General features: G+C 44.5%; 5 protein-coding genes across 7 annotated transcripts in view; 4 read left to right on the top strand and 1 right to left on the bottom strand.

The window, feature by feature from the left end:
- Positions 1-17,356: 17,356 nt before the first annotated feature.
- Positions 17,357-23,954, bottom strand: PSMB9 (proteasome 20S subunit beta 9). Its single transcript, XM_065885310.1, has 6 exons — positions 23,653-23,954; positions 21,760-21,827; positions 19,397-19,528; positions 18,601-18,730; positions 18,215-18,356; positions 17,357-17,537 (listed from the first exon to the last, which is right to left on the bottom strand). Exons 1-6 carry the CDS (start codon positions 23,800-23,802, stop codon positions 17,410-17,412), a joined length of 750 nt encoding a protein of 249 aa, XP_065741382.1. The 5' UTR covers positions 23,803-23,954; the 3' UTR covers positions 17,357-17,409.
- A 348-nt stretch (positions 23,955-24,302) lies between these two features.
- On the top strand, positions 24,303-31,931 carry TAP1 (transporter 1, ATP binding cassette subfamily B member). Of its 2 annotated transcripts, none has more exons than XM_065884795.1 (11): positions 24,303-24,921; positions 25,401-25,515; positions 25,654-25,784; positions 26,542-26,747; positions 27,418-27,615; positions 28,463-28,591; positions 28,754-28,942; positions 29,515-29,688; positions 29,922-30,084; positions 30,362-30,491; positions 31,687-31,931. In XM_065884795.1, exons 1-11 carry the CDS (start codon positions 24,324-24,326, stop codon positions 31,916-31,918), a joined length of 2,265 nt encoding a protein of 754 aa, XP_065740867.1. In that variant the 5' UTR covers positions 24,303-24,323; the 3' UTR covers positions 31,919-31,931. The 2 variants fall into 2 exon arrangements, with proteins under 2 accessions (XP_065740867.1, XP_065740868.1); XM_065884796.1 differs by having other exon boundaries at positions 24,324-24,921; positions 30,362-30,498; positions 31,706-31,918.
- Positions 31,932-33,535: 1,604 nt separating this feature from the next.
- PSMB8 (proteasome 20S subunit beta 8) lies at positions 33,536-38,128 on the top strand. Its single transcript, XM_065885335.1, has 6 exons — positions 33,536-33,682; positions 35,440-35,587; positions 35,747-35,858; positions 36,943-37,072; positions 37,447-37,651; positions 38,040-38,128. Exons 1-6 carry the CDS (start codon positions 33,536-33,538, stop codon positions 38,126-38,128), a joined length of 831 nt encoding a protein of 276 aa, XP_065741407.1.
- A 2,603-nt stretch (positions 38,129-40,731) lies between these two features.
- TAP2 (transporter 2, ATP binding cassette subfamily B member) lies at positions 40,732-52,212 on the top strand. The gene is made up of 11 exons (XM_065884633.1): positions 40,732-41,224; positions 41,305-41,419; positions 43,659-43,789; positions 44,020-44,225; positions 44,785-44,982; positions 45,138-45,266; positions 47,187-47,375; positions 47,513-47,686; positions 47,868-48,027; positions 51,545-51,681; positions 51,982-52,212. Exons 1-11 carry the CDS (start codon positions 40,732-40,734, stop codon positions 52,210-52,212), a joined length of 2,163 nt encoding a protein of 720 aa, XP_065740705.1.
- A 17,180-nt stretch (positions 52,213-69,392) lies between these two features.
- LOC136128769 (HLA class II histocompatibility antigen, DO beta chain) overlaps positions 69,393-69,660 on the top strand; it is a 14,807-nt gene continuing 14,539 nt past the window's right edge. The window contains exon 1 of one of the 2 annotated variants that reach the window (XM_065884634.1): positions 69,393-69,484. In XM_065884634.1, coding sequence (XP_065740706.1) covers positions 69,394-69,484 — 91 coding nt within the window. In that variant the 5' untranslated portion in view covers position 69,393. The remainder of the gene's footprint in view (positions 69,485-69,660) is intronic. The other variant, XM_065884635.1, reaches the window with a different exon arrangement.

Genomic DNA, 69,660 nt, shown 5'->3' with positions numbered 1-69,660 from the left:
GTGCTCCCTTGCACCAGAAAGACTGTATCCCGGTATCCGTCTCCGCAAGAGCGCTAGGAGCGCTCAGGCCCCACCCACCTGTGGGCCGGAAGCTATGATTGGCTCTCTGGAACGCCAATCAGAGCTCGGCGCTCTGAGTGGGGCGGGGGGAACGCAGCCCTGCCCTCCTGCTTGAACCGGGCCTGGGGGGCTGTCTGTGCTCTTACGGAGAAGCCGTTTCCCTGGAGTCCCTTAGTGCGGTCCCGTGGTGACCTGAGATGTCCGGCCACACCTCAGTTCCCCACGCACCTGCTCACCGCTGCGGCAGGGCCCGTGAAAGGAGCAGGAGGGGGATTTCTAGTAGCGTTAGCGGGTTCCAGATGCCACTGCATGAAACAGCAACCTAGACCCTAAGTCCACTCCAGCTGACTTGGTAAATGTGAATCTTGACTAGCCCTGGAGTCTTCCCCATAGGCAGGTGGAAAAGAGGGACGTCAGCTGCCCCTGTACAGAAAAACTGAAATCGCAGGTACCATGGATGTGGAAATGTGGGGTCCTGGGAATCCTCAGCACTGATCACGCTCCTAAGTCCACTCCCAAGCCACATCCACGACCCTGAAAGCCTGTATGTATCTTTGTGTGTGTGTGTGTGTGTGTGTGTATATATATATATATATATATATATATATATTAGTGGACTGGAATAAATAAGATATAAATATATAATATAAACATATATAATATTTATATAAAATACATTTATATATAATATATAGTAATATATAAAATATATAGTAATATATGTAGTAACATGTAAAACATGTAGTAATGTGTAGTAATTATAAAAATGAATATGAAAAAATATGTTTACATATGTGTATATAAATATAGTGGAATGGAATAGAATACAATAGAATAGAAAATACCAGCCTGCTCCACAGATAGTGAGTGTAACTATAGTTTCATGAAATGTTTCAGTTAAATATATTTGTGTGTGTGTATTAGCAGATATATATATACATGCATACATATATATATATATATATATATATATAAAACATTTTTTTAAAAAAGTTTGAAAAGCACGGAGCCCTCTCCCTGAATTGAACTCCTGGTGCCCTTGCTCCCAAAGTAACCAAGAGGCCCTCTCCCTCTGAGCCCTACCCCCACCACCCTTAGACTCATCCTTAAGGAAAGGAGCCCTCAGCCAGAGTGACCTTCCTTCAGGACATAGCAGGTTATGGAAAGGGGCTGTGCTCTTTCTTTCTGAAAATAGCTGCTGTCTGGGGTTCCACATGATGATCAGCTCATCATTTTTCAGTTACATCAAATCCTTCATTTTAATAATCATCTGCAGAAAAAATTGAATTGATCATTGAATATCTTCACACAAAAGAAACTCAAGCCCTAATTGCTACATCAGTAAGTTGTAGCAAACACTTAAAGAAACAATTCTAATCCTACAGAAGTTCTTACAGAATATAAAAAGAGGATATATCCTCTACTTATTTTAGGAGGCTTGTAATAACCTTTATACTAAAAATTTGACAAAGACAGTACAAAAAAGGAAATTTATAAGTCAATCTCACTCGTGGATATAGATACAAAAACCCTAAACACACAGTTCACATGGACTTTCACACAGGTAGAATAAATCTCACACTCAAATAAAAGGAGAAATCATTAACTTCTTGGAAAAACTAGAGATTGTTCTACTGTACTTTCCTTCCAAGGAAAAGAAAGAAAAAAATACATCCATCTAGGAAGAGAAAAAAAATCACACAACTTTCCTATGTTTCCTTTAAAGAAATATTTTGGGGTGGGGGGTTGTGGATCTCTTACTGAGGAAAAGCAACCTATTGGAACCTCTGTGTTCTGCATCGTGTACTTAAACCCAGGCTGGGTTATTCTCGACTCTCTCTATGGAGACACTCTCCATCTCAGCCTCATTTCTCACAAAGAATCACTCACTTAGAATCAGATGAATTTTTAACACAACCAACTTAGAAAAATGAATGATAGAACATGTGCAGGAATTACAGCTGTTCTTCTACTCCAGTGGTTCTCAAAATGTGGTCTTTGGATCAGCAGCTTTTGAAATGTATTTAAAAGGTAAATTCTTAGGTCTGAACCCAAAACTTCTGAATCTGACACTCTGGATGCGGGACCCAGACATCTGCATTTTAACACGCCTTCCAGGGGATTCCGATGCACTCAAGTTTGGGAATGCCTGCTTGGATTCAACTGCTAGTACTCTCACAGATAAGAGTGCACCTGGACCCATACCAGTGACATCTGGCAAAAACCTTTAGACAAAAATCAACAACAAAAGAAAATCCCATAATGTTCTTACTTTCTAATAGCTCTGGATTTTCAGTACAAATAATTCTTTAACAACAAAGTTTTGAGCTAGCTAGGGAAAGGTCACAGAGGCAGACAGGCTCCTATTGAGGCCAAAATAGAGATTTGTCTTACTTGATATTTTTAGAACTAAAAACATTTTTTTTTTTAATTGTGGGCTTATTTTTAGGCTCAGCATGGAATCACCCTCCTTATGGTTCTACTCTCTGCTTGGTTCACTCATTGAACAGTCTTTCACTCTTTGTTTAATAAAAAGTCCAGTAGAGTCATTTATTCTGTGTGTGTGAGAAGAGGGAAATGCCAATGATGCTTTTTCTCATTTGACAGAAGAAATTCGCAAGTAATTTTAGCTTCCTGCAGATGGAGATGTTAACAATATTATCATTAAAGCTTACATTATCAAGAAAGGTGAGTGGTCAGGATTACAGATGTTTTATAGGTTAAGGGGTATTTTATCCAGTCTTGTCCAAAGTCTTTGATGTATAGGGGTTTGACAACTTGTCTTTGTTAGATGTATCATTTACAGAGACAGCGTTATGTTAAAAAAATGCATTCATCATTCTCCCCAGATTTGTGAGCAGAAAATAACATCTTTTCCTTATTACCTTACAGAGAATTTTGTCACCTGCGTCTTAAGGCTAAGAACTGAAATTCCATCTTTGGCATTGAGTTAAAAAGAGGTAGACCCTTCTAGAGAGTCAAATATTATACTGTGAAATGGAAAATGGCTTAGTGGGGTTACTTAGGCAGAGAATTTGGGACTTTTTAACAACAGCCAAAAGGAAAGAAAGAAAGAAAAAGAAAGAAAGGAAGGAGGAAAGAAAGAAAGAAAGAAAGAGAGAAAGAATGACAGGAAGGAAGAACATAGAAGCATAGGAAAGGAAAAAAACAAGCTTTCGTTATGTATAGGTGATATGATTGTCTACAGAAAAAAAAACCAAAAAAATCTGAGATATAAGAATAATATTTTAGCAAGGTGGTTGGATAAATACACAAAATAATCAATTGCACTTTTCTATCAAAACAACAACAAAAAATGGGATATGTGGTAAAATGGTCTCTTTTTTTTTTTTTTATGCGTTACGCGGGCCTCTCACTGTTGTGGCCTCTCCCGTTGCGGAGGACAGGCTCCGGACGCGCAGGCTCAGCGGCCATGGCTCACGCGCCCAGCCGCTCCGCGGCACGCGGGATCCTCCCAGACCGGGGCACGAACCCGTGTCCCCTGCATCGGCAGGCGGACTCCCAACCACTGCGCCACCAGGGAAGCCCCAAAATGGTCTCTTTTAATAGCAAACTTACAGTAATCAGAAATAAATTCTCAGAAAGAAAAGACAAGCAAATTGTCTCGTTTCAAAACACAAGAACAGGGCTTCCTTGGTGGCGCAGTGGTTGAGAGTCCGCCTGCCGATGCAGGAGACACGGGTTTGTGCCCCGGTCCAGGAAGATCCCACATGCCACGGAGCAGCTGGGCCCCTTGAGCCATGGCCGCTGAGCCTGCGCGTCCGGAGCCTGTGCTTCGCAACGGGAGAGGCCACAACAGTGAGAGGCCCATGTACCACAAAAAAACAAACAAAAAAACCCCACAAGAACATAAGGTTTCTAATGTTATTGTTAAATTATTATCTTTAAGATGATTTAATACACAATTCATTGTTAATTTCCTTTTGCTGCCCAACATCTGCTAATTTCCTTTTTGTGCATTCATGTTTTGGTTGTTCATTTGCTAAGCAGGACTTAGAAGAAGGAAAGTGGCCAGATTCTCTGCCTCTTCTGAATGAGATTTTCACAGCGTTTTAAGTGAACAAATACTTATTGCATGCACATTTAAAATATAAATGATCATGATTAGGAATGATATTTGATGACCTTTGTTCCCGTACAAACACGGACGCGTGTATGTGCTTTTCTTTTCCTTAAGTGAAATCTTTTCATAAGACTTTGAATCTGATTTAAGTAGCTCTGAATTTGAATGTGCTCTCAAATATTTACTAAACCATCATTATTAAGCATATACTTTGTGTGCAATGTAATAAGTCTCTTGGGATGTAAATGTGAATAATATGTAATCCCTGCTCTTAAGGAAACGAAAGTCTAATAGAGGAGGCAAATATGTTGATAAGTGATTATAATAGACTCTAATGCTATACTGTTATACGGTAGTTATGTTATAATGACCCTGGGAGCCTCTTACAAGATTGACTGTAGCTTGGACAATCCTTCACCAAGAAAAAAAAAAAAAAAAGAAAAAACATGCAAGATTTAAATGGGGAAAACTAAAAACATTGAAAGGGAGTTCTCTGGTGGCCCAGTGCTTAAGAATCTGCCTGCCAACATGTATACAATGGAATATTACTCAGCCATAAGAAGAAACGAAATTGAGTTATTCGTAGTGAGGTGGATGGACCTAGAGTCTGTCGTACAGAGTGAAATAAGTCAGAAAGAGACAAATAAATACCGTATGCTAACACATATATATGGAATCTTAAAAAAAAAAAAAGGTCTGAGGAGATATATCCAAAATATATAAAGAACTGTTTGTCAATTTTGTTTATCTTTTCAAAGAACCAGTTCTTAGTCTCATTAATCTTCTCTTTTTTTAAAGTCTCTATTTCATTTATTTCTGCTCTAATCTTTATCTCCTCTCCTCTACTAACTTTGGGTTTTATTTGTCCTTCTTTTTCTAATTCCTTTAGGTGTAAGAGTAGGTTGTTTATTTGAGATTTTTCTTGTTTCTTGGGGTTAGGCCTTTATCGCTATGAACTTCCCCCTTAGGACTGCTTTTTCTGTGTCCCATAGATTTTGGACAGTTGTGTTTCTATTTTCACTTGTCTCAAGGTATTTTTTGACTTCCTTCTTGATTTCTTCATTGACCCATTGGTTGTTTAGTAGCATGTAGTTTAGTCTCCATGTGTTTGTGTTTTTTGCAGTTTTTTCCACAGTATTTTAAAATATTTATTTATTTGTTTATTATGGCTGTGACAGGTCTTAGTTGCGGCATGCAGGATCTTTGCTGCGGTGTGAGGTATCTTTAGTTGCGGCATGTATGTGGGATCTAGTTCCCTGACCAGGGATCGAACCTGGGCCCACTGCATTGGGAGCTCAGAGTCTTAGCCATGTACCACCAGGGAAGTTCCTGTAGTTGATTTCTAGTTTTATACTGTTGTCCCAAAAGATGCTTGATATGATTTCAACCATCTTAAATCTATTGAGACTTGTTTTGTGGCCTAATATGCCAGTCTGGAGAATTTTCCACCTGCAATTGAAAAGAATGTGTGTCCTGCTATTTTGGATGGAATGGGCAAAGCAACTAGGCAGAGACATAAGGGTCAGTGATGCGATGAGTCAAGCATGTTGGAGATTAGGTAACGATGCATCCACAGCCCACTTGTGGATGTTCATCCTTCAGATACATATCCTCCTTTTTTTTTTTTTTGCGGTACGCGGGCCTGTCACTGTTGTGGCCTCTCCCGTTGCAAAGCACAGGCTCCGGATGCGCAGGCTCAGCGGCCATGGCTCACGGGCCTAGCCGCTCTGCAGCATGTGGGATCTTCCCAGACCAGGGCACGAACCCGTGTCCCCAGCATCGGCAGGCGGGCTCTCAACCACTGGGCCACCAGGGATGCCCACATATCCTCCTTTTATCCAGGGAGACTTAAGGAGAGGAATGTGTACAGATCCAGCGTATATTTCTGCAATTTCACTTCAGCTAAGAAAAAAGAGTGTATATCTTGATTATCAGTGTGTGTATCTCTTCTCAAGTTTCCATCATTCCTACCATAATGCTTCTCAAGTTTCCATCATTCCTACCATAACGCACTGCAATTGTTCACTTTCAGTAGGAGTACATCTCAGGCCCATTTTCAGAAAATCAGATTACAGGAGAACATAACCAGGAAAGCATTACTCAAAAGAGCAGATACCTATCATCTGGTGTTCATGGAGCAATTAAACCTCAGACTGATCTACTTAATAAATATTTGTAGCTGCAAGTGGGCTACAGTCTTTGATTTTCGGCTTAATAAGTATTTCTTTTTGCCCTTCAGGTTCAGACTAATATTGATTGTAATTCTCTACTACCACCTAGTGGAAAATCCATCCATTAAAAAAAAAATGAAAAAAAGGCCCCATTTTTTATTTCTTAAAATTCCGCAGTAAATACCTGATCTTGTTATAAAATATCTTGTTATAAAAAGTTCCATTCATATAGAAGAGTGTAAAAAGGGTAAAAGGTCTCCTTTTATCACTCCCCTCTCTCCATTTCACTCTGCTTCCCAAAGGTAACTGTGCATTGTAGCCTGTATCCTGCTAGGACATTCCCTGTGCTTTTACATATTCAGGTATACAGCAGGAAAAATTCTAAGACATCAACTAAGGGTTGTTTTGTCTTTCTACTATAGAGACAGATAAGGCATTTTACCCTTCATGCCTTGGGTGGCCACAGCAAAACAATGATGATCGAAAGGTTAAGCTCTTGAGCTTCAAATTTACCTTTGAAAACTATGGTAGAAGCAAGATGAATGAAAGGCCTAGATTAGTAAATATCTGGTCAATGCTTATGCCACAAGTGGTAGATTTGGGAAGGACTCCTGATGAAGTTAGGGCCAGTTTTCTTGCTTGGAGTTGATACAGAATCCAGGCTTTGCACCCTGTAATCCTTCTAAACTGTGTCACAGATGATTTTGTTTTGCTTTAGTTTACATAATTTAAATTTAAAAAAACCTGATCTACTAAATTAGGAGGCAAAAAAGGAAACAGGATATTTGATTGTGCTATGCTTGACCTATGACCTATTTGGTTTTCTATTGCCAAAGCCCACAAACTCCACAACTGAAATTTCTGATCTCATTTTGTGGTTTTTAATAAACTTTTTGGAGGTGTAATTTACATAAAACCAATGGAAACATTTAAAGCAGTGTTCCCCAACCTCTGGGCCACGGACCTGTAGCGGTCCGTGGCCTGTTAGGAACCGGGCCACACAGCAGGAGGTGAGTGGCAGGCAAGCGAGGCAAGCTTCATCTGTATTTACAGCTGCTCCCCATCACTCGAATTACCACCTGAGCTCCGCCTCCTGTCAGATCAGCGGCAGCGTTAGATTCTCATAGGAGCGTGAAACCTACTGTGAACTGCGCATGCGAGGGATCTAGGTTGCGCGCTCCTTATGAGAATCTAATGCCTGATGATCTGAGGAGGAGCTGAGGCGGTGATGCTAGCGCTGGGGAGCGGCTGCAAATACAGACTATCATTAGCAGAGACCATAATAAATCAATTGCTTTCAGACTCATATCAAAACCCTACCAGTGAGTGGCAAGTGAAAAGAAGCTCAGGGCTCCCATTGATTCTGCATTACGGTGAGTTGTATAATTATTTCATTATACATTACAGTGTAATAATAATAGAAATAAACTGCGCAATAAATGTAAGGCACTTGGATCATCCCAAAACCACCCCCCCCCGCTCCCGTCTGTGGAAAAAATTGTCTTCCATGAATCTGGTACCTAGTGCCAAAAAGGTTGGGGACCGCTGATTTAAAGTATTCAGTTTGATGAGTTTTGACAAATGTATACACTGTGTAACCACCACCCCAATTGATACATAGAACATTTTTCGTGTCTCAAAAAGTTCCTTCTTGCCCTTTTGCAGTAACTCCCCACTCTAGACACCTACTAATTTGATTTCTATCACTTTAAATTGATTTTGGGGAAAAAAAAGAAAAGGATTTGTTCCCCATCCTCAGATTTTTTTTTTTTTTTGGTCACTGCCATGAGGCATGCAGGATCTTAGTTCCCTGACCAGGGATCAAACTCGTGCCCCTTGCAGTGGAAGCACAGAGTCTTAACCACTGGGCCATCAGGGAAGCCCCTCATTTTGCTGTCTTAATTTCTGGGAAGAAAACCTAAATGTAAACATATGTATTTAATCTAATTAACACAGGACATGCTTTTATTCTGTAAACTATTAGCTCTTGTGGTCTTTAGACAACGCTGCAAATCATTGACTTAGTTACTCCACTTACTTTCTCAGTAAAAATTAAAAATTTCACCTCTGAAAAACTTCTAAGGTCAATAGTGGTTATTATGTTCAGCTTTGTAGTCTCACCTAAATGATTTTATAAGTTTGGACTAATTTAAATTGAGTTAAGTAAGAAATGACTTTTGATTACCTGCAACATTCTTTAAAAAATTTTTTTTTTGTTTTAATTTATTTATTTACTTTTGGCTGCGTTGGGTCTTTGTTGCTGCACACAGGCTTTCTCTAGTTGCAGTGAGCTCGGGCTCTAGAGCGCAGGCTCAGTAGTTGTGGAGCACGGGCTTAGTTGCTCCGCGGCATGTGGGATCTTCCTGGACCAGGGCTCAAACCGGTGTCCCCTGAATTGGCAGGCGGATTCTTAACCACTGAGCCACCAGGGAAGCCCCACCTGCAACATTCTTAAAAGAAATAATAATTCATAGAAACAAAGAAAAAAATACTGAATCACCAAAAAATACTGAATCACTTTTATGTATATACTCTTGTCCATATTAACTTTTTGCAAAACTGAAATTAAGATGGTAAACTCAAGTCCATTGACAGATGAATGGATAAAGAAGATGTGGTGTATATATATATATATATATATATATATATATATATATATATATATTTACGCAATGGAATATTACTCAGCCATAAAAAAGAATGAAATAATGCCATTTGCAGCAACATGGATGAACCTAGAGATTATCATACTAAGTGAAGTAAGTCAGACAGAGAAAGACAAATATCATATGATATCACTTATATGTGGAATCTAAAAAAAATGATACAAAACAGACTCACAGATATAGAAAACAAACTTTTATGGTTACCAAAGGGGAAAGGTTGGGGGGAAGGATAAATTAGGAATTTGGGTGTAACATATACATACAGTACTATATTTAAAATGGATAACCAACAAGGACCTACCTACTGTGTAGCACAAGGAACTATACTCAATATTTTGTAATAACCTATATGGGAAAAGAAGCTGGAAAGGAATATATATATATATTTACATATATATGTAAAGCTGAATCACTTTGCTCTATGCCTGAAACTAACACAACATTGTAAATCAACTATACTTCAATAAGAAAAGATGGTAAACTCAATGTGGTATACACATTAGTGTATTGTATTAATAAGATTAATTATATTTTAAAGCTGAAGTTGAAAGCTTTAAATAATATTGTCATCTAACTATACACATATTTGAAACACACACATAATGATGACTTAAAATTAATAAGCAAAAAAAGAGAGGGGCTTCCCTGGTGGCGCAGTGGTTGAGAGTCCGCCTGCCGATGCAGGGGACGCGGGTTCGTGCCCCGGTCTGGGAAGATCCCACGTGCCGCGGAGCGGCTGGGCCCGTGAGCCATGGCCGCTGAGCCTGCGCGTCCGGAGCCTGTGTTCCGTAGCGGGAGAGACTACAACACAGAGAGGCCCGCGCACCGCAAAAAAAAAAAGAGGACTTGTTCAAATTTGGTCTTGGAATATATTCACTGTACTCTTTAAAAGAAATAGAAAAAGTTTTTATTTCCTTGAGTGTAATCAGCTCGGCCATTTTCTCTCAGAATACTCTCACTCAGTATCCTGATAAATTTGAGTGCTTTTGCTGATATTTTCATGGCCTTAAATATCTTAAAAACAAATAACAAAAACCCTTTGAATCGTGAGAGACCTACAGGCTTCTATAATTATTATGTTACCTTCTTTATTTTAAAATGTTTTATTATCACTCTGGTTATTGGGATAGCAAAAACTTTAACAATTGACCACTCTTAGGTACCTGTCCACTTATATGAATTAAGTGACCAGTTTCCTCTGACAATTCTTTTTTGTCGTTGTTGCCTTCCTGAAGACTAAACTCTTAATTGAAAATATTAAAACTGTCAAGCTATCTTTTACCGTACTCTAAAAAATACCCTTTTTCCCACTAGATAGCCACTACCCATTTGACCACTAGGTGGCCCCAAAGCCTTAATCTGTCACAATATGAAACGCAGGAGGCCAGAAGTTAATCAGGTGCATTTTGCATGCTTTATATACTTTAAATTAATTCTATACACTCAAAAGAGCTACCCTGTGTATCAACCCCACAATGCTGAAAAAGCTGACAAAACACAGGAGCTCAACCTTTCCTTTATTAATCTTGTCCAGGTAAAAATATTGCGAATATGTGTCGTAATGACTGTAGATGTTTCAGGAACGGTAAAAGCATACTCTTGTTCGTATTCCAAGTCTGGATTGGTGATTTTAATACTTTTTTTTTTTTTTGCTGTACGCGGGCCTCTCACTGTTGTGGCCTCTCCCGTTGCGGAGCACAGGCTCCAGACGCGCAGGCCCAGCGGCCATGGCTCACGGGCCCAGCAGCTCCGCGGCATGTGGGATCCTCCCGGACCGGGGCACGAACCCGTGTCCCCTGCATCGGCAGACGGACTCTCAACCACTGCGCCACCAGGGAAGCCCCAATACATTTATTTTAAAGAAGGTTTTGTTTCTGGGTTTAAAATACCCTTGTCAATCAGTAGGAATCCTAGTCCGCACTTTACAGGCTGCATTAGAAGAACACAGAAAGTTGCCAAAGCCCCTCACTGTCTAGAATGTGTACTTACCTTCAGAGTAATGGCTCATAAGTCTTTGTGAAATTGTGAGATTTCTAGATTCTACTCCTCTATTCTGATATTGTTGGCTACCGTGATAAATTAAACTACGCCATCTGGCCAAACAGATGTTTTCTGTTTTTCTCTCAAACTTGAAGAAGCCCTCTGCTAGAAGCTATCACCAAAAATTGGGTCTTCTGAGAGAAACAACAGAAAAGGACAATCTCAGGGGCTCAGAGGGAATGATGACCAGGATTTCTTGATTCTTGCTATTGCAGAGAATAGAATTATGAGAACAAATTTACCAGTTTAAGCTGATATGGTCACCTATTGACACCTGTCAAACTGTATCAGGGGCCTTAAAAATTGGAACTTATAGGACTATTTTAGTACAGAAGCAGAGAAGTCATTAACATAGTCTGCTAGCCCTAGATCAGTGGGACAGGAAATAAGACTGAATGAAACTGTTAACCAATATTTAATTATGGTTATAATGTTTATTTATTTCAGAACATTGTTTTAAATGTTCTATTTTCTGATGAACATGTAAGCAGACCATTTTATTTTCTTCTTATCTATCTGTAATCCTCAGGTTTAACCTATGTTTATGGAAAATAAAACCCAGTGTTCTTTGAATGATGTCTTGTTCCATTGGAACCACAGAATTCAGGAAAAAATATCCTATAGTAAATCTTAATATAGACTGCAAAGTATAACTACTCAGGAAAAATGAAAGATATTGATGACCCTATTCCTAATTGGAATTCTGACAAGTGCTTTTACAATTTTCAAGCTTAGAAAAATCCCAGCTATCCTTTGTTAAAGGACAATGAGTCAAATTTTGCTTTTTATAGCTACCATAGCTCTATAGACAATCAAATATTTTTGTAGACAGCATCACTGGTGGAATATATGATAATTCTATAGAAAATTTGGTATATAGTTCTTCTCTGCAAATAGTTTTCAAAGTGCTTTTGTGGGTTGCTTTATGTTTTTATGGCAATGTAGTGATATGCAGTGGTTCACATCTCCAAATTTGGAATGCTGAGCATGCCAGAAATGTCACATAAAAAGGAAAATCTCATTTCATTAATCTCATTAATTTCTCTAATAAGAGAAAGAACTGCAGTTTGTTTGTGGAAACAAGGCCTACAAAATCCTCTGAGCACACTGGTTCCTAGTTTATTGTCCCCACCCGACAGGTGGAAAAGGATGTTAATTTCTGATGAGCCAGAATCACTGATGAACTTTGAGCATCTCAGAGAAAATGGGATTTCATCCTCAGTGAAAGGCCCTACAAATGAAGCTCTGAGATGGTGAGTCGGGGAGGGTTCTTGGGATAAGTAAGCTCTTGCATGGCAATAAAATGATTTCTGGTTATCATAGGAGTAATTAAAACTATGACCTTATGGGCTAAAGCCTTCCAGAAAGATGTGAACTGTTAATATCATTAAGACCTTTGTTTTGTTGACTACATGACAAGAAAGTCTTCACATCTTAATCCTAAAACAGGCCAAATAAAAGAGCCTGTCAAATTAAGGATATTGAATTAGAATATTTCTGGAAAATCTTATTTGGTCAATTCATTACTTTAGGGGTAGGAATCGTGTAGGGAAAATGTTCCAAAATTTGGAAATAAGGCAAAAATCTGCTTTCTCGATTAATATATGTGAACATTTTCTTATAATCCTGCCTGATTATCATCCTGTTTCAGGGATTGTAAGTTGACTGACTAAAAAGAGCCCAGCTGGCCCTGTACTATGAGACGTTAATCTGTAGAAAGCTGACAAGGTGTGATGCCTTTGCTTTTTATCTGGTAAAGGAGATAACTCCAAGGTTATGATTTTATTGCTTTGTAGTACATTAACCATTTTGAATCTCTAACACAGTGATTTCCCCTGACTATGTGCAACTTTGTTTTGCAAATACTCTTTGAATCTAGTCTCTTGCGTTCTTCCTGGTTCCCTCGTTAATGTTTGGTAACACTTTAAAAAATCTAACAAATACATTTCTCCAACATATGGTAGGCTCATCATAAACAGATAACCATCCCCCCGCCACCAAGCCAGAACAGGTCTCATAAACCAGTTTACTGCTTCGAAGCCGCTATGGTGGCTTTTGGTAGCCTTTTTTTTTTTTTAACCACTGCTTCCCTCAAAGCCAGTTGCTTTTCCTGTCACCTTTGCCTCGAACTGAATGCAGGGTAGATGCCCATTTCCTCCTGTCACTCAGTTGTGAATTGAAGTCTGAGGTGCATGAATTGGATTTTTTTAAAGGTGGGACTTAGGTCTTATATTGGTGCCCTGGCTTCCAAGAGGACTGGGAGAAGTGGGTTTTCTGAATTGTTCTATGGGGAGGCAGGACCCATAAAGTCGGGGAAATTTTTACAGTATTCTAAAGGTGTTCAAATCTGATGGGACAGGTAACCAATGTCCTTACATGAAATGTCAGGGATTGTATGGATTGGCTGCCGTGATGAGTGCTTTGGTTCACGGGCTACATCAGTGGTTCTTCAAGTTCAGTTAACCCCCAGAATAACAAGAAACCGTAAAATGATTGTTTTTGTTTTAAGCCACAAAGTTTAAGGGCAGTTTGCTCCACAGCAATAGATAACCGAAACCTATATTGTTTTTTTTTTCTTTCTCTAATTTTATTGAAGTATAGCTGATTTGCAATGTTGTGTTAATTTCTGCTGTACAGCAAAATGACTCAGTTATACACATATTTTTTTCATATTCTTTTCCATTATGGTTTATCTCAGGATATTGAATATAGTTCCCTGTGCTATACAGTAGGACCTGGTTGTTTCAAAACATATATTGCGTAGTTTTGTGTGCATCTGGCTTCTTTACTCAATATTATTTCTATGAGATTTATCCATCTTGTTGCATTATCAGTAGTTATTAATATGCATTGCTTATGCAGTATTCTATTGTATTAATAAGCTACATTTTATTTATCCATTTACTATTGAGGATCTATGTTGTTAAGCCATTTGAGAAAATTTGTGGATATATGACATTTTACCCTAAAATAGTTTGGAATGTGTATTTTAAGAATAAGGATGTTTCTCCTACAAAACCGGAATAACATCATCACCTCTAAGATACTTACCATGGATATAATATTATCAAATACACAGTCCGTATTTAAACTTCCCCTGTTGCCCCAGTAATGCCCAATTGTAAGTGGTTGTTATTTTAAGCTGCTAAATTTTGGTGTCATTTGTTACACAGCAATAGGTAGCTAATGCAGTGAGTATGAGACAACAATAGAAAATTAATTTCCTTCCTTATTTCTTTAGGTTTGCTCAATTGTTCTTTTTCCAACATTTTAGGAGAATTTTTAAGTCATTTATTTTAAACTTCTTTTGTTCTAAGAAATGTATTTGAAGCTATAAAATTCTAAGTATTCCTTTGTGTCCCACAGAATCTGATAGGTAACGTTTTTACCACCTGGTTCTAAATGAGTAAATTTCTTTTATGAGTACCTTTTAAATCTGTTATTTATCAATATTTTTTTAGTTTGAAAACCATCAGAATTTTAGGTATCCTTTTGTTATCAAGTTCTAATTTAATACAATATGGATGCTGAATGTAGTTTCAAAGATACTGATACTTTGGAATTTATTGGCGTTTTCTTTATGGCATGATGCATATTCTATTTCAGTTAATGTTTTATGTGATTTGAAAAACTATATATATATATCTATTTTATATATATATATATTTTGTTGTTGTTTTTGGATGATTCGCTTTTTAAATGAATCTTTCAAATCTTGTACCTGATTTCATTTCCTTTTTTGCTTTCACTACCCTGTAGCTCAGAGCCGGTTGTTTTTCACCCATGGATAGCTGGCTGATCAACATGTGGCCTGTTAAACTGGATTTCTGGGGAAAAAACCCAAAAAAGTTCTGATGCGTAGCATTGCTGCTTTCTGTAGTATAAATGCTTTCACCACGGTCAATGTCAAGCTACCAATGGTTAACAGTTACCTTTCAAAATTCCTTAATGTTTTACAATCTGCTCTTGTTAGGCTGTTCAAGACAGCTCCAGCACATCTCTTTTCTTTCTTTTTTTTTTTTTTTTTTTTTTTGCGGTACACGGGCCTCTCACTGTTGTGGCCTCTCTCGTTGCGGAGCACAGGCTCCAGACGCGCAGGCTCACGGGCCCAGACGCTCCGCAGCATGTGGGATCCTCCCGGACCGCGGCACGAACCCGCGTCCCCTGCATCGGCAGGCGGACTCTCAACCACTGCGCCACCAGGGAAGCCCTCACTTTTCTTTTTTTAAAAGGAGATATTCATGTTGTATATTGTTTTTACCTCTTGGCTTCATTTATTTCTTAACTTTGTCTTTGCTCTAATTATTTTCTTCCTCTACTCCCCCTTCTCCCCCTCGCCCTCCTCTTCCCCTGCCCCTCCCTCTTCTCCCCCTCTTTCTCCTCCTCCTTCTTCTTTTAAAATGGTAAGCCATTATTTTGGAGTGAGGGGCATAAGGATGCAGTATTTTGGCCAATAAAGAAAAAGACCACCATCTAATTTTAAAAGGTTTACATCTTAATTCAGTCCTCAGCGTCTTTGCTGTTTTGTGCTGCTTGTGTCATATGTACAGCTCAGGAGTAACCCGGCTGTCATGAGGATTCATACCTAGAATTAGGGAGCCCCGTCCCCGGCTCTCTCATCTGGGAGATTCCCCTACACGCTCCTGCCCACAGGGGCCTCTTTTCTCCAGCCAGAACGGCAGTGGAGATTCAGTTCAGAAGTGTAGCTCTGTAGCTGCTGCCTGACTTCAGGGCAGAGCCATGAGAGGAAAGAGAAAAAACATTGAACCCTCTTCTTCCCCGCAGAGCGTTGCCTCCCCAAGTTTTGACTCCGCAATTCCCCTGCTTTTGTTTATTTTTCAGAATGGTTTAGTACTTGCTTTTGTCTACTCTCCAGAGTTCGAGGTGGGGAGTTGTGATCAGCAGGAGAGATAGGCTTTTAAACTATTATGTTAAATTGCAAAATAAGTTAAATCTCGTGGCTAGAAAGAACTCAAGGCTCTAGTAATTTAATTTTTTATTTTTCAGTTTAAACGGTTGATCTAATTTTTATTTGCAATGTACAATTTATTTATTTAACATCTTTATTGGAGTATAATTGCTTTACAATGTTGTATTCGTTTCTGCTGTATAAGAAAGTGAATCAGCTATATGCATAGATATATCCCTATATCCCCTCCCTCTTGAGTCTCCCTCCCATCCTCCCTATCTAGAGGGCTAGATGGTCACAAAGCACCGAGCTGAGGCTGCTTCCCACTAGCTATTTTACATTTGGTAGTGTGTATATGTCAATGCTACTCTCTTTGTCTCAGCTTACCCTTCCCCCTCCCCTAGGCTCTAGTAATTTTAGATTATTTTTCTCCAAACCAAATACACACTACCAAGGACACAGGAATGTCTTAGGGTACTTTGAATTTGTATGTTGAGCCTGAGATCCAGAAAGAAGAGCAGACAGAAGCTTCCTGGGTAGCCTACTAGGATTCCTGTTAAATATACCTCTTAACTGCTCACTTATGAGCAAAATGGCATTGAATGTCAAAACTATAAACCATCTTAGAAGTCACTCAACACCTTCATTTGACAGAAGAGAAAATGAGGGCTCAAAGAAGGGGAGTAATTTGTCCTCTCACTCAGAAAGTGCCTGGCAACGACAGGACCAGAACTCAGCCTGTTTCGTACAGTTACTCAAATATCTAGTGACGACTTCGAAAGTGTCAAATCATGGGCTGGGCTAATTACTGCAGATTTCAAGGAGGAGATGCTATATGAAGCTTGCGGGAATAGAAGGTTTCATGTTGTGGTAGAGGAAAGGCAAACGGTAAACTAAATTCCACATCTCAGCTTTTGAACTTGCCATGGCTTACTCTTCCTAAGTTCCCATCTATCCGTACACAGAAGTAGTTGTCCTACCTACATAAGATTTTTTTGTTTGGGTTCTAAGAAATGAAGTTTATAAGCATGTAGCTAATGCTTGGTTCGATACATGTAGCTTTTTTGGTTCTTGTTATTATTCTTTGAAATTCACAAGTACCCCCCCACCAAATATTTAAGTACTTATCAGTTTTTCGTCTCTAACGTGAATGAATGCATTATGAAAGGAATTCTCTTCCATGTGCGTTTGCTGGCGCTCTTAGCTGATTCTCCCGTGTGTAGCTGTCTTAGCTACCTATGACCTGTCCTGTGTAGAGCTCTTCCTGGTTCTAGTATATACCCTGCCTCCCTGCCCACCTCTCTCTCCTGTGGGAAAGATGTTTTAGACCTGGGGACAAAGGAATAAAAAAGATATGCTAACATCTGGGTGGGAAGAAGCCCCCTTCCCAAGCTTCATCTCCCTGAGTGACCATGACCATACCAGCTTCCAGTCCCAGAAAGTTTATTGTAAAATAAAGAAGGGAAGTCTGAGAAAGATTCACTCGTCATAGAATTTCGGCAGCTCATTGCCCAAGATGACTCGATGGTCCACACCAGCGGCTGTGATCGTGACCAGGTAGATGACGCCCCCACTGGAACCATCCCGGTTCATGGCCAGAGCAATAGCTACAGAGGGTTTCAAGTTGCAGAGAGGAAGAGAGAATGGCTTAGCTTCAGATGTTGTTTCCCTTCCCTCCTGTCCATATGCCTATGACCACTTTCAGACTTCAGAACCCATCTCCTAGAGATGCGTATTTAGTGGTGGTCAACCGACTTTAAAAAAAAAAAGTCTTCACATAATGTCCATGATCTCAATACTCCCGCCATGATTGATTTCCAATTATAAATAGATAAATAAGCAGCTCCCCAACCTTGAATATTTAACAATAAACTCTTAGGAGCGGGCCCAAGCTAGCTCACCACTGGTTTTTGTGGTCACCCTAGATCTTAATTTGGTGTACTCGTAACAATCCTGGTTTATGCCTTTTATCCCGAAAGCCCATCTAGTTTAGCCTTTGTCCTGCCATCTCTCACTCTCAAAAGTGTCCCAGTTTGGACGTTTTCTGTTTTTTTTTTTTTTTTTTTGGCTATGCTGCATGGCTTGCGGGATCTTAGTTCCCCCACCAGGGATCCAACCCGGGCCCCGGGAAGTGAAAGCGAGGAGTCCCAACCACTGGACCGCCAGGGAATTCCCATTGGACATTTAATTAAATGGTCACCCACGTGTTCCTATTCCTCATACTCTACCTCCTTCCCACATTTAACAACACCTGCCCCAGGTACCCTTCCACTTGCTTAGTTACCATTCGTGGTGAAGCGCCTGCACTCCTCCGGGGACATGCCTGGTTTATACGCCGCGTCCACGTAACCGTAGATATAGGTGCTGCCAGAGCCACCGATGGCAAAGGGCTGTCGAATCAGCATCCCTCCCATGGTCCCATATACCTGGGGGAGGCATCCTCAGGTCAGACTCTAGAAGCCTCCCTCCTCTGCTCACCACTGAGACAAGCAGGTGATGTCCACACTCTGCAGTGAAGCCCCAGCATCTCATGCCCTTCTCCTTTGAGACTATCCTACCTTTTCGAGGCAATGTCTTTGGAACTCTTAGTGAGAATGCCGTATGACCTCTGTCTCCCTCTCTGCGGGAGAGGAGAACCCCGAGGGAGGGAGGACATTGGGAGAGACTCACCTGGCCTCCTTCGCGTCGGTCCCAGCCTGCTACCATGAGATGTGCAGACAGGTCCTCCCGATACTTATAGGTGATATTCCTCACCACATTTGCAGCAGCCAGAACGAGTGGGAGTTCATCCATTTCCATTCTAGAGGAAGGGTTAGGAATAGGCAGCAATAATGATTTTCCTGAAGTTCCACCCTCCTGGGCCATTACCATCATCGCTGCCGGGGGGAACACCCGAAACCTATAGCTGCAAGGATTCAAACTCTAGCTCCCCTCCCACAAGTGCAGGGGAACAAGAGTTTCACATCACCCACTGGGAAGAAGGCTTCAATTGCTAATTGTTCTCCCTCCTTTACTCTGTCCCACCCCCAGCCCCCAATGACATAACCTGACTGCCAGAGCCCTGCCCATGTGGGTCAAAGCAGGTAAACTTTACTTCTGCCCTAATGACCTGGGTTTCCCCTACGGTCACCACCTGATATTATGGTGGCCCACGTCCTAATCTTCGTCCCCACGATTTATATTAGGGGAGTGATTTGCCGTTTTTGAACTACTTTCACTCATATGTTTTGATTCTGGAAATAACCATCTGGTGAGGTAGGGTGGGTACTATTAGTTATCTCTACTCTACAGGTGCAGAAACCAGCTTCGAGAGATTCAAATGCCAGTTCAACACTAATGAAAGGTGGAGGCAAAGCAAGAATTTTTCATTTTCCACAGCACTGCTCCTGGAACAGGACTCTGTATAGGGGTTCACTGGTTGGGGGAACTCTAGGTGGTGTGGACTGGGGACCCCAGAACTTCATACCCATGGAGCTCCAGCTGGTAGGCAGCCATGTCCGCTATGGCCTGAGCATCAGCGGCTGAGCCAGAGAGAGCACAGTAGATGCGCTGGTGCAGGGGGGACAGCTTGTCAAACACTCGGTTCACCACCGCCTCTCTGTCAGGAAGGAGTCAAAAGTCATCAACGTTAGAGATGCCAATTTTTCACGAAATTTTATTGAAGTATAGTTGATTTACAATGTCGTGTTAACTTCTGCTGTACAGCAAAGTGATTCAGTTATACATATTCTTTTTCATATTCTTTTCCATTATGGTTTATCCCAGGATACTGAATATAGTTCCCTGTGCTATACAGTAGGACCTTGTTGTTTATCCATCCTATATATACTAGTTTGCATCTGCTAACCCCAAACTCTCAATCCATCCCTTCCCCACCCCTCTCCCCCTTGGCAAACATAAGTCTGTTCTCTACGTCTGTGAGTCTGTTTGGTAGATATGTTCATTTGTGTCATACTTTAGATTCCACGTATAAGTGATATCTTTTGGTATTTATCTTTCTCTTTCTGACTATGCTTAATCTCTAGGTCCATCCACGTTGCTGCAAATGGCATTATTTCATTCTTTTTTATGGCTGAGTAACAGTCCATTATATATATACACCACATTTTCTTTTTTTAAAAAAATTTTATTGGTGTATAGTTGATTTACAATGTTGTGTTAGTTTCAGGTGTACAGCAAAGTGAATCAGTTACATATATACATATATTCACTCTTTTTTTTTTTTCTTTGTATAAAGACAACCCTCAGAATGGGAGAACATATTTGCAAACGAAGTAACTGACAAGGGATTAATCTCCAAAATATAACGGCTTATGCAGCTCAATATCAGAAAACCAAATAACCCAATCAAAAAATGGGCAGAAGATCTAAACAGACATTTCTCCAAATAAGACATACAGATGGCCAAAAAGCACATGAAAAGATGCTCAACATCACTAATTATTAGAGAAATGCAAATAAAAACTACAATGAGGTATCACCTCACACTGGTCAGAATGGCCATCAACAAAAAAAATCTACAAACAATAAATGCTGGAGAGGGTGTGGAGAAAAGGGAACCCTCTTACATTGTTGGTGGGAATCTAAATTGGTACAGCCACTATGGAGAACAGTATGTAGGTTCCTTAAAAAACTAAAGATAGAACTACCATATGACCCAGCAGTCCCACTCCTGGGCATATACCTGGAGGAAAACATAATTCAAAAAGACAGATGCACCCCAATTTTCATGGTGTACCACGTCCTCCTTACCCGTTCCTCTGTCTATGGACATTTAGGTTGCTTCCATGTCTTGGCTACTGTAAATAGTGCTGCTATGAACATAGGGGTGCATGTATCTTTTCGAATTATAGTTTTGTCTGGATATATGCCCAGGAGTGGGATGGCTGGATCATATAGAGAGTTGCCAAAATTTCTGATGTTCATCTTTCGGTGTTTCTCAAATTTATTTCACAAGAGAATGGCTTCAGAGTACATGAAATTTAATGCTTGGATTAAAGCAGGAAGCAAAGAATTGTCTCAAACAAATGAAACACTGCAAGTAATGATCAAAATTAGATTTATTTTCAGGCTTAGATTTTTTTTTTTTTTGCGGTAAGCGGGCCTCTCACTGCTGCGGTCTCTCCCGCTGCGGAGCAACAGGCTCCGGACGCGCAGGCTCAGCGGCCATGGCTCACAGTCCCAGCCGCTCCGCGGCACGTGGGATCCTCCTGGACCTCGGCACGCACCCGCGTCCCCTGCATCGGCAGGGACCACTGCGCCACCAGGGAAGCCCCTCAGGCTTAGATTTTTATAGTAAAACAAAAAATACTAAATTAAGGTAAGAATAATCTTCGCCTTATTAATTTTTCTTTGTTATTAACCATATTGAGGAAGTTATGTGTTCTATGGAACATAAAGTAAGTAATATTGATCTAATCCTGTATGCTTATCTTGTATGTGAGGAAACTGGCCAGAAGGGAGAAAGACAAACTTAGTTCAACATGTGATGGATCAGAAACCAGAATATCTGCTTGGCAGGACCATCTTTTCTATCTCTAAACATAGATGGAAGGTGGGCCCCTGAAATCTCTATCTCCTAAACCCTTTTCAGACCCAATTCTGTGACTCCCTGGGACGGGCCACATTGGCATCCAGGCCCCAGATTCTTCTCCATGAATTCAGAGACCCAAATACCCACCCAATATCTTATCATAGTGGCCTTTCTGAAAGGTTCACTCAGTTTCTCCAATGCTTCAGTTTGCCAGTCTCTTTATGAATGGTTAAGAAAAATGTGCACCCGGGGCCATTAGCTTCCTTCCAAAAGAACACACCGGCACTGCTACTCACCCTGCAGACACCCGGGAATCAGATCCCACCACGACGCCCCCATCAAACTCTACCGCCATGATGGTTGTCTGCAGAGACACAGAGGATGGAACGTCAGAGCAGCAAGAGCCTTGATCCCTTCATGTTACAGATGAGGAAACATTCTCAGAATGGGGAGGCGACTGGCTCAAGGTTATACAGTAATTTAGGCCAGAGCTGACTCCCAGAATGGGATTTTTTTCTTCATCTTTCCATTTTCTCTCTTGTCTCTCCCAGCAGCAAGGGAATGTCAGAGCCTGGCAGTGGTATCACACAGAAAGAATGGCATCCCTAGAATCCTTCCACTGTAAAGAGAGAGAGGTGGGATGAGGCTCCTAGGGGCATAAGTGCTCCCTTTGAGTGAAGGGCTCAGGGCGGGCACTTCCAAGTCCCGGTGACGCAGTTCCACAGATGAATTACCTCCGCATGCGTTTGTTGTGTGTACAGATGTGCTACAGACCTCCCCATGCAGCGAGTGACCGTGACCTTGGGAAACAAGCTCAAGCCCTTTTTTTGGGCCCACAATCATCCACCGCCCCCCCTTAATCAGAAGTGAGCTCTTTCAGTTTACTGAACAACAGAAAACATCTCAGGGATCAGTGGTTAGCATGACCACGTGTCAAGGAAGGAGGAAAGCAGCAAGAAACACATGGGACAGTTTAAAATAGAGGTCTCACTTCAGGATTTCTTATCAAGAGGTAAACAGCCAGGGGAAAAGAGATCTGCACCAAAAGAGGATTTGATTGGGGAGTTTGAGCTGACTTCTTCAGGTCAAGAAAAGAAATTAAACAAAAGAATTAAGGAAGAGTGAAGGAGGATAAAGCTACATTTTAAAACTCCTGTTGAACTGGAAAAAGCCTTAAAGATCCTACAAATGAAGAAACTGAGTCATAGAGAACGCAAATGACTTGTCGAAGGTCACACAGGACTAAAACCCATGTCTAGCTCCCATGCTTTGTTTTAACTTCTACTTCTTATTTTTCACTGCTCATCTGGCAGTGAGGAGAGATTTTCTAATTTATAAATGGTTTTACGGCTATACTTCTCACCACTCCATAAATTACTCTGGCCTCCAGGATGTTGGCCGAGTGTTCATCTTGACATACTGATTCATCATGAATAGCACAGCAGAGAACAGAGGCAACCCCATCCAAGAGGTTATTCCTATATAACAAAGCTGCCCCAAAGCTAAGCTTGGTGGTAGAAGTTTGAGAGCAGAAGCCAGCCTGCCTTGGGCTGCCATCTGCCCCACGGGTCCAGCCTGGGCAAAAGTCGTCCAGCAGGTTGTGGAGGTGGGTGGGGAAGACATAGGGAAGGGAGGACGGTGGCATCTGGGCCAAGTAGGAGCCTTCCTGGGCCAGGCTGGGGAAGGGCACCTCCAGCTCACATGGAACCCCCATTATCAGTGCTGGGGCTATGTTACCCACGGGCTAGTTTATCAAAGGTCTGTGTGATGCGTCCCTTCTCAATCAGTGCCCATACTCCCCTCTCTCAAGTGCCGTCCTACTTAACCCAGGGCACCGTTTCCTTTTCTCTGTGCACCTTCTCCAACCCCCTCCCTTGATTTAACCAGCCGCTCTCTCTAGCTCAGAGTGAAAGCGAAAGCGCTTTAGGGCAGCTTCTCCTTAACGCTTCCAGCTCAGAGCCAAAGTACACCTTCTCTGCCTGCCTCCCGTGCCCAGTCCCTTCGCGGACCCCTAGACGACCCCTTCAGAATACTGACGCCCGTGTTCATTTCGGGATGTGAGCACTGGCTGCTACAAGCTATCTCCCCACTCTCGTTAGTCTCCAAATTCACTCTTTGGCGCTTCCACGGTCCCCCTATCGCTCCACTTCCTCCACCCCTCCGCTAACCCTCAAGCCCAGACTCATTACCCCGGTGTGGACTTCTCTGGCCCCGGGTAAGTCTCCGGTGGGTGCTCCGGCTCGCAGCATCCCTGCGCCGCGCTCCTCGCCGCCTGGTGCACGGGTTTGCGACCTGGGACAGCGCGCCACTCGCTGCCTACAGCTCCGCCCCTTCTCCATGCCCGCCAGGGGGCGCCCGGGTCCATGCCGTGAGGCTTCCCATCCGGGCGCTAACTTGCGCGGGGCAGAACTGCCCGGAGACAGATGACGTAGGCACCCCACCCAGAGGCTGGAGTGAGAAAGTCGCGGCAAGTGGGTCCCGCAAGTGGAGGCGAGGACAGCAGGGTCGGGTGTTGGGAATGGAGAAGGTGGCGCACCAGGGCTGCTCCCCTAAATCTCGGATCTGATGTCGACGCCCTCCCCCAACATAGTCCGGGCGGGCCGCCTTCGGTGTGGGTGGGTCTGGGGAGCCGGAGACGCTTTCGTTTTCCCTTTACTGTAAACTGCTCACTTCAGGCCAGCGCCGGCGGGCTCGGCGGGTTCCCGGGACTTTCCGAAGCCCCGACCCGGCTTGCCCTGCTCCCTCCCCGGCGCGGACTGGGGGCCCGCCCTGCTACGACTCCGACAGCGTCCAGAGACTCCGTCCCGGCGAGGACGGCGAGAGTCTCAGGACCTGGGCCGACCTCGAACCGCGCGCGCCCATGGCCTGCTCGGAGTCCCCCGCTCCCTGCGGGTGTCTCCGCCTCTCCCGAGCCTCCCTCGCGTGCCTGGGGATAGCGATGCTGCTCCTCGCCGACTGGATGCTGCTCCGGCTGGCGCTGCCTCGAATAGCCTCCCTGCTGGTACCCCCTGCGCTGCCGCTGCTCAGTGTCTGGGTGGCGGGCCTGAGCCGCTGGGCGGTACTGTGGCTGGGAGCCCAAGGCGTCCTCGGGGCAGCGCTGGGCTTCGGGAGAGAACGCGCCGGAGTCCGGGGATGGCTGGCTGCTTTGGAGCCGCTGGCGGCGGCGCTGGGCTTGGCCCTGCCGGGACTTGCCTCGTTCCGAGAGCTGGGCTCGTGGGGAGCCCCCGGGGACGCTCACAGCACCCGGCCACTGCACTGGGGGAGTCGCCTGGACGCCTTTGCGCTCAGCTACACGGCGGCACTGCCCGCGGCCGCCCTGTGGCATAAGATCAGGAGCCTTTGGGTGCAAGGAGCTCACGGCGCTTCTGGAGTGGCGGTGAGCCGGCTTCTAGGTTTCCTGGGCCCAGAGATACAACGCCTGCCGCTCATTCTGGCCCTGGTGGTACTCTCCTGTCTTGGTAAGGGGGATGCAGGGGGAGAGGGACGAGGCTAGAGGACTGGGAAGGAATCGAGAGTAATGGTCAGTGAGATAGATTGGTATGAGTTCTCGGAAATGTGGATGAGGGGAAGGGGACCCAGCTCAGGTCTTGAGAAGAGCCCCCACTCCCCACCCCAGTGGAGAGGGAAGAGCCCTGTACTGGGTAGGAGTCAGGAGTCCTGGACTCCAGGGCTGCCCCGGGCGTTGCTTCACTGGCCACCTTGGACAAGGCCTTTCCTCTGGGGCAGACCATCCTATGATCCCTAGCCTTCCTCATTCAACCTCTAAAGGTCTTGTGGGGCCACAGGGTTTTGAGTTCCCAGGTGGCCCATTTAGGTGTAGATTGTGTCTTTCTGCCACTGCCCTCCAGGATTATGGGCAAAGGTGAAAGGAGGGTGGGCCGGGGGTCGTCTGGTTAGAGCTGACCTGCTTAGACTTGATATTTCTCTCCCTCCCCAGGGGAGATGGCTATTCCATTCTTCACGGGCCGTTTCACGGACTGGATTCTACAAGACAGGACCGGCGCTGCCTTCACGCGAAACATAACTCTCATGTCTGTCCTCACCATAGCCAGGTCTGGGGGCTGAAGTTGGAAGGCTGGGGATGGGGGAACCCTGAAAAAGAGGGAGTTGAAAGTTGGGGCTACCGTCCAGAGTGCATTTCTGGTGGGCCCCCTGACCGTGCCTGGCCCTCCTTCTCTGTCTCCTTCTAGCGCAGTGCTGGAGTTCACGGCTGATGGAATCTACAACAGCACCGTGGGCCGCGTGCACTGCCACCTGCAGGGAGAGGTGTTTCGGGCTGTCCTGTGCCAGAAAACAGAGTTTTTTCAAAAGAACCAAACAGGTTTCTCATGAAACTCTTTTCACTATCCATCCACTTACTGTTTATATCCCCATACGTATTTTTACTTATAACCTTGATCCTCCTCTCACACGTAAACGTCATCATGTCTTATTCTTGACGTACCTCAAGAGCAAAATACATATACTCCTTATCTGCAGAAAAACCTAGTGTTTCCATCCAAGATTTTCCCACAAATATATCCCTCTGTGTGTATTTAGATAGAAGTGACAGGAATTTCAAACCTGGAAATTTTGAGATCACAGAGTCCAACCACCTCGTTTTACAGAGACGGGAACTGAGGCCCAGACCCTAAATGCCAACACTTGCATAGACACGTATGGATAGAGATGAACTTGGGAATAGAAGCCATCTCTTGATTCCCAATCCAGGACTTGCTACAGTTTCCTGGACTGCTTTCTAGCAGCACCTTCGTTTTTCTCCAGCTCTGTTATATGATCAGTTTAAGTTTTTCCTGCCTATGTGCAGGGGATATACAAGTTCTTTAGAGAACAGAAATCTGTCAGAGAATTAGAAATTCACAAGGGCATCAATTTCTTTAGAGTTAAAAGGAAGGTCTTTGACCAGGCTTTTCCTCTGGAACCCATTCTCCTTGAGTTGAGATTCCAAGCCTCCCTAAACCACTGACCTTGTTTTCCAGACCTGCTTAGAACCCCTCCCCCTGGCACCCTGGCTCATTGCCAGTCCCTCCCATCACTCTGAGTTTCTCACTCACTTTCTTCTCCTCAACCCTTGGCAGGTGCCATCACATCTCGGGTCACAGAGGACACGTCCACCATGAGTGAGTCTCTGAGTTCGGGGCTGAGCCTCTTGCTGTGGTACCTCGTGCGTGGACTGTGTCTCTTGGGGCTCATGCTCCGGGGGTCCCCGTCCCTCACCATGGTCACCCTGCTCACTCTGCCACTACTTTTCCTTCTGCCTGAGAAGCTGGGAAAATGGCACGAGGTATGTCCAGGGAGTTGCCTCAACCTATACTGACCCTCATCGCCCAGACCTGGTGGGCTCTCCTCACAGATTTCTTTCCTGGCACCTTCGCTGATTCTTCATCTTTTTGAAACTCCTTGTCCGTGTTCCTGGATTGCTCAGTGTCGATCTTCACCTCCTCTGTGTCTTCTAATGTCTGCCTACCATCTGTCTTTAAGCATATGATCACCGAGGTTGGGATTAACATATACACACTACTATATATAAGATGGATAAGTAACAAGGACCTACTGTATAGCACAAGGAACTCTACCTAATACTCTGTAATAGCATATATACGAAAGAACTCTGGAAGAGAATAGATACGTATGTATGTATAACTAAATCACTTCGCGGTATACCTGAAACTAATATAATATTGTAAATCAACTGTACTCCAATATAAAATGAAAACTAAAAAAAGGGATATGATCACCAGTCTCACTCACCAGATCACTCTCCTCTATGACCCTTCTGAGTCACTTTCCTCTTCTCTGTATCTCTTTAGTATCCGTGGGGGATATAGCTGTGTCCCTTTCTCTTCTGTCTCTCTGCCCTTTCTCACCTTTAATCTACAATTGGATAACTCAGGTCCTAGCGTCCCTTATGGTTTGCCAACCACGTGTGACATCTCTTGTCCATGTCTCCACAGGTGTTGGCAGCACAGGTGCAGGAATCTCTGGCAAAATCCAGCCAGGTGGCCATTGAGGTGCTGTCAGCCATGCCTACAGTCCGGAGCTTTGCCAACGAAGAGGGTGAGGCCCAGAAGTTCAGGCAAAAGCTTCATGAAATGAAGACACTCAACCAGAAGGAGGCCCTGACCTATGCGATCAACCTCTGGACCAACTCTGTGAGCACCTGGGGATGAATGCCTATTCCCTGGTCCCCGAGATGCTTCAGTGCCATTCCCTGTCCCATGACCCTGCTCCACACTCTTCCTCCGCTGGGCAGTGGTGGGTTCAGTGTCTGTATCCCAGCAACCAGAGGCTCCATGACCCCACTCAGTGTTCGTAACCCCCTCCCTCTTTTTAGGCATGCTAGATGGCTTCCTTTCCGTAGGGTGCACAAAATCTCCCCGACCCCCTTGGTAGGAAAGTGCCAAGTCTTCCAGTCCCAGGGCCTTCCTTTGCCTCATGGGGGGTGCTCAGGGAGCTATACATTCCTGCACCTGGGCCTGCTTCATGCCTGAACTATGCGGATGTACTCCTGAGAGCCATGGGAACAGCGGAAGCCAAGGATGCGGGGCATCTTGTGATATAATTGACAGAGAACTAGATCAGCGATCAGAAGTTCCTGCCTTGATGCCGCCATTTACTAGCTCTGGGACCACGGGCTAGTAACTTACTTTCTCTGAGACTTTTTTCTCATTTTAAAAAATGGGAGTAATATAACCTAGTTTATAGGGCTCTTGATATGAATATTAGATGACATTACTTTCATAAAAGCCTTTTGTGAAGAGCAAGGTGCTCCCCAGACAAGGCACTACTGGTGATGGTGATGGTGATAATTGACTTCTATCATGGGTAACCGAGTGAGACTCCATGGCATGCTATGTTTCATTCTTTAATACCTATTGAATCCCCCGAGTTACTTGGGGAAATGGGACGCTATCTCTCCTTACTGTTAATGATTCTGGTTCTTTGCACCAGAATTTTAGGTTTTCCTCCCACAGTCCCTTTTCTCTGTGGTCTCCACAGATCTCAGGATTGCTGCTGAAGGTGGGAATCCTGTATTTTGGTGGGCAGCTGGTGACAAGTGGGTCTGTAAGCAGTGGGGACCTGGTCACCTTTGTTCTTTACCAGAGCCAGTTCACCACAGCTGTTGAGGTGAGGTCCTTCCGTTCTCACTCCCCAGTGCTTTTCCTTCCCCTGTGCCGTCACCATCTGAATCACTTTCCTTCCCTCCTTTGCCCTTCTCACATCACATAACCCTGGTAACAGATTGGGTCCCTCCCATCCCCCGCCTCACTATTCATACCTCCCCTCCAGGTACTGCTGTCCACCTATCCCAGGCTACGGAAGGCTGTGGGCTCTTCAGAGAAAATATTTGAATACCTGGACCGGATCCCTCGCTGCCCAGCCAGTGGTGTGTTCACTCCCTTAAAGTTGCAGGGCCTCGTCCAGTTCCAGGGGGTCTCCTTCGCCTACCCAAACCGTCTAGATGTCCCAGTGCTGCAGGTACAACCTACCAATCCCTGTATTCTACCAGCCTCACCCTCAACTCGACCACCTTAAATTTTCTCCCTGCCTTCAACCTGCTTAGCACCAGGTTTAGATAGAGCCTCCCTCACCCTTCAGAGGCAAAGAAAAGATCACGCGTTCCATAAAACTGCCCCCGAGCTCAAGGACCAGGCTGGATTTCCAAGAAGAATGGAAGAGGAGGCTCTCAGGGAGAAGGCTCTCCTATCCTAAGGCGTCATGGAAGCAAAAGCTGTGTCTCCAGTCTTCCTTTTTCTTTCCATCTGTGGTTTGGAATGTGATTGTTTTCTTTTTTCTCATGCTCTCTGAGATTGCGTGTGTGGCACAGTGGTCTTAGTGTTTGCCTTTGTCTTTGTTTCATCTTCCGTCTCTACTCCATGGGGAGGTGTCTGTGCATGTGGAAGGGGAGTAGTTGCTGTACTTCACCATTTTCCTCCTCTCTTCTCTGGGGGAAGACATTGACAAGACAACGTAACAAGACAATGACTGACACGTCTCAAGCTTAGGGGCCTCCGGCTGCCTCTTAGTGTGTGTGATTCTCTGGCTTCCAGGGGCTGACGTTCACCCTTCGTCCTGGTGAGGTGACGGCGCTGGTGGGGCCCAATGGGTCTGGGAAGAGCACAGTGGCTGCCCTGCTGCAGAATCTGTACCAGCCCACCGAGGGGCAGGTGCTCCTGGACGGGGAGCCCCTTTCCAAATATGAGCACTGCTACCTGCACAGACAGGTGAGCTAGAAGATGGCATGGGGGAGGGCAGGGGGCCTCAAGTCAGAAGAGCATTCTTACCGAGCGCTCTGAACAGAGCATTAGGAGACCTTAGGTGGAGGTGAGCGCGTGGTCAGGAGAGGGGCTGTGTAATTTTGTGATATGCTTCCAGTAGAGATTCTCAGTCTTCAGTCTCTAGAGAACCACACTCCTGTGTTCCTTGTCCTATGACTCTGCATCGTATTTTGTCCCAGGTGGCTGCCGTGGGACAAGAGCCACAGCTATTTGGAAGAAGCTTTAAAGAAAATATTGCCTATGGCCTGGTCCAGAAGCCAACCATGGAGGACATCACAGCTGCTGCAGTGGAGTCCGGAGCCCACGGGTTCATCTCTGTACTCCCTCAAGGCTACGACACAGGTGCTGTCTCCACTCACATCACCACCCAGACATCTTTACCTTCCTTGTAACCCCAGTAGTCTTGCCTTGATTCCTTAGCTCCCCCCACCCCACTGACATCAATTTGAAGTTGTAACATCTTGTTCCTATGGCTCTTTTATCCTCATGTCCTCAGAACTCCTTTACCTTCCCAGAACCTTCTCTATCGTGCTGCATCCATCAGTCCTTGGCGTGCGTGTACGTGTGTGTGTGCGTGCATGTGCTTATTAAGCTCTCACCTTGGCCCTTGTCTCTGCAGAAGTAGGTGAGACTGGGGGCCAGCTGTCAGGGGGTCAGCGACAGAGAGTGGCCTTGGCTCGAGCCTTGATCCGGAAACCATGTGTACTCATCCTGGATGATGCTACCAGTGCCCTGGACATAAACAGCCAGTCCTGTGTAAGAGAGTCGTCTTCTTTTTTTTTTTTTTTTTGGTGGTATGTGGGCCTCTCACTGTGTGGCCTCTCCCGTTGCGGAGCACAGGCTCCGGACGTGCAGGCCCAGCGGTCATGGCTCACAGGCCCAGCCGCTCCGCAGCATGTGGGATCCTCCCAGACCAGGGCACAAACCCGTGTCCCCTGCATCGGCAGGCGGACTCGCAACCACTGCGCCACCAGGGAAGCCCGAGAGTCATCTTCTTAATGCTTATTTCCCATCCAGTCCTCCTTCCTTCACTCATCCTTTGTTATTATATTAACATCATAATTCTCCAAACTGGTCCTTGCAATTCTCAGTTCCCGTTAGCTTCTCCCCCAGATGCCTAAAACCAGTTAAAAGAGATGATCTATAGACCCTGAATCTGTGAAGCCAAACATAAGCAAAAGACCGCCCTCATAACGCTAATATGAATTGAACTTTTACTATGTGCTGGACGTGCTGGATGTCGTCTCTTGCTCACTCCTTCATCATGAATGCTTGGGAGCTGGGTGTTGTTACCCTCATCCAACAGATGATAAAACAGAGGCTAAGAGAGGTTGAATAACATGCTCACTGTCATTCAGCTATTGAATAGCAGAGCCTGGACCCCAATTCAAGTCTGCCTGACTTGAGTGCTCTTTACTAGTAAGTTATATTTCCTTAAAAGAGAATTTAAAAATTAGAGAGGAGAGACTATTCAATACCTTTCACTCTCTCCTTATGGGTTTCACCCTAGGGCTCTTTCTTTCATTACTTAAAAAACATTTTTTTTGTTGGAGTATAGGTGATTTACAATGTTGTATTCGTTTCAGGTGTACAACAAAGTGATTTTTTTTTTTAGATTTTTTTTTCCCATATAGACCATTACAGGGTACTGAGTAGAGTTTGCTGTGCTATATAGTAGGTTCTTATCAGTTATCTATTTTATATACAGTAGTGTGTGTATGTGAATCCCAATCTCCCAGTTTAGGCCTCTTTCTTTTATTCCACCGTTGCCCTCATGTAAACAGCCCTTCACAAATCAAAGGTTTGACAGAGAAGCACCCAGAAGGAGAATCTTCAGTTTCCTTTGGGTTATTGGCAGAGGTGGCAATGATCCTGGCGAGGTCTGTCCCAGCTCTGGAAACACAGATGTCTCCCTGAGCTGGAAGTGGTCCCCTGGTCTGACAGAGTGTATGTTTTTTCTCAGGTGGAGCAGCTCCTGTATAAAAGCCCTGAGCGGTGCTCTCGGTCTGTGCTTCTCATCACCCAGCGCCTCAGCTTGGTGAAGCAGGCTCACCACATCCTCTTTCTGGAAGGAGGCACCATCACTGAGGCGGGAACCCACCAGCAGCTCATGGCGAATAAGGGACGCTATTGCACCATGGTTCAGGCTCCTGGTGGGTCAGGTGCTCCAGAATGAAAGACTCCTCAGATCTGCACACTCCGTCTCCTTCCATTTTTCCCTCCTCTCTATAGTGGAGAGTTTGAGAACAAAGGTCTTACCAGAGTTGCAGAGTGGGCAGCAGCTACCGGGAGGGGTGACATTCTAAAATGTAACCCCTGAGGTGATGCCTGAAATTTTGCCATGAGTGTTAGCTGCTCTCCAGGCTCCTCTTGGTTATACAGATTTCCTGGAAGAAAACAGGCTTCAGAACTCCTTAGTGTAACTGGGTTTGGAGCCAGGGTTGGTGTGGCTAGCCTGAGATATACTTAGAATACACAGAAATGGAAGGTCACCTCCTTTTCAACCTGACCCGAGGCATATGCTGGCCCATAAATACCCTGTGGTTTCTTGATATTTATAATAAAATTGGTGTCTTGTACTGTGGTTTCTCGTGTTTTCAGTGGACCAAATGGCCCACCGACCATTGCAGTGCCATTTTCAGGAGCTGGGTCCCTCCCTCCTTCAACATCCTCAGTGTTTCCCAGCCCTAAGTGTGCCATCTTTTCCCTTAAGTTTTCTATTTCCTATGGTTGCCCCCTTCACTTCTCCATCCCCCTGTGCCCACCCCCAAGGATGAGCCAAACGGGGATACGGCGTCCTCCAGCAGGCACCAGCAGCTGCAGTGCCTCAGAGCCCGGAGATGGAAGATGGAGGATGAGCACATCTAGAGGAAGTTCACCACCTCGTTCGCTTGCCCACCCCGGTCCGTTACAGCAGGGCTCGCCGGGTTCTGCAGTGGCACCTGCCCTGGTAACTCAGCGTAGTGGGCGGGGTGGTCTAGTAGATCTCTTCCATTCAGGGAGGGCCGTGGTCAGGTGACGTCAACAGTTGCCGGGCAGATTAGGCCAACTCAGGTTGCAAGGAGAGGCGGGTTTTAGAGACGTTGAACACGACAATGCTCAGTCAAGCAAGAATTGCCCAAGTAGGTGCGGTCAGAAAGGGCAGTTCTTGTGGGTGGCTACAGGTCAGGGAGACCGTTGAACTGGGAGAGGCCCTAGGAGGGACTAGGTGGAAGGATTCAGAGGCTGCACCCTCTCCTTGGTGCTCCCTTCCCCCAAACGCTGCAGGTGTATTCTATTGCCTGTCTCCCCAAGACCTGTCTGTCCTCAAGACTCAGTGCCCCCACGTACTCCAATCCCTCCCCTACTTTTATAAAGCGATGCTCCTAGGCACACCCCTCCCCCATTCCCGGTTTGAAACTGCTCCCAGGTTCTCACTGACTTCCAGATTTCTGGTTAAGGCTACGCTTTTGATGCTATGACCCCTGCCCACCCCATAACTGTCCCCGGAGGATGCCCCAGCCTGTCGGTGTCTCTTACAGTAACCTCATCGCCCAGGGAGCTTTCGAGCTGCTCGCTCTCTTTCTTCCTTCCTTCTGGCAGTCTGTCACCCCCGTTTCCCTAATTTCCATGAAGGCGGATCAGAGAAACCTGTCCCCAGCATAATACTCCTGGTCCCCATACGCCCACTGGACACTTCTCGAGAAGGGCAGGGGGATGTGGAAAAAATTCTGGTTCCCTCCCCTTAAGGCTTCGGGCTTTCGCTTTCACTTCCTCCTCCGAGAGCCGCCAGATCTCCGGGTGCTGGGCGGTCATGGCGCTGCTGGACGTGTGCGGAGCCCCGCGCGGGCAGCGGGAGGACTGGGCTTTCCCTCACGCGGGAAGCCGGCAGCGCTCGGACCCCGGTCACTACAGTTTCTCTCTGCGATCTCCGGAGCTCGCCCTCCCCCTGGGAATGCAGGTCAGGGCTGTAAGGAAATCCTGTGGGAGGCGGGCAGGAGGGAGCAGAGTAATGGAGGGTCTGCCTTGAGACTGTCCGGAGTTGGGGAAATGCGGAGGGGGCCATCCTTTAGTCTAGCAGAGCCACGTCCAGGGTCTAGGGCCGGAGCCAGGGAAGAGGCCACGTGGGACTTGGGGGCTGGCCGCCTGAGGGTTAGGAGGTGCAGATTAGGACAAAGAAAGAGAGGTGAGCGGGAACGGGGCTCCCATCGGGAGACCAGAGAGCTTTCCTGCCCGTTCTCCATCACAAACAAATCACCAAGCTTTTCTCATGGGCCTATCCTATGATACAGGGGCTGTGTAGTGTCTTGCAAAACCTATGAACTTGAGCGTTTAGCCTGGGCTCAGCCACTCACAGTTGTGTGCCTTGGATCAAGTCCCTTAGTCTAGGTCTTGGGTCTCTCTTCTGTAAAATGGGGATAATATTCATAAAACGTTTTTCCTGAGGGTTAAATGACCTATGAATGGAAAACCATTACAGTCACCCTTAAAATGTTTAGTTATGGTAGCACTTTTTTTTTTTTTTATGTATCAGAGATGTCAATTTATTGTAAAACACAATTAATACTTTCCAGAAACATGGTTTTATCATCAAGTAAGAGTCACAATCCCAGCTGCGAATGAAGGCTTTATCAAATCACCTTTATTTTAAACTGAATTCAGAATACCTCTACCTGTGTACCAAGTGTGTTCTTTTTCCAGTTTTCTAGGAAGTAAGGTACACAGAATTTGTGTTCAAAGTTGGGAGAGTCAGTTTAGCTTATAAACAGATGGACTAACCAAAAATCTATGCTAAATTTTCGCTGTTCATTCATTCATTCAACAGATATTTATTGAGTACTTACTATATGCCAAACTCCACTCCTTGTGCTAGGGGTAGACACATGTTAAAACAAGACAGACAAGATCTCTGTTTACATTTTGCAAGGAAGCCAACAAAAAACAAACGAAGATAGGACAATTTCAGGAAGTTAAAGTGTTTTAATGAAAACCTTTAAAAACAATGAGATAAAAAATCGGGGGAGGTATTTTGGGAGACACTCATAGACGGTCTCTCTATAGGAGCAACAGAGTGGAAACCTTAATAAAGAGAAGAAACCATCCAGGCAAAGCTTCAAAGTATTGCAGGCCAACAGCAAAGACCCTGAGGCTAAAATGAGCTTGGCTCATCCTGAGATTTAACGTTTGTAGTTAATACAACTGATTGTATATTTTATTTTAATTAATTAATAGTTCAAATATGTTAAAAATTAAACTTGAAACAAACTTGAAGTATTTCCACTGAATGCTGCTGTCTTACAAGACACAGTCTGCCCTAAATAAATGCATCTATATCTCGGCTACACATTAACATCAATTATAGGGCAATTAAAAAAAATACCAGTGTCCAGGTCCCACCCAAGACCAACTGAATCAGAATCTCAGGATGTTTTAAAATTGCCCAGATAATTCTAATACAAAATGAGAGTTGAAAGCCATTGTTCTAAGTTAATCTAGAGTAGCACTTAGTCTATTGTGCTGGCATATGGAAAAGGTTGGTGTCATGGCCTCTTCTTTCTCTTCTCCCAAACCATTTCCTTGTAGAGCTAGGTTATTAACTGTTTCATTTATTGGTGGTTGGAGAATTTCTGGGTATCTCCTTCCTCTAAATTCTTTTCCTGGAGTGTCCAGCTTCAGAAGTTTTCAGTGGCCCTTTCTCTGCCTTTTCTATCTCCTTAGCCCACTGAATTCTTCCGGTCCCTGGGTGGGAATGGAGAAAGGAACATTCAGATCGAGATGGCTCATGGCACGACCACGCTGGCCTTCAAGTTCCAGCATGGGCTGATTGTGGCTGTGGATTCTCGGGCCTCGGCCGGGAATTACATTGGTGAGTGTGTGTTCTTCAGCTGGCAGAATCTGGGGAGCTGGGCCCTCCTCTCAGCAGGAGCCCAGCATCTACACCAAAGTGGGACCAGATATTGTTTTAGGACACACAGGGAGAGCTGTGGGGTCATTCCTCCTCTCCCCAAACGCCATCTTCTTCCAGGCACATTAACGGTGAACAAGGTGATTGAGATGAACCCTTACCTGCTTGGCACCATGTCTGGCTGTGCAGCTGACTGTCAGTACTGGGAGCGTCTGCTGGCGAAGGAGTGCAGGTAGGCCTAGCCCCTTACCTCCCTTCTAAGCCTGGATTCTTCATCTTCCAGATCACTGCTCCTAACTGCCCCCAGCATCTTAGTGCTAATGTCATATTTCACAAAACAGCCTTTTGGTGGTTAAAAACCTTCTCCCAAATCTCAGCCTGTGCTCCTGCCAAGAAGCCAGATCATTTGTCAATTATCAATATTTAGCACCCATAGCATCGACCCTGGTGGGGTCCTATCATTTACTGGGATTTCTTTTTTAAATTTTATTTATTTATTTATTTTGGCTGCATTGGGTCTTCGTTGCAGTGCGTGGGCTTCTCTCATTGCGGTGGCTTCTCTTGTTGCAGAGCACGGGCTCTAGGTGAGCGGACTTCTGTAGTTGTGGCACGCAGGCTCAGTAGTTGTGGCTCACGGGCTCTAGAGCGCAGGCTCAGTAGTTGTGGCACACGGGCTTAGTTGCTCCGCTGCATGTGGGATCTTACTGGACCAGGGCTTGAACCCGTGTCCCCTGCATTGGCACGCAGATTCTTAACCACTGTGCCACCAGGGAAGTCCCTACTGGGATTTCTTTATGTGTTTTTTTGTTGTTTCTTGTTTTCTTTTTTCCCGTACGCGGGCCTCTCACTGTTGTGGCCTCTCCCGTTGCGGGGGTCCGGACGCGTAGGCTCAGTGGCCATGGCTCACGGGCCCAGCTGCCGCGGCATATGGGATCTTCCCGGACCGGGGCACGAACCCGTGTCCCCTGCATCGGCAGGCAGACTCGCAACCACTGCGCCACCAGGGAAGCCCTCTTTAGGTGGTTTTGACGACTTCCCTGGTGGTCCAGTGGTTAAGACTCCGCCTTCCAATGCAGAGGGCCCAGGTTCCATCCCTGGTAGGGAACTATGCTTCACATGCCACATAGCCAAAAAATAAAGAAAAGTTAATTCTATATACATTCCAAATCTTTCCCCATCCTTAGATCCTACAAAACCACTCCTTTCAAATGCTTATCTCTTCAATCATTTTCTGCCCATCAAGTGGGCTGCTAGGAGGGCTAGCCTTCTCCTGTCACCTCTAAGTCCTCTCCTGGAACCTTCCTGTTCTCACCCAGGCTGTACTATTTGCGGAATGGTGAGCGTATCTCTGTGTCTGCAGCCTCCAAACTGCTCTCCAACATGATGTGCCAGTACCGGGGCATGGGCCTCTCCATGGGCAGCATGATCTGTGGCTGGGACAAGAAAGTGAGTCCCCTCCCTTCTCCATATTCCCACATGTGGATGAGAGGTCAGTTTCCCCACCTTACACACCCACTCCCTCCCCTACAGGATACGTGGCACAGAGAACACTCGGTTATAGAACTGTTACCCACTGGCAATTTCTGGGTCTGGATGTGGACCATTGTTTCATAAGCTTGTCCCTTTTGATCAAATAGCTGATTCCAAGTTTGTTTTTCCTCCCTTAAGTTCTATGATTGTTCCCACAGTGTTCTCCTAGTTCAGATGTTCCTGGGGTCAGCCTAAGTCTTTGGTCCACTTCTCATGGCTCACACTTGAATCTGGATGTTACCAACAACTTCCTTTCCACTTCCAACCTAGACCCTTCTTGCATCCTATAGGGGCCTGGACTCTACTACGTGGATGCAGATGGGACTCGGCTCTCGGGAAATATGTTCTCCACCGGTAGTGGGTGCTCCCATGCCTATGGGGTCATGGATACCGGCTATAGACCTGACCTTAGCATTGAAGAGGCCTGTGACCTGGGCCGAAGGGCAATTGTTCATGCCACCCACCGAGACAGCTATTCTGGAGGCGTTGTCAATAGTAAGAGACCAATGCCCTCCTCCCCTGCCACGCCCCTGGGGAGTGAGGAAGAAGGAGGGGGGTTGAGATTGGGAGACATGGGGGAGGCTGAGTGGCAGGGAGCGGGTTTTCAGAGCCTGAAGGGGGCATTGCAATCCCCGTAAGAAGGGCTTTGAGAGTGTGTGTTGCTGTTGTCGCCTTCAACATAACATCATTAGCAGGATCTTGCTGAAGGGAAGGTGACCCTGTTCTTTTTTTTTTTGTGGTACCTCACGGGCCCAGCCGCTCCGTGGCATGTGGGATCTTCCCGGACCGGGGCACGAACCCGTGTCCCCTGCATCGGCAGGCGGACTCTCAACCACTGCGCCACCAGGGAAGCCCGACTCTGTTCTTTCTCCTTTGCCTGCAGTGTACCACGTGAAGGAGGACGGTTGGTTGAAAGTGGAAAGTACAGACGTCAGTGACCTGATGTACCAGTACCGTGAGGCCAGTCAGTAATGGTGGCAGTGGTGGACTTGGGGACCTGGGCCAGGTTACACCCCAGGAGAAAGGGGGGCCTGACCTGACCCAGAGATAGAGAACCAGGGGCCACTGGGAGGCAGCGTGTAGTTTATCCTTTTGTGTGTTCTCTGTCTCCATGAGTATCACCCCCAGCCCAACCTTCTGGGTGTCCCACCAAGCACAATAAAGGAAAACGGTTATAAAAGCCTCTGTGTCAAAAAAAAAAAAAGCCTCTGTGTCGTGGCCTTGTGAGGGCTCTGGGCTGGGCTTGTTGGGAGGAGGAATCAGGAAATAAAGACAGACTTTTCCTGAGAAAAGAGACTCAAACCCCTACCTAAGAAATGGGGGCTTCCCTGGTGGTGCAGTGGTTGAGAGTCCGCCTGCCGATGCAGGGGACACGGGTTCGTGCCCCGGTCCGGGAAGATCCCACATGCCGCGGAGCGGCTGGGCCCATGAGCCATGGCCGCTGAGCCAGCGTGTCCCGAGCCTGTGCTCCGCAACAGGAGAGGCCAAAAAAAAAAAAAAAAAAAAAAAAAAAAAAAGAAATGGGGTCTCATCAAATATTTCTCTGGGCTTTCCTTCCACTTTCATCTCTCCAGGACCTCGGGAAGGTTCAACATTGTCTGTGGACACTTAGGTGCAATTAATCCAGGTTAGGCACACAACCTGGAGGCTCCTGTGTAGTCAGTTGTTAATGGTTTGGGTATCTGGGTGTAGTGCGCTTAGAACAACTGTTTTTGACTTGGTAAAGTAGGATGAACAAGCTTCCTCCTCACGTGTGTGCGGTAATTGTAAACACGGTCCCATTTATCTCAAATAACCCCGTGGAGAGATTGGATATTACACGGAAAGATGGACGTTAGGGGTTCCATTTCATGATGGGTCACACTCCATTGCAAGATGGCAAGACTGTGATTGAAGTGGAAGAGGAGATAAGGAGGACTCGCTGAAGTTGGAAATATGAGGAAAAGGTAACCAGGTTAGAAAGATGAGACAGAATGAGATTTTCTGAATCACGCTGGGATTTCAGGAAGGAGCAGGACACGGTCACCTCTCCAAGGAGAGTTCGTCAAAGGAAGTAGGAAGCAGCTGAACACGGAGCTTTTTCATTAGAGAGAGATCCTTAAAATCCCAGAATGGACGGGGTTGGAGAAGTTTTAGTAATCCTCTAACTTCAAATCTAAATCTGAAGTGACTCATGGGAGTCGTGCCAGTAACATTTCAAAAGGGTGCATTGGAATCCACGTGGCCCTCCCTCGGGGAATATGTTGAGTCTGGGAGGTGGTTTCAACCAGAAGAGTTATTTCTGGAATAAACCAATCTACCTGCCCCATAGATGGGCTCTGGGTCTGGCAGGACCTATAGAAACCTGACTACTGTGCTAATCAGTGTTAAACGAAGAAACAGAGTCTACTTCCCTCATATGAGGAAGGTGGTTCCACCATGATCTGAGGCGTCTGAACACTTTCTCTGCTCAGGAGCTGTGTTGAGAAAGACAGAGAAGATGTGCAGTGGTGGGGGTCTTTTCGGCTCAGAATCTGTAAGTGGAAACTCACTTAGGTCCTGGTGAGAGTAGCTGGGCCTTCTGTATAGAAGTCCTGTGTGTTTCTCGCTTGGACTCTGGCTCTGTTTCGTGTGTGTGTGTGTGTGTGTGTGTGTGTGTGTGTGTTTTGTTTGTTTGTTTGTTGTTGTTTTAAACCCCAAGATCCTACATCTGGAACTTGGATTGGGAAAGAGGGCAGTTCTCAAAATAGGTTCAGAGCTGAGGTATGAAAATCCAGCGGTTCTCCAATTACAAAGCATCCCAATCCTCGAAACAGCTCTATTTTACTTAGTGGCAATTTAAAAAACTGCAGCCTTTTCCTATGACAGAGTAACTGTTGCTGAGGGTGGAGACTAACCGGGGCCTGGCACGTGGAACAGGACTCAGGGGTCTGTTCCGCGGGCTGCAGGTGTCGCGCGCCGCCTGCTGGCCACCGGGCCCAGCACCGGGCACCGGCTGCGGAAGCGAAAGCGAAAGCCGAGGGAGCCCGGCCGCCTTGGCTCGGGGATCCTCGCCCGCCGACAGAGGGGAAACGAAGCGGAGGCGGCGCGAGGGCACTTCAGAGCTCGGCCCCCGGCACGTAAAGGAAAGACCTCCGAGCTGCAGCCCAGAAGTCCCCTCCGGTGAGTTGGTGCGCGTGGGAACCTGGAGCTCTAACTGGGACGCAGCCCATCCACCAGCCACTCCGCGTCCCAGGCTTCCAGCCCTTCTGGACCCCGGGAGCAAGGGAGCGGGGCGGGACCGCCTGGCCCCTTGGAACTCGGCGGGGGCGGCTGGCGGGGGCGGGGTGGGGGGAGGGGGTCACGGGTCTTTTTTTTAGAGGATGAGGCTGCAGGTGGTCAGGCTTCCCAGCTCCCTCTGTCAGGCCGAATGCCTGGGATCCTAGGAGGGAGATACTGATGAGGACCAAGCACTTTTCAGGCATCTTTCAGGGTAGCACTGGGTAATAAAATGGGAAGCCCGTGGACGCGTTCGGCGGAGTGCGAGTGGGGAGGAGTGGGGACAAGGATTGGGACTCACCTCTGTCGTTTCTCACCTTCTACCCCTAGATCTCGCCATGCGGCTCCCTGACCTGAGACCCTGGGCCTTCCTGCTGCTGGCCGACTGGGCGTTACTCTGGCTGCTGCAGGGGACCCTGGGGGCTCTGCTTCCCCGCGGGCTTCCAGGCCTGTGGCTAGAGGGCACCTTGCGACTGGGAGGGCTTTGGTGGCTTTTGAGGCTGGGAGGGCTGCTGAGGTTTGTGGGAGCACTGCTGCCCCCCCTCTGCCTGGGGACCCCTCTGTTTCTCTCCCTGAGGGCCCTGGTCCCGGGGACCTTGAGTGCTCCCCCAGCCAGGGCGGCTTCAGCCCCTTGGAGCTGGCTGCTGCTGGGTTACGGAGCGGCAGGGCTGAGCTGGGGCGTGTGGGCTGTGCTGAGCCCTCCAGGAGCCCGGGAGAGGGAGCGGGGCCAGGAGAACAACAGAGCCTTGATGTGGAGGTTGCTGAAGCTCTCCAGGCCAGACCTGCCTTTCCTGGGTGTGGCCTTCTTCTTCCTCGCTGTTACCGTGTTGGGTGAGTCGGGAGAGGGCGCTGTGACTTGGAGGTGGGAAAAGGCCCTGGGCACCGGCACACTCACTGTTGTCCTCACGCAGGTGAGACCTTAATCGCTTACTATTTTGGTCTTGTGATTGACATCCTGGGAGGTGATTTTGATCCTGATGCCTTTGTCAGCGCCATCTTTTTCATGTGTCTCTTCTCTGTTGCGAGGTAGGTGATGGTGATTTGCTAGCCCCCAATTTTTACAGGGGCCCTCACTTTCCTAACTGTTTTCAGACCCTCTTGTGCCCAAAGCACAAAATACTTAAACTAAAGAATCTGTATTTGTTCATTCACCATTCTGTGTCATGCATCCACTCATTTATTCCTCCGTTCACCACGTGGCTCCAACATCTTCAAAGTTTATATTACTTATTATAGTTACAGATAGGAGTGAATGTAGTACAAAAGGTGTTTATGTGTCGAATGGAATGTCTCTCAGTTACCTCTCAACATTTTTATCTCCATGAAGTTCCATTTCTCTTTTCTGTCTCCAGCCTCCCACCCTGTGTTTGTTTCCACAGTTATCCAGTTGTCAGGGTGGGCATGTTTCTTCCTCCTGACTCTTCGTCCTTAAGTCATCTTGTCTATCCTGGAAGATCTTACTCTGAGGCTTGTCACCTTTCTTTCCAGCATCTTTACTCTTTTCCACTTCATTTACTTTTCCTTCTGCTTTAAGACGTAGCCAGGAGTCCGCTGTCTACCGACTAAGTAACTAATTAACTAACTGCTTGATAGGGCTGGGTCTAGGATGAGGGGAGTCAGGCACCTAGGCTGCAAAATTTAAGGAGGTGCTTATTCTCAGGGTCGTGCGAATACCTCACTAGCCTTCCCCAAATACCAGCCGGCTGCTTGATCCTGCTCCTTTGATATGGTCATGCTTCATTTAGAATCCCTCAAAAACCAGTTCTTCATTATTTCATACTTACTACTCTTTGCTGAAACTACTTAAAAGTGAACTTCTTAATGATCAAGCTGCTGCTTAAAAAAAAAAAAATCAGCCCTCAGTTCTCTATGTGTCTGTAGCATCTGGCATCAGAACAATCTCTCTTTTTTAAAAAAATTATTTACTTATGTATCTTATTTATTTGTCTGTGCTGGGTATTAGTTGCAGCATATGGGTCTCTCAGCTGCAGCGTGCGGGATCTAGTTCCCTGACCAGGGATCGAACCTGGGCCCCCTGCATTGGGAGCTCGGAGTCTTAACCACTGGACCACCAGGGAAGTCCCAGAACAGTCTCTTATGATTGATCTTGTTCTTCAGGTAGCTTTTATGAACTCCCTTTCTACTTTCCAGTCCACTCTCCCTCTTCTGGAGAACCGTCCTCTGGATCCTTAATTATGGACTTTTCTCAGGACTCAGTTCTCTGATCTTTAAGAACATTTTTCCTGTTGAGCTAATGCAGCTCACGTCTGCAGGACATTCCCACATCCACATTCCCACATCCAGCCCCAGTCTTGTAATCCAGAGGCCTCCTTGACGTTCCCATTGGATGACGCCCTGTCACCTCAGACTCCATGCACCCAGAACTCCAAGTGCATCCCACTCCCTCGTGGTCTCCTTGAAAATGCCTCCCTCTTCTTATTCCCATTCATGAAACCATCAGTATCCTCAGCTCCAAGCACCAGCATCGTCGCTGCCTTTCTCATGTTCTTGCATTTGCCACACTCAAAACGTGCTCCTATGGCTCCTTTCTCTCCGTTCTCACTGTGATCACCAAAGTCCAAACCCTCACCATTTGATGTCTGAGTATGCCAACAGCCCTCTCAACATGGTCATTAGATTTGTATTAGAAACCCATATTTTGTACAGTTCCTGCCTTTGCGCTTTTACAGTTTTCCTTTGAGTTTGACTGTAAAAATTCACTTGGTCTAAGAGGAATTTTCCAATCCCAAGGACAGTGGAGAGGGAGAACAGCAGGATCCCAGGGCTTTGGAGATGGGAGGGCATTGCTACAGTTCCCACAAGAAAGTATCAATATCTGGAAGTAGGAGGAAGGACGTTGGGGGTGGAGGAAGGAGACCAAGACCAAGGGGAAAGCTGGAGGGATGGCCCTGAGAGAGACCAGGTCAGAAGCAAGCCATAGGCTCTTTCCCTTCACAGCGTCTTTCCATTTCTATTGTACTGTTCCCTCCTGTCTAGAACAGAATGAACTAGTGATGCTGGTGAATCTGTCAGTGTTACGATGTGGTTCCCACAGCTGGCTCACTGTGTCCTCTTTTCTCTTCGTCTGTTGATTCCTGCCCCTCGTGTCTCCCTCGCTCTTATTTATTTCTCTTCTGCTCTCATGATATACTGCCCCCAACTTTGTATTTCTTTTCTTTGCATGCTTTCTCCTCTGCTTCTCTCTCTCCCTCCGTCCTTCTCTGCATCTCTCCTCTTCATCCTCCGCCGTCCTCCTTCCCCGCAGTTCACTGTCTGCAGGCTGCCGAGGAAGCACCTTCACCTTCATCATGTCCAGAATCAACCTGCGGGTCCGGGAGCTGCTTTTCTCCTCCCTCCTGTGCCAGGACCTTGCTTTCTTCCAGGAGACTAAGACAGGTAGGGCCTGGAGTCCAGGTCTGGGGTCCCCCAGGACTTCCTTTCCCCTCCACTGCCCTCCCCCTGCATCCCTGGTGCCAAGGCCTGGAGCTGTTTTTCTCTCTTTGGAGACCATGTAGAGAGGCAGTCTCCAGGGAGGGAGGGCTGTGTGAGATTGGGAGCTCAGGAGGGAGTTTCTGGGGGTTCTGCATTACAACACGTGGTTTCCTCACCTGCTTTGTCCTGCCCAGGGGAGCTGAATTCCCGGCTGAGCTCGGATACCAAACTGATGAGTAACTGGCTTCCTCTTAATGCCAACGTGCTGTCTCGAAGCCTGGTGAAAGTGCTGGGACTTTACGGCTTCATGCTCAACCTGTCACCTCGACTCACCCTCCTTTCTCTGCTTGATGTGCCTCTAATGACAGCGGCTGAAAAGATGTACAGTGCTCGCCATCAGGTACGTGTGGATGCTAGGGAATCCCCAGGGAAGAAGAAAGTTCTCCTAGAGGCCTTCTGCAGGCCCTTAGAGGCTTCAGAAGGTCCATGACCCTCTGGGACTTTGTGTGTGTGTGTGACAGAGAGGGGGGGTGGGAAGAGAGGTGGCGGGGAAGAGAGAGAGAGAGAGATTTTCAGGTTATTTTCCATTATAGGTTATTAAAAGATGTTGAATGTAGTTCCCTGTGCTATACAGTAAATCCTTGTTGCTTATCTATTTTGTGTTAGTAGTTTGTATCTGTTCATCTCAAACTCTTAATTTATCCACTCCCCCCTTCCCCCAATTTTGGTAACCATAAGTTTGTTTTCTACGTCTGTGAGTCTGTTCCTGTTTGTATGCAGATTCATTTGTATTATTTTTTTAGATTCCACATGTAAATGATATCATATAATATTTGTCTTTCTCTGTCTGACTTACTTCACTTAGCGTGCAGAGAGCGTTCCAAGGGCTGGAATGAGACGTGGGGGTCGGCTGTCTTCTGCCGAATCAGCCCCTCCTATCTCCTGCCCCACTTTTCCAGGCAGTCCTTCAGGAGATCCAGGATGCTATGGCGAAAGCAGGACAGGTGGTACGTGAGGCAGTTGGAGGGCTGCAGACTGTGCGCAGTTTTGGGGCAGAGGAGCAAGAGGTCCGTCGCTATAAGGAGGCTCTTGACCGATGCCGGCAGCTGTGGTGGCGACGAGATCTGGAAAGGGCCCTCTACTGCCTCTTAAGGAGGGTGAGGAGACTGAGTGGCTGGAGGAAGGGCCCAGGGAGGGGGCAGGGAAAGTGATGGTCCTCTTCCTACAGCTGGTCTGGGGGTCGCTCAGTGTCATAGGGGCAGGGAGGCCAAAGAATGGGAGATTCTCAGGCTCCCTTTCCTTCTCCCTCCAGATGCTGCACTTAGCAATGAAGATTATATTGCTGAGACGTGGGCTGCAGCAGATCCTGGCTGGGGACCTCACCCGGGGCGGGCTGGTCACCTTTCTGCTCTACCAGGAGGAAGTGGGCTCCCACGTGGAAGTGAGTCAGGAGCTGTGCACGCTCTCTTTTCCCGCTTTGTCTTCTATTTGTTCCCCTTAAAAAAAAACAAACAAACTGAAATAACCCCAACTCATTGTGATGGAGAATTTCAAACATGGGCAATAAAAGAGAAAAAAACTATAATATGAACCCCCATGTACCCAACATCTGTTTTTTTTTTTTTAACTTTTTTTTCCTTTATTTTATTTAAAAATTTTGTTTTATATTGGGGTATAGTTGATTTACAGTGTTGTGTTAGTTTCAGGTGTACAGCAAAGTGAATCAGTTATACACATATCCAACTCTTTTTTAGATTCTTTTCCCATGTAGGTCTTTACAGAGTATTGAGTAGAGTTCCCTGTGCTACACAGTAGGTCCTTATTAGTTATCTATTTTATATATAGTAGTATGTATATATCATAGGATATTGAATATAGTCCTCTCTGCTATACGGTAGGACCTTGTTGTTTATCCCCCAGCATCTGTTTTAACAATTACCAATTCATGGCCAATCTTATTTAATCTGTAACCCCACCCACTTCCCTCCCCCCATATTATTTTGAAGCAAATCCAAGATACGGTTTCGTCTGTAAATATGTATCACTAAATGTAAACATTAAAATACATGTAACCACAAAGCCATGACCACAGCAAGAGAATTAACAACAACTTCACCAAATGCAAGTCAATGATGAGATTTTCACATTTTTCATAGAGGTATATATTACACTGATCTCTTTCTCTCTCTCATGTACATCTGTGGTGACAGCAACCAGTAAAGCTTAGATCCATTAAATCATTTGCGGTGGCAAAATGGTGACACTCCCCCATTCCTTCATTTATTAGGTGCATGTCTCAAGGGAGATGTCTCCTCATCTACTGTTTGGTTGCCAAGTGGTATAGTTTGATTAGGAAAGGCACAGTAAGTGTTTAGTTCCTTCCTATATTTACCAGTTTTCAAAAATAATTAGTTACTGGATCTTGGGCTTTATAAGTTTCGTAGACGTGGATTAAACATCTTTTATGGGGGGAGAGCTGTGCAAAGCAGTCTGGCATCTGCAAAGAGGAGGTGGGCACAGCACCCGCTTTTAAGGAGTTCCCTGTGTAACTCGGCCAGACAGAACTGTGTACGAGTACCTGGAAAGGTCTGGGGATGGAAGGACTCTGGTCTCCATCCTTTACCTGGCAAATTGGAATAATGGGGTATTGGTGCCCCTTTGAAATTCAAGCAAATTGCCCATTAAGGGGACTTCCCTGGCGGTCCAGTGGTTAGTACTCCATGCTTCCACTGCAGGGGGCACGGTTTGATCGCTGGTCAGGGAAACAGAATCCCACATGCCCTGTGGCACGGCCAAAAAAAAATCGCACATTAACAGTAGGGAATCGGGACTTCCCTGGTGGCGCAGTGGTTAAGAATCCTCCTGCCAATGCAGGGGACACGGGTTTGATCTCTGGTCCGGGAAGATTGCACATGCCGCGGAGCAACTAAGCCCGTGCTCCACAACTACTAAGCCTGTGCTCTAGAGCCCACGAGCCACAACTACTGAGCCCACGTGCCACAACTACTGAAGCCCGCGTGCCTAGAGCCCGTGCTCTGCAACAAGAGCAGCCACTGCAATGAGAAGCCTGTGCACCGCAACCAAGAGTAGTCTTCACTTGCTGCAACTAGAGAAAACCTGTGCGCAGCAACGAAGACCCAATGCAGCCAAAAATAAATAAATAAATATACATATCTATATATATGTGTATATATCTATACCTATATCTATCTATCTATATATAAAAGGTAGGGAATCTTTTTTGGATGAGGGGAGAAGCATGGCTGGGGTGGAGTGTGGCAGGGAGGGTGTGAGGAGTTGGGAAGTTGGTTCCTGGTGGAGCTTCCTTTGCTTGGCTGACCCCTGCCTTCCTGTTTTGCAGACCCTGGTGTACATGTTTGGGGACATGCTGAGCAATGTGGGGGCTGCAGAGAAGGTGTTCTGCTACCTGGACCGAAAGCCAAATCTGCCTCCAACTGGGACACTGGCCCCGCCCACTCTGCAGGGCCTGATGGAATTCCAGAACGTCTCCTTTGTGTATCCCAATCGCCCTGACCAGCCTGTGCTCAAGGTGCCCAACGGAGACCCCAGGGAGGGAATCTGGGCCCTTCACGCCCTGAGTGATGAGAAGCTTATCCTTCTCTGATAGAAAGAAGAGGAGAGGGAGGGCAAACAGGCAGTCCCCTAACTCTTTCCTGGCTTTTCTAGGGTCTGACATTCACCCTGCCTCCTGGGAAGATGACCGCACTGGTGGGGCCCAGTGGATCTGGAAAGAGCACAGTAGCTGCCCTGCTACAGAATCTGTACCAGCCCACTGAGGGGCAGGTGCTGCTGGATGGGGAGCCCATCTCCCAGTATGAGCGCCGCTACCTACACCAACAGGTGGGTGGGGAGGAAGGAGAGGGATTGCAGATTGGATGGAGAATTATGTGCAGAGAGCAGGGGGTGGAGACGGGGGAAGAAACACAAGGGGTCCATTGTGAGGTAGGTAGGCGAGGAGGAAAGGAGGGTCCCTGCCATGGGGGTTTCCACATGGTCCTCTGCTCCTGTCGCCTCTGCCCAGGTGGTTTTGGTTGGGCAGGAGCCTGTGCTGTTCTCGGGTTCGGTGAGGGACAACATCACTTATGGGCTGAAGGGCTGCAGCGATGAGAAGGTGCTGGCTGCTGCACGGGCGGCCAGAGTGGAGGAGTTCATAAAGGAAATGAAGCACGGACTTGATACAGGTACCTTTTTTTTTTTTTTTTTAACATCTTTATTGGAGTATAATTGCTTTACAATGGTGTGTTGGTTTCTGCTTTATAACAAAGTGAATCAGCTATACGTATACATATATCCCCATATCCCCGCCCTCTTGCGTCTCCCTCCCACCCTCCCTATCCCACCCCGCTACTACGTGGACACAAAGCACCGAGCTGATCTCCCTGTGCTATGCTGCTGCTTCCTACTAGCTATCTGTTTACATTTGGTAGTGTATATATGTCCATGCCACTCTCTCACTTTGTCCCAGTTTACCCTTACCCCTCCCCGTGTCCTCAAGTCCGTTCTCTACATCTGTGTCTTTATTCCTGTCCTGCCCCTAGGTTCTTCAGAACCTTTGTTTTAGATTCCATATATATGTGTTAGCATACGGTATTTGTTTTTCTCTTTCTGACTTACTTCACTCTGTATGACAGACTCGAGGTCCATCCACCTCACTACAAATAAATCAATTTCATTTCTTTTTATGGCTGAGTGATATTCCATTGTATAGATGTGCCACACCATCTTTACCCATTCGTCTGTCGAAGGACACCTAGGTTGCTTCCATGTCCTGGCTATTGTAAATAGAGCTGCAGTGAACATTGTGGTACATGACTGTTCTTGAATTACGGTTTTCTCAGGGTATATGCCCAGTAGTGGGATTGCTGGGTCATATGGTAGTTCTATTTTTAGTTTTTTAAGGAACCTCCATCCTGTTCTCCATAGTGGCTGTATCAATTTACATTCCCACCAACAGTGCAAGAGGGTTCCCTTTTCTCCACACCCTCTCCAGCATTTATTGTTTGTAGATTTTTTGATGATGGCCATTCTGACTGGTGTGAGGTGATACCTCATTGTAGTTTTGACTTGCATTTCTCTAATGATTAGTGATGTTGAGCATCCTTTCATGTGTTTGTTGGCAATCTGTATATCTTCGAAGAAATGTCTATTTAGGTCTTCTGCCCATTTTTGGATTGGGTTGTTTGTTTTTTTGATAATGAGCTGCCTGAGCTGCTTATAAATTTTGGAGATTAATCCTTTGTCAGTTGCTTCATTTGCATATATTTTCTCCCATTCTGAGGGTTGTCTTTTGGTCTTGTTTATGGTTTCCTTTGGTGTGCAGAAGTTTTTAAGTTTCATTAGGTCCCATTTGTTTATTTTTGTTTTTATTTCCCTTTCTCTGGGAGGTGGGTCAAAAAGGATCTTGTTGTGATTTATGTCATAGAGTGTTCTGCCTATGTTTTCCTCTAAGAGTTTTATAGTGTCTGGCCTTACATTTAGGTCTTTAATCCATTTTGAGTTTATTTTTGTGTATGGTGTTAGGGAGTGTTCTAATTTCATTCTTTTACATGTAGCTGTCCAGTTTTCCCAGCACCACTTAGTGAAGAGGCTGTCTTTTCTCCATTGTATATTCTTGACTCCTTTATCAAAGTTAAGGTGACCATAGGTGCGTGGGTTTATCTCTGGGCTTTCTATCCTGTTCCACTGATCTATATTTCTGTTTTTGTGCCAGTACCGTACTGTCCTGATTACTGTAGCTTTGTAGTATAGTCTGAAGTCAAGGAGCCTGATTCCTTCAGCTCCGTTTTTCTTTCTCAAGATTGCTTTGGCTATTCGGGGTCTTTTGTGTTTCCATACAAATTGTGCAATTTTTTTTTTTTGTTCTGTGAAAAATGTCATTGGTAGTTTGATAGGGATTGCATTGAATCTGTAGATTTCTTTGGGTGATATAGTCATTTTCATAATGTTGATTCTTCCAATCCAAGAACGTGGTATATCTCTCCATCTGTCTTTATCATCTTTAATTTCTTTCATCAGTGTCTTATAGTTTTCTGCATACAGGTCTTCTGTCTCTTTAGGTAGGTTTATTCCTAGCTTTTTATTCTTTTTGTTGCAATGGTAAATGGGAATGTTTCCTTAATTTCTCTTTCAGATTTTTCATCATTAGTGTATAGGAGTGCAAGAGATTTCTGTGCATTAATTTTGAATCCTGCTACATTACCAGATTCATTGATTAGCTCTAGTAGTTTTCTGGTAGCATCATTAGGATTCTCTATGCGTAGTATCATGTCATCTGCAAACAGTGACAGTTTTACTTCTTCTTTTCCGATTTATATTCCCTTTATTTCTTTTTCTTCTCTGATTGCTGTCACTAAAACTTCCAAAAGTATGTTGAATAATAGTGGTGAGAGTGGGCAACCTTGTCTTGTTCCTGATCTTAGGGGAAATGGTTTCAGTTTTTCACCATTGAGAACGATGTTGGCTATGGGTTTGTCATATATGGCCTTTATTATGTTGAGGTAAGTTCCCTCTATGCCTACTCTCTAGAGGGTTTTTATCATAAATGGGTGCTGAATTTTGTCGAAAGCTTTTTCTGCATCTATTGAGATGATCATATGCTTTTTCTCCTTCAATTTGTTAATATGGTATATCACGTTGATTGATTTGTATATATTGAAGAATCCTTGCATTCCTGGGATAAACCCCACTTGATCATGGTGCATGATCCTTTTAATGTGCTGTTGGATTCTGTTTGCTAGTATTTTGTTGAGGATTTTTGCATCTATGTTTCATCAGTGATATTGACCTGTAGTTTTCTTTCTTTTCTGTCATATCAACAAAGATGTGACATCTTTGGTTTTGGTATCAGGGTGATGGTGGCCTCATAGAATGAGTTTGGGAGTGTTCCTCCCTCTGCTATATTTTGGAAGAGTTTGAGAAAGATAGGTGTTAGCTCTTCTCTAAATATTTGATAGAATTTGCCTGTGAAGCCATCTGGACCTGGGCTTTTGTTTGTTGGAAGATTTTTAATCACAGTTTCAATTTCAGTGCTTGTGATTGGTCTGTTTATATTTTCTATTTCTTCCTCGTTCAGTCTCGGAAGGTTGTGCTTTTCTGAGAATTTGTCCATTTCTTCCAGTTTGTCCATTTTATTGGCATAAAGTTGCTTGTAGTAATCTCTCATGATCCTTTGTATTTCTGCAGTGTCAGTTGTTACTTCTCCTTTTCCATTTCTAATTCTATTGATATGCGTCCTCTTCCTTTTTTTCTTGATGATTCTTGCTGATGGTTTATCAATTTTGTTTATCTTCTCAAAGAACCAGCTTTTAGTTTTATTGATCTTTGCTATCGCTTTCTTCATTTCTTTTTCATGTATTTCTGATCTGAACTTTACGATTTCTTTCCTTCTGCTAGCTTTGGGGTTTTTTGTTCTTCTTTCTCTAATTGCTTTAGGGATACAGGTACCTTCAGCCAAACCCACTCACCTCCCTCCCCAGCATCAGGAGTTCTGTAGCTGCCTGTCCAGCTCAGGAGCCTTTGTTCCTGGAGAGCAGGGCAGGGTGATGATGCTCTATCTACACGGGCAGCCCTAGAGGTCCCTCCCCTTCTCCGGGCCCTCATCCGCCTAATTGTTGGCTGTGGAAATACCAGCTGTGCTTGTGAGGAGGATGTTGTCGTGGTCACCTGTGTGTGAGGAGAGGGATTTCTCGATTTCCTCAGAGGTGGGGGAGAAAGGGAGCCAGCTGGCTGTGGGACAGAAGCAGCGTCTGGCCATCGCCCGGGCCCTTGTGAGGGACCCCCGGGTCCTCATCCTGGATGAAGCCACCAGTGCCCTGGACGTGGAGTGTGAGCAGGCTGTGAGTACTGGGCTCGGAGGGGCAGGGGCGGTGGGACCTTTCTTAGGGCTGGGATGGAATGGAGGCTACGTGGGGGTGGTGTGGGGACATCCCTGATGCCGCCATGTCTCCCGTCCCATCCTCCAGCTGCCACAGCCCCTCTGAGAGAGGAGGGCAGCACAGACCTTTCCCTCCTGCTCTGTCTTATCTTCTCGTGTTTCATGCCTTCTCTACCCTAAGTCACTAGAGATGGTGCCCAGTGGGGCCGTGGAGTCCATCTCATTCTTATCTTTCTGAGGTGTTATGATCCTCCCCCTTCAGCTGCAGGACTGGAAAGCTCGCGGGGACCGAACGGTGCTGGTGATCGCCCACAGGCTGCACACGGTTCTGAGCGCCGACCAGATCCTGGTGCTGAGGCAGGGAGAGCTGCAGGACCACGAGCAGCTCATGGAGGGGCAGGACCCCTACTGCTGCCTGGTGCAGCAGAACAGGAGGACTGAGACCCCAGAGATGCTGGAGCCTTCTCAGGGCCATCTCAGTGACCCAGAGTAACTCCTGCTTTGGCTTTCCCTGGGGGTGTTCCCCTGGGTGGTTGTTTTTGGAGCTGGAGGCACGATGATGGAGATTTAGACCATGTGTACTTTTGTTGGGGCCATGGGAGGGCAGGGGGTTGCTTTCTGTATCCAGGGACCTTATTTCCTTGATGAACAGAGCTTTGCCTGGTGCCGAGTACTGTACTGTGGCATCATAAGGACATTTCAAAGTAGTTTTTCCTCATATAAACAGCACACATTCGTATAGGAAACGTAGACAATAGAGACAGGCAGGAAGGAGAAAAGTAAAACTACACACTGTTTCACATCCCAGAGATAATCACAGGGACTATTTTGCTGGCTGTCTTAGCCTTTGAATTGTTCTTTGAGATACATATTAACCAGTATGACATAAATATTCATGAGTTTGCCTTTCTGTATCCTTCCCCGTTCCCACAAGGACCTGATATTTTGTTGGGGAGCTAGGGTATGGTGGGACAGAGGACTGTTCCCTAATTAACAGTATGAATAAAATATTGATGAGTTACTGTGTACTGTGTACTGTGTACTGTGTACAGAGTAGGAACTATGCTAAGCCTTTTTCATGTATTATCATTTTTAATCCTTATCCTCAGCCCTTTGAGATTGTTAGTTATTATCCCCATTTTATGGATGAGAATACTGAGTCTCAAAGAGATTAAAGGACTTTCCCAAAGGTTGCACAGTGGTGGAATTGGACTCGGAATCCAGGCCTGACCCCAGAGTCCACGCTCTCAACTAATACATTATGTTGCATCTTGTGTCATAATCTACTTTATAATCAGATCAAGTAAAGCTCTTTCACTTCTAGCTCCGAAAAGCTCTGAATCCCTTATCTTCTCTCTGATCTCGTTCTTGTAACTTGCATTCATTGTGTGAGATGATCTCATATTCAGAGAGGTTCCCCTACCCTTGGTGCACCTCTTCCAGCCATTGTTCACAAAGTCATTCTTCTTTCTAAAAGACGCATAAGACGATGCCACTCCTGTAAAATCCTCCCTGTGTCTTCACCCCTTTTTCTGGTCACATCTTCCTCAGAGACAGTTTTTCTAGCCCGTTTGTCTCACCCTTTCTTGTTGGATTAAGTTCTATCCACAACAAACTTCCTGCCCTCCTGATGCCTTTGTGCCTCTGAATATGTTGTTTCCTGCCGTTCGGTGAATGATGCTCCTGGATTTGCCCCATTTCTTTAAGATTCAACTCAGGATTCAAGTCTCCCAAGAAGCCTTGCTTTATCTTCTCAGTCTGGAGAAAGTGCCCTGTCTATGTGCTCTCGTTGCTGTGCCGCTGGGGCTTACCTCTGTCACAGTCCCTATTAAACTCTCCACCGCCCACTGTAGACCTCTGTCTTTCCACGAGACCATGAGCCCTTGTGGGGGAGGCCGTCTATCTTATTAAGCTTTATATCTACTACCTGGCACAGGGCTCCATTCATAGTGGACAATAAATAAATGTTTGTTGGGTAAATGAATAAATCTCCTTCCTCTACTGTCTTCCATCTTAATCCTCCCTACACATACAAATCGTGGAAAGTCCAAAGCTGTGCATGTCACTGGTTATTGGAAGGGTCTTAAAGTGGACGGTTCCTATTCTAGGAAATTGAAACTTTCACTTTCCCAGAAATAGCAGGTACTTTCCCGGCTAGCAATGAGCTCACCAGAAATTTTTGTTTTTGTTTTTGTTTTGTGTTTCTGCCTGGCAACTGTTGGGAGCAAGGTGAGGCCAGAGTAAGGAACTTCTTAGGCAGATAAACCTTTGCTTAATCCTGCTGCTGTCCTACTGCTCCACACCTGTTTATCTCTCAAATTTCACCAAGGGTGAAATAAGCATTGGGAGAGACAGGAGGCTGGCCTGATTCCTTCCCCTCCCCACCAAATGTCCTTCTTCTATTTGTAAAGTAGGAATGATAATTTCTGTATCTCCTTACCTTATGGAAACTATAGTCCTCACAGAAGAAGATCTATTTATCTTTGATGTCCTCAGTACAAATTACACCCATTGACTCAAAATACTTTAAACTTGGAAGACATCTTAAAAATAGTATAGCTGTCAAATCTTACTTTACAGATAGGGAAAGTGGCCTGAAATCACACAGCTAATCAGTGACAGAGCTGGGAGGAACACTCAGGCAGCCTGATGGGCAGTACGGGAGGATACGGCAGAACTTAGGATCATAAGCGGTCATGAAAACTTGTCATCTCAGGGAAACTTCCAGGTACGCCTTATTTCAGGGACACAGAACAATGTTCCCCGACAGAGTGTTCAACAAATCCTTACAAGTGTGGTCTGCCTGGTAACCACAGACATTAGTAATTCTGATTTGTCCAGAGTTCTTTTCATTTCCCCCTCCTACTACCCATCACCATTTGACTTCCGCCCCTTAATTTCCCCTTTTTCTTGTCACTTAACTTCAGTGCCTTTCCTGCTCAGCCATGTACTACTCTTTCCAAAGCGAGATACGAATGGAGAGGAGGAACATTAGGAAACTCTCAGATTACTTTGGAGCCCCAAACAACCTCCCGCCCCGTCTGCTCTGCCCAGTGCGGGAATAACTTTGAACTTAAAGTACTTTACACCCCAGCCAAGTGGGGCAGCCCCTTGTAGTCTGCACGGCAGTCGTGGTTCAGGGGAAGGAAGTGTGGAGTCAGAATTTGGGGGGGAAAGGACAAGGGAATAAGGAAAACAAAAATCTGTTTTGGGCGCTGAGTGAAAGGAGCATCCATTCACTTGGGTCCGATGCCACCTGCTGGCCCTAGGAGAGACTGAGTCTTCAACCTAGAGCTTCAAGGGCTTTTATGAATTGTAATAATTCAGTATCAATGGTAATCATTCACGGAGTGCCCTCTGTGTGCTTCTGCTGTGCTAAGTGCCTGCCATATACCATCTTACTTTATCTGTAAGATAATCCCATGTGGCAGGTGTTACTATCCCAATTCTAAGAATGAGAGTGGAGATTTAGAAACATTTACTCACTTGCCTGGGACACAGAGCTAGGAAAAGGTGGACTTTGCTTAACTTTACAACAGAACTCCTCAAAAGAGTTTGCTATACTGCCTGTATCCACTTACCCTCTTACTATTCTCTTTTTTTAAAGATACGATTCATGTGAATAAGCAGTACATTAATTAATGTGGTTTACAATTCAAAAAGCACAACATGGTCTACGGAGGAAAGCTTCACTCCCATCCTTCCCCACAGTTTGCCAGTACCCCTTGCTTTGGCGATCCATACTTCAAGCTTTATCCTTCCAGAGAAACAATGTACTGTATATTTAAGCATATATATGTATATATTCTCGCTCCCTATTATTACAAATAGCAGCCCCCTAAATTCCCAGTTCTGAAATTTACTTTTTTAAATAAATGTATTTATTTTATCTATTTTTGACTGCTTTGGGTCTTCGTTGCAGCATGCGGGCTTTCTCTAGTTGCAGCGAGCGGGGGCTACTCTTCGTTGCGGTGCGCGGGCTTCTCATTGCGGTAGCTTCTTTTGTTGCGGATCGTGGGCTCTAGGCACGCGGGCTTCAGTAGTTGTGGCATGTGGGCTCAGTGGTTGTGGCACATGGGCTTAGTTGCTCCTTGGCATGTGGGATTTTCCCTGACCAGGGTTCGAACCCGTGTCTCCTGCATTGGCAGGTGGATTCTTAGCCACTGCACCACCAGGGAAGTCCTGAAATTTACTTTTTAAACTTTAGAAATATATGGCTCTAATGTACGCTATTTTATGGAAGTACCATATTTCATTTAGCCTGTCTCCTTTTATTGACGAGTAGTTAGGCTATCAGAAGTCTTTTGCTATTATAAGCAATGTCTTGTATAGACATTGTTATACACATGTGCGAGAATAGGACTAGGATAAAATCCTAAAGAGGATGTTGCCAAGTCTAAATGTTTATGTATTATTAATATTGATAGATATTGGAAGATTACCGTCATGGAGATTGTATGAATGCAGAATTCCATCAGCAGTATATGAGTTTATCTCTTTCCCCACATTCTCATCAACACAGAGCGTTGTAAAATTTTTAGATTTTGTGACTCTTATAGATAAAAAGTGGCATCGTACTGAAGTCGTCATTTGGTTTATTTTTGTTACCACTTAAGGAAGAAGGATACTGAACCCAGAAAGAAAAGTTGAGATGCAATAAGCCAAGATGAGTAAACACACACACGTGTGCACACACCACCACAACCATCATTAACTGAAACCTGTCTAAAATATTGGTAAATCAGACTGAGGAATGAAAAATGACTATAACTACAAAAATCACTGGCAATAATGACAATTAAATTTAAGAACATGATGCGATAATCAGAAATAACATGAGATTGAGGCAGATAAAGTAAAAGAATTCTGAAGTCTTGGTCGTATTTAGCAGGAGGGCAGAGATATTGATTAACTTCGGATGTTGCTAAATTAGGCAGTCATGTTAAAAACATAGCGGTAAATCTTAATTAATAAAAATTAAAACTCCTAAGCCAGTAGGGGGAAATTAGAGATTACTTAGAATATTTAATTAGTTTAATGTAAGTGACGAAAGGACAATAAAGGAAGCAAAGAACATAGCACAATATGTGATAATAGAAACAAATCCAGACAGCTTGGTAGTCACAGAAATGTAAATAACTTAAATTTAGAAGTTAAAAGAAAGAAGTTCTCAGATTGGATTAATACTATCACAAAATCTAGTTATAAGCCCTTCACATGAGTCACAAAGAAAACTCAAATACTTGAAAAGGTTAAAATCAAAATGTGTAATACGATGTGTAAAGCTAACACTAATAGAAGATAGTTCATGTACATTGACATCTAAAAATACACGTAATGGGACTTCCCTGGTGGTCCAGTGGGTAAGACTGTGCTCTCCCAGCGCAGGGGGCCCAGGTGTGATTCCTGGTCGGGGAACTAGATCCTGCATGCTTGTTGCAACTGAGAGTTTGCACACCACAACTAAGACCTGGCACAGCCAAAATAAATAAATAAGTAAATATTACAAAATAAATAAATTAAAATATGCATAATGATAGCAAGAAGTCACCAGGACATTATACTAAAACTGAATGAGTGTGCACCTAGTAATAAAGTCAGATATAGGTAAGAAAATATAGACCACAGGAATTCCCCGGTGGTCCAGTGGTTAGGACTCCCCGGTTTTCACTTCTGAGGGCTGGGGTTAAATCCCTGGTAGGGGAACTAAGATCCCACCAGCCGAGCAGCGTGGGCAAAAAAATATCTATATCTAGATCTGTATGCCAAATTATAGAAGAAATTGATAAATCGAAACACATTTCTTAATAATTACAGATTAAGTGGAAGAATGAGTAAGGACATAGAATAAGCTTGCTGATGGCCTAGTCTTTAATATCTGAGAGTCAAAAGGTAGCCCTAAGACTGATAAATCAAGCAGTTGTATTTAGAACATATGTAAGAGTACAGAGTTACGCACAAAGACAATGGAAGAGAAAGGGAGAGAATATAAGCTTGCTTTCTGATGTTTATAGCAGAAAACTAATAGGAACTATCTAAAGAAGAGAGGAACTAACTGAAGTATATAAAAATAAAATTATCAAGACAATCCCAACATATACACTTTCCTAAATATCTGAAAAACTGCAACTTAGAAAACCACAAAAAGACATAGTGAAAGGTTTTAAAAATGAAATAGTCGGGGCTTCCCTGGTAGTGCAGTGGTTGAGAATCCACCTGCCAATTCAGGGGACACAGGTTCAAGCCCTGGTCCAGGAAGATCCCACATGCCGCGGAGCAACTAAGCCCATGCGGCACAACTACTGAGCCTGCGCTCTAGAGCCCGTGAGCGACAAATACTGAAGCCTGTGCACCTAGAGCCCGTGAAGCACCTAGAGCCAGCAAGAGAAGCCACCATGATGAGAAGCCCGCGCACTGCAACGAAGAGTAGCCCCCACCCGCCTCAACTAGAGAAAAGCCCGCATGCAGCAATGAAGACCCAACGCAGCCAAAAAAATTTTTAAAAAATAAAAAAGAAATACTCATATAAACATCATATTTAACAGAAAATAATAATCTCCAAATTACACTGAACTATTTGCCATATTAATAATTGTAAATGAACTTAACTCATTAAAATATTAAAATTAAAAATATTTTCAGATTAGATTAAAAGAAAAACTCTGCTGCTTGCAATATACAAAAGACATGCCTAAAAATAAAGTGACTCAAATAGATCTGTTCATTTATTCGATAAATAAAATGATGGACAAAGGCATAAAGAGAGAATGCAAACGTAAAGAAAGCAGAGGCCACAGTCTTATTAAACAAGGTGAAATTCAGACCAATCTCCCCAGATTGGTTGAGATAAGAAGACACTTTATAATGTAAAGTGTAAAACTCAAAATGCATGTCTAAGAAACATATAAGTTCTAAATAGCATATAAGTAACCCTCACAAAGCAGAAATGAAGGTAGATACCAGGAAAATATTCAGAAATGTAGTAACAGGTGATTTTAATTCACTTTTCTTAGGACTAAACAAATCAAGTAAATATGAACACAGAAAATATTACTAACATAGTCAAAAATTAGATCTGATGGCTCTATATTGAAATCTCTTCATTGAAAATTGAGAACATAATTTTTCAAGTTTCAGCAAAATATTAATGAAAATAGACCACACATTCTGGCACTCAATCATTTCCCCAAAATAGGAATGATACAGATACTATTCTCTGACTATAATGGATCAAGCTTGATAATAATCAGGTCAGAAAAGGTAAATGCCTTTCCACATAGGAACTTAAAGAAATGGTCTTTCTCTTGGGCCAGAGAGTGAGAAAGCAAACAAACAAACAACTGAAGATTTTCTAGAAAAATGACAATTAAAAATTGTTACCAAGTCACTCTGCTTGCCGCACAACAGGCCAATAAATCGGGAGACGAGGTGTTGAGGCAAGGAGTAGTGACTTTATTCAGAAAGCCGGCAGAGAAGATGGGGGACTAGGGTCCCCCCAAAACCATCTTATCAGGGTCTGGATGGAAGTTTCTTTTGTAGAACAGAGAGGGGGAGGAGGTGAGGAAGTGAAGTTAAAAGGCCATTAGTTTTGCCTGGCTTGGCCAGCATCGGGAAGGGGATGTGTTAATTTCTTCTTTTCTGCAGCCATTCACAGGTGGGCAGAGTCCGATTGTCTCCCTGGGAGCCGAACAAAGGCACTTTATTATAACATTCAGGCAGATGGGCAGGGTTCCCTGAGGCCGTTATATATGATTATAATAACAAAAGCAACGAAAAACAAAGTTTAAAATCAAAGAAACAGATCCAACATGGAGTCCGACTTTGCTCTTCCCTGTTACAATTAAATCACATATCAAACTTTTGGGATATAGTTCCTCAGTGTTCAGAGGAGAATTCATGACCTCAGTTACTTACATCCATGAAAGGAAAGAATGAAATGAACAATTAAATCACATATCAAACTTTTGGGATATAGTTCCTCAGTGTTCAGAGGAGAATTCATGACCTCAGTTACTTACATCCATGAAAGGAAAGAATGAAATGAAGTGAATTAAGTGAAAGGAAAACAAAATCAAACAAATGGAAACAACTTAAGTGTCTATCGATAGATGAATGGATAAAGATGTGGTACGTATATACAATGGAATATTATCCAGCCATAAAAAAGAAATAAAATTGTGACATAACAACAACATGGATGGACCTAGTGGGTATCATGCTAATTGAAATGTCAGAGAAAGACAAACACCGTACGGTTACAGTTACATGTGGAATCTGAAAAACAAAACAAGGGAACAAACAATTACAAAGCAGAAAGACTCATAGATACAGAGTGGTTGCCAAAGGAGAGGAGGCTGGGGAGAGTAAGTGAAATAGGTGAGGGAGATTCAGAGGTATAAACCTCCAGTTACAAAATAAATGAGTTACAGGAATGAAATGTACAGGGTGGGGAATACAGTCAATAATATTGTAATAACTTTGTATGGTGACAGATGGTAACTAGACTTATCATGGTGATTACTTTGTAATGTATAGAAATATCAAAACACTATGTTGTATATCTGGAACTAACAGAGTGTTGTAGGTTAATTATATCTCAATAAAAATTAATAAAGTCACCAAGATAAAAGTGGAAGATACATATATGGTTTTTTTTCTTTCTTTTTTTTTTTTTTGCGGTGCGCGGGCCTCTCACTGTTGTGGCCTCTCCCGTTGCGGAGCACAGGCTCCGGACGTGCAGGCTCAGTGGCCATGGCTCACGGGCCCAGCCGCTCCGGGGCACGTGAGATCTTCCCTGACCGGGGCACGAACCCGTGTCCCCTGCATCGGCAGGCGGACTCTCAACCACTGCGCCACCAGGGAAGCCCCCCTGGAAGATATATTTTTGTCAGGTAATAAGGAGAATGATTTTTTACCACCTCAAAGAATAACCACATCTACCACACCCAACTTCTCTCACTCCCTAGGGAATGGGGAGGGAATGAGAAAGAGGGATGCAAACTATGAGTTTTGGGGGAAAATCACAGAAAAGCCCATGTCTCTATTAGGTAGGGCTCTTGGCTGAAGTCAGACGGGAAGACATAGATGAAAATGCCCCACTTTATTTTTCAAACTCATACAAGTAGAACACAAAAACAAAAATGTGGGAGAAAGCAACCAGGGCATGACCTTTCCCTTTATTAGTTGTCTCCCCAGAAATGTCTATTTTCTCTGATGAGCCTCTGAAGCTCAGATCCCTCCACTGTAGACATTGACAAGAAGCACAGAAAATGACTCAACAAAGTTTCCAACTGGACCAATCAGAGGCTTCGATTTATTCAGGCTGTATCAGAGGCCATTGACAAGGGAGATTCCCAGGTTGGTATTGCTTCCTCTTCTTGGTTGACATTGCTACCTCTTCCTACAGATGGTCTCCATGTCATTCCTTGCTTGTGATATACGAAACCACTGACTTCTTTTGAAGAGATGGTACCAAAGTTATAATACAATTCTTCAGTTATTTTGACCTTTTGTGCATCTTATCATTACAGGGATGTTAAAGGTGTAGAAATAAAGTTTCCAGGGTTCTCAAGTAAGAAATGTAGTGCAATGGAAATAGCACAGCCTATGGATTTACTACTTGTGACCTTTGGTTCATTACTTCACCTGTAAAAGGGAGGTCACAATGGTATCTACAGTGAAGCGTTGTTCTGATGATTCTGTCTCTCTTCCTCTCTTTCTCTCTCTCTCCCTCCTCCTGCCCCACACAGTCATATAGTGCTTAGAAAATTGGCTCATAACAAGCAATCAAAAAGCATTAGCTCTTACGGTTACGACGTAGTCAAGTCAGATTTCAGAGTTTATGGGCTTCAGGCACATTCACACCGGAAGAAGTAAAAGGGAGCCCTCCTAAATTTCTGGTTCAGCATCCGTATCTTCCAATCTTCCCTCACCACCACTTGCCATCTAATAACTCCCCTTCCCTCTAAATCCAAGCACAAGCCCCAATTTAATCTGTGTTCTCTGGGCCCCAGAGTTCTCTTCTCCTCGTGGGCTCTCGTTCATCTCCGAGAGAATCTGCAGAAGCCCAGCCGGGGTACTGCCTGCAGAGGAGCGGAGACGGGCTTAGGCATAAGCAGCCTTGTCATCTCCTGCTTTTACTGCTTCAGATCACCCCTATATCATGTCCTCATTCACTTAGCCTCAAGTAAAACATTTTCCTCTATTTCCAGATGAGATACACAGGAAAGACTGAGGTAAGTGTTTGTATGAAGAAAGAAGGAAATTAAAATTCAGTGGCTTGCGTTCCCTCTGATTGCCACCTTTCTACTCAGCGTCACACACACCCTTCCAACTGGGAGCAACACAACCGTCCACTTCTAGAAAAAGCACTCACAACCATGGCTCATACATCTGTACACAGAGTTGAATTTCTGGCCTGTGGTCAGGCTTCTAATTCATGAATATTCTAATCTACCTGAGGGATATGGGGAGGGGGGTACATTCTGGTTCCTGTCCTATTAGGTTAAGTGAGGCTGTAGTAACAACCACCACCAGTGCCTTCTTTTTTTTTTTTTTGGCCTCATCGCGTGGCTTGCAGGATCTCAGTTCCCTGAACAGGGATCGAACCTGGAACCCCTGCAGTGGAAGCACAGAGTCCTAACCATTGGACTGCCACGAAATTCCCACTACCAATTATTAATTAACTTGCTTAATTAAGCAAGTTATTTCTCATTCATGCAGTGTCTCTTGTAGGTTCAGGTGATTCTCTAGCGCACTTTCTTTCCCTGATGACTCATCTAATTAGACTGCTTTTATATTCTGGTTTCAACATTTTATATAACACAAAGCTATCTTAGTTGACTTGGTAGTGTTGCCGAAATTCGACCTCTGTACACCGGTGCTGGATTAAATCTCGGGGACAGAGTTTTGGATGAAGTAGAAAGAAACAGCTTTATTTCTTTGCCAGGCAAATGGGGAGACAGCGGGCTAGTGCCCTCAAGCCTGCGTGTCCTGCCTTGGAGGAGGTGGTGAGGAGTCTTACAGTGTTCAAGGAGCAGGGCGTGGTCAGCTCGTGGACATTCTTCTGATTGATTGGTGGTGAGGTAATTGGAAGTCAGCATGATCAACCTTCTGGTTCCAACTGGTCTGGGGTCTATATGCTTCTGGGCAATGTACAGGGTCTATATGCTTCTGGGCAATGTACAGTTAACTTCTTCCACCAGGTGGGGATTTCAGTATCTGCAAAACAGCTCAAAGGACATGGCTTAGAATATTATTTATAGCCCTTGAGGAAGAACTAAAGGTCCTTCACTTCGTTTAATGGCTAAAGTATTATTGTTTTGTCTTCCTTGACTATCTTCCTTTTTTCCCTGCATTTTCTCACTTCTCTGATTAAATTTATTCTTTGACTAAAGTTTTTCTAAGACCAAAGGCAGGCAGAGGACAAGTATCCTGAGTACAGGTCTCTTGCCTCCTTAGGTAGGTTTATCCCTATGTATTTTATTCTTTGTGTTGCGATGGTAAATGAGATTGTTTCCTTAATTTCTCTTTCTGATTTTTCATTGTTAGTGAATAGGAATGCAAGAGATTTCTGTGCATTCATTTTGTATCCTGCAACTTTACCAAATTCATTGATTAGCCCTAGTAGTTTTCTGGTGGCAACTTTAGGATTTTCTATGTATAGTATCGTGTCATCTGCAAACAGTGACAGTTTTACTTCTTCTTTACCATTTTGTATTCCTTTAATTTCTTTTTCTTCTCTGATTGCCATGGCTAGGACTTCCAAAACTATGTTGAATAATAGTGGTGAGAGTGGACATCCTTGTCTGGTTACTGAGCTTAGAGGAAATACTTTCAGTTTTTCACCGTTGAGAATGACGTTTGCCGTGGGTTTGTTATATATGGCCTTTATTATACTGAGGTAGGTTCCCTCTATGCCCACTTTCTGGAGAGTTTTTATCATAAATGGGTGTTGAATTTTGTCAAAAGATTTTTCTACACCTATTGAGATGATTCATAAGGTTTTATTTCCTTAATTTGTTAATATGGTGTATCACATTGATTTGCATATATTGAAGAATCCTTGCATTCCTGGGACAAATCCCACTTGATCATGGTGTACGATCCTTTTAATGTGTTGTTGGATTCTGTTTGCAAGTATTTTGTTGAGGATTTTTGCATCTATGGTCATCAGTGATATTGGTCTGTAATTTTCTTGTCTTTGTGATATCTTTGTCTGGTTTTGGTATTAGGGTGATGGTGGCCTCATAGAACGAATTTTGGAGTGTTCCTCCCTCTACAGTCTTTTGGAAGAGTTTGAGAAGTATAGGTGTCAGCTCTTCTCTAAATGTTTGATAGAATTTGCCTGTGAAGTCATCTGGGCCTGGACTTTTGTTTGTTGGAAGGTTTTTAATCACAGTTTCAATTTCATTACTTGTGATAGGTCTATTTATATTTTCTAATTCAGCCTTGGAAAGTTGTACCTTTTGAAGAATTCGTCCAATTCTTCCAGGTTGTCCATTTTATTGGCATATAGTTGTGTGTAGTAGTCTCTTATAATCCTTTGTATTTCTGTGGTGTCAGTTGTAATTCTCCTTTTTCATTTCTCGTTTTATTGATTTGCATCCTCTCCTTTTTTCTCTTGATGTCTGGCTAAAGGTGTATCAATTTTGTTTATCTTCTCAAAGAACCAACTTTTAGTTTTATTGACATTGCTATTGTTTTCTTTGTTTCTATTTCATTTGTTTCTGATTCTTTATGACTTCTTTCCTTCTACTGACATTGGATTTTCTTTGTTCTTCTGTCTCTAGTTGCTTTAGGTGTAAGGTTAGATTTTTCATTTGAGGTTTTTCTTGTTTCTTGAGGTGAGATTTAATTGCTATAAACTTTCCTCTTAGGAAGTCTTCTGCTGAATCCCATAGGTTTTGGGTCGTCATATTTTCATTGTCATTTATTTCTATGTATTTTTTAATTTCCTCCGTGATTTCTGCAGTGATCTCTTGGTTATTTAGTAGTGCACTATTTAGTCTCCATCTATTTGTGTTTTTTACAGTTTTTTTTTCCTGTAATTGATTTCTAATCTCATAGTGTTGTGGTCGGAAAAGATGCTTGATACGGTTTCAATTTTCTTAAATTTTTGAGGCTTGACTTGTGACCCAAGATGTGATCTACCCTGGAGAATGTTCCACGTGAACCTGAGAAGAAAGTGTATTCTGCCGCTTTAGGTGGAATGTCCTATAAGTATCAATCAAATCTATCTGGTCTATTGTGTCCTTTAAAGCTTGTGTTTCCTTATTTGTTTTCTGTCTGGATGATCTGTCCATTGGTGTAAGTGGGGTGTTAAAGTCCCCCACTCTTACTGTGTGTTACTGTTGACTTCCTCTTTTATGGCTGTTAGCATTTGCCTTATGTATTGAGGTGCTCCTATGTTGGGAGGATATTTAAATCATATTTATTTTATTTAAATCATAAATATTTATAATTGTTATATCTTCTTCTTGGATTGATCCCTTGGTCATTATGTAGTGTCCTTCATTATCTCTTGTAACAGTCTTCATTTTAAAGTCTATTTTATCTGATATGAGTATTGCTAGTCCAGCTTTCTTTTGATTTCCATTTGCATGGGATATCCTTTTCCATCTCCTCACTTTCAGTCTGTATGTGTCCCTAGATCTGAAGTGGGTCTCTTGTAGATAGCACATATATGGATCTTGTTTTAGTATCCATTCAGCCAGTCTGAGTCTTGGTTGGGGCATTTAATCCATTTACATTCAAGGTAATTATCAATATGTATGTTCCTACTGCAATTTTCTTAATTGTCTTGGGTTTGTTTTTGTGGGTCTTTTTCTTCTCTCGTGTTTTCCGCCTAGAGAAGTTCCTTTAGCATTTGTTGTAAAGCTGGTTTGGTGGTGCTGAATTCTCTTAGCTTTTGCTTATCTGTAAAGCTTTTGATTTTTCCGTTGAACCTGAATGAGATCCTTGCTGGGTAGAGTGATCTTTGTTGTAGGTTTTTCTCTTTCATCACTTTAAATGTGTCCTGCCACTCCCTTCTGGCCTGCAGACTTTCTGATGAAAAATCAGCTGATAGCCTTTTGGTAATTCCCTTGTATGTTATTTTTTGTTTTCCCTTGCTGCTTTACATTTTTTTTCTTTTTATTTAATTTTTGTTAGCTTGATTAATATGTGTCTTGGTGTGTTCCTCCTAGGGTTTCTCCTGTATGGGACTCTCTGCACTTCCTGCACTTGGGTGGTAGTTTCCTTTCCCATGTTAGGGAACTTTTTGACTATAATCTCTTCAAATATTTTCTCAGACCCTTTCTCTTTCTCTTCTTCTTCCGGGGCCCTTTTGATTCGAACGTTGGTGTGTTTAATGTTGTCCCTGAGGTCTCTGAGACTGTCCTCAATTCTTTTCATTCTTTTTTCTTTATTCTGCTCTTTGGCAGTTATTTCCACCATTCTATCTTCCCGCTCACTTACTCGTTCTTCTGCCTCAGTTATTCTGCTATTGATTCCTTCCAGTGTATCTTTCATTTCAGTTATTGTGTTGTTCATCTTTGTTTCTTTGTTCTTTAGTTCTTCTAGGTCCTTGTTAAACATTTCTTGTATTTTCTTGATCCGTACCTCCATTCTATTTCTGAGATTTTGGATCATCTTTACTATCACCAGTAAAGATGAATTCTTTTTCAGGTAGGTTGCCTATTTCCTCTTCATTTATTTGGTCTTATAGGTTTTTACCTCCCTCCTTCATCTGTAACATATGTTTTTATCATCTCATTTTTTTGATGGGTGGGGCTGTGTTCCTGTCTTACTGGTTGTTTGGCCTTTGGCTTCCAGCTCTGGAGTTTGCAGGCCATTGGGTAGAGCTGGGTCTTGGTGCCGAGATGAGGACCTCCAGGAGACCTCACTCTGATTAATATTCCCTCGGGTCTGAGGCTATCTGTTAGTCCAGCGATTTGGACTCGGTGCTGCCACCACAGGAGCTCAGGCCTGGCCCTTGGCGTCCTGGGAACCAAGAATCCATAAGCTGTGTGGCACAGCAAAAAAAAAAAAAAAAAAAAAAAAGCAGAATAACAAAGAATAAAAAATAAAATTAAATTAGAAAAGTAAAAAATACATTAGGAAAAAAAATAAATGAAACAACAACAAGGCAAAACAAAACCACAGCAGCAAAAAAAAAAAAAGAGGGTCCAGAAAAGTCTTTGGCTGGGGGAGTGGGGAGGGGCTTAGGCGGGGGCGGGGCTTAGGGGGCGGGGCTTATGCTCAGGACCCATGCAAGTCTTGAGAGGGGTGGCAGGGGCAGGGCTTAGGCTCAGCGTGCCTGGAGGTGGCCTCGGAGGGTGGAGGTTCAGGCCTGGGACTCCAGCAGGCTCCTTGAGGCCCAACTACATGGGGGGAAATGCTGGACCCGTTCCTTTCCCATCCTCCAATCCCCCAAAAGTCTATCCCCATCTCCACTAATTCTCTTGCTGTAAGTGGGCCCCTCTGAGCGTGGGAACCCCTCCCCCATTCACCCCTCAGGGGTGCCGGTCCTGTCCCACCTCCACTTCTCCTCCTCCCCTCCCTCCCGAGTCCTACCCAGTCGTGCGGGGGTTCCTCCTGTCCCCTTAGGTGTCCAAGGTCCCCCACCAGTGCCTGGTAGGTGCCCTAGTTGTGAGGAGATGTGAACTCTGTGTCCTCCTACTCTGCCATCTTGACTCCCCCTGTCATCTTTCTTCTTCCCACACTTCATATGCTTGGAAGTTCTAATCCTTCAGGATTTACAGCTGGCTAGCAGTAAAAGTGGGAACATGAGACCTTGCTTGGGGTCTCATGCTTCACAGAAGCTTAGCACAAAACTCTCTATTAGAGTATCAGGGATTTGACCAGCTAATAAAGCCTTTGATTTACAATTTGCTATTACATTTATGGGTAGAGCTGTCCTGAGGGCATCTCAGCATATTTGGTAAGGCATAATTCAAGTATTCCAGGCTCACCTGGTCAATTACCATCATAATCCCATATTACGCATCCATCAAAGCATGTGTTCCTTTAGGGAAATGAAGGAGAAAAAAATTCTATTGTATCTTCTCATTCAATGAAGTAGTGTGTGTGTGTGTGTGTGTGTGTGTGTGTGTGTGTGTGTGTGTGTATAAAATATATATACATATTTATTTTGGCTAATCAGTAATTTTTAAGGAGTTCCAGATACACTTTTTGTTTAACTGTTTATTTCCTCTCTTTTGTCCACATGCACATATGTGGAATTATAAAATTCTCTCTTGGCCACATGTATCAAATATCAACTTTATCAATTTCATCATGAACTCTTTCTTAGATGGTTAGAATTTCCTCTTCTTGTGTGCTCAAGCATTACAATGTTGATTTGATTCTTCCTGACATTACAGTGGATTGTTTCCCTGTCACTCCACCCAGGTTTTACGTTTCTTGAGGACAAGAAACATGTCTGTTTCATCTTGCACTGTCCACAATATTGGGCCATAGAGCGTGATGCTAATTAAATGATAATGCACTTACAGACCACTTTGGCAAAAAAGGAGTCTTGCTCTCCTTTTTTCCAGTTTCTTTTTAGCAGAAGATCTTGCCTTGTTCTAAACTGAGTTTATTGAAGCCACACAACTGGAACTTCCTCATTCCCCTCTATCACCCCAAACCTTCCTATTTCATTCATGTATCTGAAAAAGTCTTTCTCTTTTTATTGCCATGTGTGACAATTATTTGGATTCCAATCAACATTTGGAGAGTAATTTCTCTTTTCTTCTCCTTTTTATCTTCAATTTATCCTAAGTACAGTTGACTTTCACTTGACTCAGAAACTTAGGAAGATCTTTTCTAGCTTAAAAGCAATTTTTCCTTAGTGTTGCTTTTCTCTCAAGAGAGAGTCTCATCTTTTCCCTTGTTTTCACTTCCAAAATTCACGAAGCACTGCTTACATCTCCTGCCTTCATTTTCTCATTTTAATCCACTCTTTACCTTTTTGAAATATTGCTTCTACCTTTAACACTCTGTTCCATTGAAGGTTTTTGGTGCCCCATTACTTATAAAACGCAATAATGCTTTCTTTTCTTTTATCCTTTTAGCCATTTTTTGCAGCATTTTATTCTTTTGAGAATCCTCTCTCCATGTTTTTTTTTTTTTTTTTTTCTTCTTCCCCCTGTCTTGGTTTACAGGAAATCCTCTTCAGGTAATTCTCAGTCTCTTCAATTTCTTCTCTGATAATCCTTTCCCTAACTCCTCATAAGGTCCATGCTTCAAAATGCTGTCTACTATCTTCTTTATTTACACACTCTCTGTAGGCAATGTGAACGACCCCATCGGCATGGATATCTATTAGTCACAGCAGGCCAGGGACAGTGCTATATGAGGATAGTAAGATCCATGATAAACCATCTGCCCAGTTCTTCTAAGACCACATACCTTTTTCTCCTAGCCGGTTTCCATGTACCTAAACTGCTGCCAATGATTCCGCAGGTAAACAGTTCTTGAGTGGTAACTACTTTATGAAAGTATTCTACCCAGCACCTAATGACACAAAGCCTCTCTGTCTTGATTGGTTATCCATGTGAGGAGTTTCCAATCCTGGGGAGGCCAGAAAGGTATCTCTATTCTTCATGAATATTTTTGACTGAGTTGTGTGTGGGCAAGCCCCATTCTAAAGAGGTGGACGATTTTTCTGTCTCGCTTGTTTTCTTCCAGAATGGGTTCTAGCTGGGTTCCCTGGGTGGTGGCTTTGTTAGTGACGGTAATCAGGCTGGATTCCTCCATGACTCAAGGCAGAGATGCTCCAGGTAAGGACACAGTGATTTCTTTCATGTGTACATGCAAAAACTGGCATGGGGGAGGAAGGCCTTTCCCTACAGGTCCAGGCTCCAGTCCAGACCGGAAGGGGCTTCTAGGTTCAAAGAGAGTCTTCTTCCCTTTGATAGGAAATTATTCCTTCCCTCTTTACCACATGCAATGGACC

This window comes from Phocoena phocoena, chromosome 10 (genome assembly GCF_963924675.1).
Source record: "Phocoena phocoena chromosome 10, mPhoPho1.1, whole genome shotgun sequence".
NCBI classification, from domain to species: Eukaryota; Metazoa; Chordata; class Mammalia; order Artiodactyla; family Phocoenidae; genus Phocoena; species Phocoena phocoena.
This window is presented reverse-complemented; position numbering and strand designations above follow the sequence as displayed.

Coding starts and splice junctions, on each gene's coding strand:
- PSMB9 (XM_065885310.1), bottom strand. CDS start 23,802: ATGGAGAAGGGGCGGAGCTGTAGGCAGCGAGTGGCGCGCTGTCCCAGG. Junction 21,828..23,652: donor CCAGAGAAGTCCACACCGGG/GTAATGAGTCTG, acceptor GTGTCTCTGCAG/ACAACCATCATGGCGGTAGA. Junction 18,731..19,396: donor TACCAGCTGGAGCTCCATGG/GTATGAAGTTCT, acceptor CCCTTCCTCTAG/AATGGAAATGGATGAACTCC.
- TAP1 (XM_065884795.1), top strand. CDS start 24,324: ATGGCCTGCTCGGAGTCCCCCGCTCCCTGCGGGTGTCTCCGCCTCTCC. Junction 25,516..25,653: donor TCTGTCCTCACCATAGCCAG/GTCTGGGGGCTG, acceptor GTCTCCTTCTAG/CGCAGTGCTGGAGTTCACGG. Junction 26,748..27,417: donor AGCTGGGAAAATGGCACGAG/GTATGTCCAGGG, acceptor ATGTCTCCACAG/GTGTTGGCAGCACAGGTGCA.
- PSMB8 (XM_065885335.1), top strand. CDS start 33,536: ATGGCGCTGCTGGACGTGTGCGGAGCCCCGCGCGGGCAGCGGGAGGAC. Junction 35,588..35,746: donor CTCGGCCGGGAATTACATTG/GTGAGTGTGTGT, acceptor ATCTTCTTCCAG/GCACATTAACGGTGAACAAG. Junction 37,073..37,446: donor TCTGTGGCTGGGACAAGAAA/GTGAGTCCCCTC, acceptor TGCATCCTATAG/GGGCCTGGACTCTACTACGT.
- TAP2 (XM_065884633.1), top strand. CDS start 40,732: ATGCGGCTCCCTGACCTGAGACCCTGGGCCTTCCTGCTGCTGGCCGAC. Junction 41,225..41,304: donor CCTCGCTGTTACCGTGTTGG/GTGAGTCGGGAG, acceptor GTCCTCACGCAG/GTGAGACCTTAATCGCTTAC. Junction 48,028..51,544: donor GAAGCACGGACTTGATACAG/GTACCTTTTTTT, acceptor CGATTTCCTCAG/AGGTGGGGGAGAAAGGGAGC.